Source organism: Tinamus guttatus, unplaced genomic scaffold (assembly GCF_059628265.1).
Source record: "Tinamus guttatus ecotype Peru unplaced genomic scaffold, ASM5962826v1 Tinamus_guttatus_pri_ptg000055l, whole genome shotgun sequence".
In the NCBI taxonomy this organism is placed as follows: domain Eukaryota; kingdom Metazoa; phylum Chordata; class Aves; order Tinamiformes; family Tinamidae; genus Tinamus; species Tinamus guttatus.
In genome coordinates, this window is record NW_028288589.1 from 1,014,116 (window position 1) to 1,086,204 (window position 72,089).

The following is a 72,089-nucleotide window of genomic DNA, read 5'->3' on the forward strand; positions in this document are numbered from 1 at the left end:
TGTTGCTTGTACTATTTTTAAGAAAATACTTGCTGTGAAAGCAGCCTTCCAAGATGTGTATGCCTCTTTCCTCTCCTAGTTTCCTGCTTTACCAGTGACACGGGTGATTCTTGGTCTTGCAATTTCTCTTCACTTCTACAACCTTCATGATCCAGTTGTGATGCTGAGATGTGAGTCATTACTTTGGGATTAAACCTAGGAGAACTTTGAAATACCTTCCTACATCGGGCCAGAGTAGAATATCAAGCAAAGAACAGGATCATTTGCATCAACTTTGCACTAAAGAACAAATTTGATAATGTTCACTCATCTGACATCTATCTCTGTTTCACTCTTTGTTCCGTAGTCAATCCTGTGATTGTTTGTTCCTAATAATAACAAAACAATTTTAAATGAGCATAATGGAGTGCATCTTAACTGAATATCTAATATCAATATAATAATTTAGGGTTTCTTTTGATACAGCTCTAATCTTGAAGGGTTTAGGTGAGGTGAAGGCAATTGCGGGCACACATGAAAAAAGTCTTGATAAAACTGCAACTTGTGGTCAACTTTTTCTTAATCCAAACAGTTCATCCAATATTAACGATACGACAAAAAATAGATATGTGTATATTTTTTCTAACAATAATAAAAATTCACTGTTTGTCCATGAGAAGGATAAAGTAACATTTTTCCAAGTAGTCTTTGAAAATGAGTGAAAAGTATGCACCGCAGGAAAAGCAGAGAGATTTTTCAACACTGGATTTTATGGTGTTTTTTTCCTGGTATTTGCGTGTTCTCAGTCCAGAAGTTTAGATGATAAATTTGATAAATTTCAACTACAGTATTCCCTTCCACCACTTTTTTTTTTTTTTTTTTTAAACATTCGGAAACCTCCTACATCTCTGAAAATGTTAATAGGCTAATTATCACTGAGTTAATTTGCAAGTCATATTCCCTCCTGCCCCCACATTAGAAAAAAAAAAAATCTCCTCCCCCATTTTATTTTTCAGTAAGTCTAAAAAAAAAAAAAAAAGAAAGAAAAAGCGAGTGAACTTAGCCACAAAATAAGTCAAGGGAAAAATGAAGTACTAATTAAGAAAGCTGGGGTTTTATGCAAATGACTTCTTCACCGAAGACAGTCTAATGAATGTGCCCTGAGTCGATCCGTGTGCGTTTTCGCCAAGCTGACAGCTGGCTCGGAGGAAGGTCAGACAGAATCAAGCGTGCACAGAGCATAATCCTTCAGATTGGCAGCTCTGCCCCCTGGTCACTGTTTGATTATCTCCCAAATTGCTGTATTTCACAGAGATAATGATTTTTTATGGTCACAGATTTGAAGACAACTGCTGTATCCTGAGGGGTGTCGTTCTGCAAGGAGACACTGCTGCTTCCTTCAGAGGAGAAGAAGGGGGGAAAAAAAAGTTGCTGTCTCTTTTTTCTCTTTCTCCCCCATTCTCCTTCCTCCATCTCTCTCTCTTTTTTTTAATATATATTATATATATTTTCCTGCAGTCAAGGAGGCACAGCCCCTGTTCCTTCCAATTAGGAAACTCGTCCCATTCCCATGTCTCCTGCAGGAGGGCTGTGTGATGCTGCAGACATTCCTGTGCTAAGCCCGGTCACATCTCATGGAGATAACACAATTCTCCAATGAAGTATGAAAGAGCAGGCGCTCCAGAGGGGAGGGGGACAGGGACAAATCAGGGGTGCTCTAAAGGAATTCTCCTCACATGATTACTGCTCATCGCGGCTTGGTGGCTGGCTGTCCTGATCACCAGACATGGGCCCTGGGGGCTTGTAAAAAAACATCAGAGGCCGGAAAAGGGGACAAGTGCCAGGGGCAGCTGTGGTGGGGACAGGTTTTCAAGATAGCCCAGGTGCAGATGTGCAAACATCGCAGCGTTGCACACTGCTCACATGCCTCATGGTGGCACCTGTGGATGGATTTGCTGTTGAAGTCCAGTACCCAAAGGGGTGAATGCTTCTAAAAAATGGGCATCTCTACAAAAGCTGGCATTTGAGCCACTTATATTCCAAATGGATGGTCACGAATTATCTTTTTTTTTTTTCTTTTTTTCCCTTTGGAAAATATTGCCAAAAAGTGAGATTTACAAAATCAGTGTAGACAAAGAGAGAATTTCTGGCAGAAAGGAACAGGCAGAAGGAAACTCAAATCATCCCAAAGCTGTCCATATCTTGCTGATTCGATCACTCATGGGTTAAACTGAGGTTATGAGTTTAGTCATTTGAGTTTCCTTCCATATCTGTGGAGAGAGAAGGACATTTCCAGAGTGCTGATCAACGATCACCTCACATGAGACGAGCTCTGCAGTGACTGGAAGAAACTTAGTGCTTCAGTCAAAGAGGAATGTTTCAGAGGTGAAGTCTCCATTCTGCTGCATTCAGAACTGCCTTTTGAAGCTAATTTTATAGGACCACTGTGCAGTCACTGAACAACAAACTGTCCTTCTGCTTTCACTATTTTTCTTTTTTTTTTTTTTTGATTAGGCCAAGGAAAAGAAATAAATTTTTGCAAAATTTGAATGATTTTCTTAAGCTGTGTCTATTGCCACTGTGTTATGACCTGCATATAAAAACGGGAAGAGGTGTCAAATCTTTCCCTTAGATCAAAAAAAGAAAGAACATATTCTCTGAGCACCAACTCCATCCCCAAGTGTTTCTTCTGAAGACTATCTTCCTTAGTTAGAGAGCAGTGTTTTGATTAATGTGCAGCTGGAGCACAGGTTGATTTGATCTTCTCTGACCTCTGTCTATGTTTGCTCGAATAGGTTTCTTCCTCTTATTATCCTCAATATGTTTAAAGTTTTGCAGGGAAATAATGCAAGAGCCCTCCTGTGGTGATTTTAATACCTACTTTTTATATTCCTGATCAGCAAGAAACTAGTAGTCAAATGGCCAGAAGTATCTGCTTTTAAGAATGTGCGATATCCTCTGAGTTATGGATGGAAAAAGCTGATTATGTTAAACTATCTCCCAGCCTGTATAGAGTTACTTCCTACAGTCATTTCACACATATATTTTTCTAGGCACCAGGCTAGCATTTTTCAAATTCCCACACAATGGTGTTCACAATACTGTTATAAACTAATGGGTATCACTCTAAACAAGTTTATCTGAAAATTCACCCACAATTTCACATGGGAAAAGGGGATCTAACTAAACCCTCTACTAGTACCTCAAATGTTTGTTTTCAGTCCTTAATGCCTGCAATTTTCCAATGTTTGTAGACTCTTGCCTTCCCTCAGGGCTATATTCAGTACTTTTAATCTCTCCTTTTAAACTGATCCTTCTCAAGTCCCACTCTTCTCTAAATGCATTTGTTCTTTTTTTTTTTTTTTCTTTTTTCTCTTGGTCATAAAGAAATACCCAGATGGATGAGTACAACTCTCACTACAGTTGTATCAGAACTTGCTTTTGAAGAATTGCTCCTCTAGTTATATATGCAATGATGTTGCTTTCACAGCCTCAGGTCACATTGACCTCATGATTACATTTTCTTGCCGTACTACTATTCCTGGCTAGCTTTATGATTTACTCTGAACTCTTCCAAAAAGTTTCTTCTTCATCCTTAAGTTTTGATCTTATGGTATCATATTCAATTGGTGCAGGATTTGGTGTTTTTAAATTGATTCCCTGTATTAAAAAGCAGTGACTACTCAAGCAGAGTCAAGTCAGAGATGTTCACAGAGGACTAAGCTACACCATGGTTAAATAGTTATCACAGGTACCATGGAATATCTAAAGCTGTCTCAAATCTCCAGCCTCATTTGCCTACCAGCAACTTGTTCATCTAGCCAGGCCTTCCGAAGGGGAGGTGAGTGTGAAACTGTAGAGTGATTGCCAGACTCCACCTAAAACCAGAAGATACGAGATAGGGTTTGGAATCAGAGGGTACAAAAAGAGTATACCGTTCTAAAATCTCAAAGAAGTGGCATTTACTTTTTTACCCAACACAGTCACGATAATTCTCGACAAATTCTCAGCCTACCTGCCAAATATTCAGGAAGTAACGAAAGTATGATCGGACCCTAGAAAATAGAGAGACAAACAAAATCCCTTGGGCCATTGGAATATTTTTCGTTAATCCCTAAGTAATACTTCATTATTTACTATGTTTATTGAGAGTGAAAGCCCTTGATAGCTATGGCAAAATCACAGAATCACTGAATCACAGAATGGAAGAGATTAAGATTCAAGTTAGTGCTCTTTCATGCAGACTAGGGGGTTTTATTGCACTATTTCTCGCCATAGATGAATGCACCAAGCACCAAGCCAAATGATCTTTCAAAACTGGTGATCAGTAATTCTATTCTTTATGAAAGAATTTGTTTCTGTAAGAAAAGGTTCATACCTTAGCTGACAAAATAAAATTTGACTACAAATAACAATTTAATGCAGAGAATCTTGACTTCCTGTAATGACCTGCCTCCTCATACCATTGACTTGATTGGAGATAGGAAGTCTTACCAAAAATGAGCTCTGTTGCCCAGTTCAAGCTCTAAGTTTTTGTCCAGGTTCAATCTAAGTCAGAATTTTACAAGAACAGCTTAAGAGTTTGTATATATTTTCAACTATAAGAATTTTTTACATTACTTACTTACTTTTGTTGAAAATGCAGAAGAATACAATGAAATTAATCATCTGAAGGATAGATTGTGAAGGAATCAGCAGGTAATGTTCAACATAATTATTTGACAGTAACACCGTTAGATCAGATGAACTCTTCAGGGAAGCAGGGAGTAATGCTGTGAGACATGATGATATGCAAAAGGTCTTCTCACTGGTACAAAACTGTTGCAAAGTCAAAATGGTAGTGGAAACTTCCTAATTTCCACTTTCTAAATTCCACTTTCTAAATATTTCTAGATTTGGTTGGTTTTTTTTGAGCAGATAAAATACAGAGCTCATGCTAGAGCATATCTCGTTGAAATAGTATGATTCCTACATAGGACTAAATAAATTTGAATACCAATAAGAATTAATTGTCTTTCAAAAGAAAAGAATATTCTGAGCAGAATAGTCAAGAGCAACCTTTCCATTTCCTGTTCTAAAGAAAGTTGATTTTACCCTAAGGCGGGAACTAAAAGGAGAATGGTATAGACTCACAGCTCCGGGAATCATACTGAGGTAGTTGTGTCACTACAGAAACAACAGATATAAGTCATTTCAGCCACAAAAACAATATTTAGATCTGAAGGAAGAATAGAGAAAAGGAACCATTTTCTACTTTACCTACAAGCGAAACAAATATTGGGGAAAAAGGAAGGAAGGGTAACTGATCTGTGGTGGATATAGCAGAAGACTTTAGCCCTTCAGAAAAAAAGACATGATTGTAAACATGCCAGTGTGGGAATAACTTTTCTGTGTGTGTGTGTGTGAACTAACATTTCTGCTATGTTCTGTAGCAGTAGAATTCCACTGAAAAACACATGAGTCTTCCTGTGTAAGATATGCCCAGAATAGCCAATTAGCTTATGAAAGAGCCACAGGTGCTGGAGCAAAACTTATGCAACAGAAAATTGCTCGAGATAGTGAGCTAGACTTCAAACTCTGGCTTGACTTTGCCACTGAACTTAAGGCTGCAGATATATCATCTTTCAGAACTGAACTTCAGAGTCCGGTACTGCTTTTAGCCTTTTTTTTTTTTTTTTTTTTCTTTTCATCTAAGACATGCACATACAGCAATGGCATTTTCTTCTCTTAGGTATTCCTGAGTTGGAGCTCTTGCTGAAGAGGTAGGAAATCCAAATACTGGACCCACAGGAGTAGTTTGAGGCCACAGATTCACTTTACCAGATCTTTAAGCATCAAAATACATAGCGTGCTTTGTCCAGGATGGCTGTAGGATGTTCTTCTGTTGAAGCTCAATGAACATATATGCAGAAGCCAAAAAGAATGAGTTAGCAGAAAAGAGGCCAACTGCAGCATGCCAAAGCAAACATTTCTTTGGAAAAGGAGAATCTTGGAGTTCGTTTTCAACTCCATCATTCCTCAAACTCTTAATTATAAGTGGAAAACAAATAAGTTGTTGCAGGGAGAATCAGGACGTCAGCCTCATTATATCATAGAATCATAGATTCAGACCAGTTTCCTTTTGGTAGTTTAGGACATACCCATGTTCCCGCAAATCTTTCAATCCAGTGCATAAACACTGATAAAACCTTGAACAAGAGGATGGAGCATGTCCTGGGCAAGCCACACTTCTCCCATGTTGTGTTGCCAAGCTGATAGACCTGGGCAGTGGCAGAAAAGTCAGCAGCTGACACAAGACAACCATCAAAACTGAGCATAAGTATTTAGTCCTCAGTAACAAGATTCTTGCTGCTCTTTTGGTTAGTCACATTCCAAAGCTGAGGAGAAGAGACTTAAAAAGGTCGTCTTCAAGTTGAAAATGTTTAAAGAATGAAAGGATCTTTGTTTTCGTCACTTGTCACAAGTTGTTCAAACACACATTAATGCAGCTGATGAAGGTTGTCATGGTTTAGGGTTTATTGTGAAATTTCTTCTCCTCTAGGTTCCTTCTCCTGTAATAAAGCCTGCTCTCTGGATGGTCAGACGCATAAGTGTGTGCAGTGTAACCATCTATATGTGGAATGTTCCTTTCAGTTTCAATCACAGACAGTGAATGGAGTTGGAGAGTGACTTGTCTCATGCTAAAACAAAGTTTAAAACTGCTTTGTTGAATTGTTCTCCAGATTGACTGACTGTAGAGCCTATATCCCTACTCACTATGATGGGATCTAAGGCCAGGTCACATGCAGATGTGTACATTGCACACACATGGAGCTGGGTAAGGTATCACAATAGTAGAATGAACATTTTCCATGCCCAAGAGACTCTCCACTTACATCTGGGGTTACATAGGACTGCCAGAGACAAGGCTAGGCAGTCATTTGGGGCAGGGTTCAGTTTCTCACTATAATTTCTCTTAGAGAATTTGTCAGTTGGCCTGTATTTATTTCAGTGCACACTATTCAAATACTATACAAAATGAATGAGTTTCTAACACCTGTCTTCAGAAGCTGCTCATGTTGGTGCCTGCTATTTTTATGTCAAGTGTAGAGAGAAAGTATAAACTTATTCACAAAAGCTGCAAGTCCAAGATCAAGCTGCATCTGAATGGGGCCAGAGGAGGGAAGGGAGAAAAGGGAGGGCAGGGCCATCTATCCCACCCAATTAGGAATACCTTGTGAATTAGGCAGACGTCAATTGCCCAGCTGCACCCATCCTCCCCCATTCTCCCCAGACATGCCCCTGGATAAAAGAGAGAGCCACAGAGGTAGTTAAAACAATTATCATCCAGTGGCGCTTGATTCTAAACTGCTCTGCTAGGAAGTGGCGAGGAGCGTTCAGATCCTCACGCGGGCAGCAATCACTTTTTCTTCCCCCTTGGGTAGAGCAGCTCCTGGCTTTTTAAGCAATTCTGTACCTCTGAACTAGTCCTTGCAGGGCTTTGGGGCAGCGTGCCACTGGCACTGCATCCCATTAGCATCACTGCGTGTCACTGGAGGCAACAGCAGGAAAGAGATGCAAAAAGAACTGAGAATGAGAGGAGACGTTAATAACTGTGTATTGCTCTGTGATGACAAAAAGAGGAGAAGGTAGTGAAAAGACTTCTGGATCAAGGGAAGAACGGAGGAACGGGAAAAAAAGAACAGGAAAATTAACTAATGCAGGGTGTAACTTGGCTTTTCAATGACCTTTGTGAGTAAAATAGTAGCTAAGTGTTAGGTATAACTGCATGTCCTATTCTCTGCTACTCTTTGATGTGAGTCAAAGCACTTAGGGCCAGATTTGTAAAAATACCTGTGACTCAAAGAAAGAGACTTGCCAGCTTGGATTTAAATATGTTCCTAAGCAAGTTAGGAGCTTGTCTCACTTTTAAGGACAGATAACGGTTCTTCATGAAAAGCACAAATGTTATGTCTAAAGACACATTAAATTTCTGGCACATGAAATGCTACTAGAACCATTCATTGGCCCTGAGTTTGACTGACACAGTCTGACTACATTTGTTCTCTTAAACTACCTTAGCTTTGAAAACAGGTAAACTGTGTCCAGATTGCCTGCATGAGGACAGACCTGAGCCTGTGTTGACTCCTGAACCACCAGCAGGTTTGTCAGGCTGACTCCTGAACCAACCATCAGCTAGGTAGGAGCTGGCCTGGGCCAAAACTATACCAGGAACAAGGATAACAATTCAACATCTTCTCTTGGTACTTCTGAAGTTTTTAAAGATATAAATATCAACCCAAATATCTGTATAGCAGATATTTATCTGTTTGGATTTTCATTTGTGCCTGATTTCTCCGTCTGCAAAATGTATTATAATCTTGGAAGTGAGACTATATTAAACGTGATAATACTATAGCAAAGAAGGACATGGATGCTGCTCACACCTCTTCATTTGCTAGCTTGACTTGGTCTGAAACTGTCCTGTTAATTTTTTACATCATCATATCTATCCCTGAGCATGCTTTAAATCTTTGTGTATATGGTTAAGTAAAGGCATTTTTGTGCCACTGAAGTTGATAGACAGACAAACTGCATTAAATTCAAATCACATTAACTTGAAGTTGCAGATATGCTCCTTAGGAAGAAGAAATGAGGGAATTTGGCCATATTAAGTGAGTCAATTTCCTTGCAAAATTCCGTTTGACATCAAGGATATCAAATCCTTGATAAAGCTGCAGCTCTAACCCTATTTCTAAATGAAGCTCAGAGTTTGCTCTGGAAATCTTAGTTGTAATTATTACTCCTTCTTTTCTTCATGGTCTATTAAAAGTCTGCTAGACATATCTGATCAAATGTCTGCATTAGACTGAATATAAAAGTTTACAAAACTCCATTGACTATAACGGAACCTAAGACATTGAACTCAAATCTAGACAACTATACCTATCCTCCTAAATCTGGTGTCTTAAATTGCAGTGTGTGATTCCCATATCAAACATCTTCTTTCACTGATTTTATCTCCAGCTGTACATTTTCCTTCAGGAAGGCATTGTTTCAGTGCTAACTGTAAAGGAAGAATTTACCTAACAAATTTCCATCTTTTCTTGCAGCACTCTGAATGTCTTTACTGCTAAGTCATTCAGCCTTCTGTCAATTTGCCATAATCATATAGCCAAAAGCTGTACGGCTGTATTCTTCAAAAATCCAGGCTCACTCTCCTCCAGTTTTAGGATCTTGTCTCCTTCTGCCAGTGAGGAAACTGAAACTTTTAGGGCACAATACATTTGATCTGGATGAGACTTTTTGAAGAGACAAACAGCACCCTTAGCCTGCTTGTTTCTCTCCTTTGATTTCAAGGGAATCCAGAAAGTCACCCCAAATACAAACAGCTCCATAACAGATGTTCAGATTTATTCCAATGAATCGGGCTTTGATATAATCGGGTTAGGACCTTGCTGTTTCATGATACATATAGTTTCTCTCTCTCTCTTTTTTTTTTTTTTCAAATCCTTTTTACTACCATTGGTCTTTACATATAAAAAGATTTTTTTTACATCAGCGAGTTCCAATTATATCCCAATTATAGGCAATTCTTAGATATTTTAAATCAAAGGGAACTATTATGATCATTAGACTAATTTCCATTATAACACAGACAGTAAATGTCATCCTCTTGGCCTGGCTTTGAAACCCATAAACAACTCTTTCAGTTTGGCCAGCATTTATGTAGTAAAGGCTGCTACCATCTCTGAACATCAGGGAGTACATGTGCCCATCCTGCTTCCTGGTAGCTCCTTCTAAATACTCCATTATTCATTCTCCAATGACTTTGAGTTCCTGGAAGTAATGGGAATATAGGCTATTGCAGTATGAATAATTTCCAGTTGGAAGATGAGAACAGTAAGTATCTTGAGGCTGCTCTTAGGGCATCTAGTCTATTCTGAGAACACTGTTGTGATGAAAGTGCCCGTCACTGGCATGGACACGGGCCTTGAACTAATTCCTGGCTGAGAAATTTGCCATTTAGGCCTATTGCATAGATCCTATCTGGATTCCTTCACATGGATGTATCTTTGTAGAGTGAAATGACCCTCACAAAAGTCTTGCAAAGCGCTGGCAGTTCTGTCTTCTCTCTCCTAACCTGAGAGGTTTCTGTGAAGGTCTTGGGTGAGAGCTAAATTCTCATGACTGGAAGTTAGAACTTTTGTTTTCAAACAGGGATTCCAGTTGAAGCAGAAAAAAAATGTATTAGTTTTTTTATTCTTTTATTTTTTTCCTCCCCATGACAAACTTTGGCCACCAGATCTAACATTTAGAACCTTTAACAATCTTAGAGCCTCGAATCAGAAGCACTGTCATAACTTCATACTAGCTAGAGCAAGCAGTCAGTTCTGGTCACAGAAAACACAAGAAGGAGCTTTGATAAAAATAGAGAACAAAAAGCTTAATTTATGCCTGTCACAGGCAACATGCAGCACTGGCCAAGTCTTGATATACAAAGACAGCATAACACCAACAATCTTGGCTAGAAGGATTTTGTGACCAGTTAAGGACTCTGTTAGCTTTGCCACTGTCTCCATCAGACTGCACATAGCCTGATAACAGGCTTAGATAAGTACACAGATATCTAATCTCCTGCACACATCACATGCACGTATGCCTAAGTAGACACAGAGGGAAACATCTCAAGAATTTTTTTCAACCGTTTTCCTTATGAATTTTTGCAATAAATAAATGCTTTCTGTGGGTACACTTGTAGCACAGCAGGGAACAGGAAAGGGCGGGGGAAGGATTATGTCCCTATTTCTTGGTAGAAACAAAAAAATGAAGTGCCTATTCAGATTTAGCTCTGTTTGGAATAAATAAAAAACAAACAAGCATCTCAATGCAGCCAAAGGCTTTGTGTAGCTGGGAGCTTTATTGATTCATATACCACCCACATAATCTGCCAAAACGCAATACAAATTTTTATTTTTTTCTAGGTCTTCTTCACAGCAAAGTCTAACCTTCCAAGCTCACTTATTTGAAGGAAAAGGATTAAATAAATCATTTAAACACTACCAAACCTGCTCCAGAAAAGATTTTTGTTTGTGGTTCAGTGGGGTTGCATTCACTTCTCCTGTGGGAGCGGACTGAGTAGTCTGGGAGCACCATGCCCATTCCACAGAGAATGGATGACTTTTGCCTGTGATAACTGACAGTGAAATATAGGTTGTTTTAATAGGCTTTTTAGTAAGGGAAAAGTTCATATCAAGTCACTGAACTTCAGTATGTTCTCTGGAAGCCATAGCACTGAAATCCCCAAATTATGAACATTATGTGGGAAAATAAAGCTGGATCTTTTGGTCCTGTTAAAGAATTTCTGTGACTTCCATTCTGAGTGGAAATGGAAAGACTGAATATCCCTGTCACCATGCTACATGCTGCAGCATGTAACCTTACAAGCGCTCTTGCTGTTTCTGCACTTGGAAGTGAAGACTGGGCTGAAAATAGGATTAAAGCAGTGAAACTGTAGGATTTACTGGTGGCTGTCTGATGGTAACTGAGTTCAGAGTGTCCACATAAGTCATTATGTGTTTATATATTAATAAATGATATGTGCCTTGTGCAGTATTCTGCTCCCTTGTTGAAATGGTATAGAGGAGTGTGCACCTATACTATTTACAGGTTTTCAGAACAGAATCGATACATCTATACTGCTTCCTGGGAATAGTCCCTAGTCCTTGTCAGCTCAGAACAGTGTCTAAGAAGGGCCGGACTGGACTAGAAGAAAATATGCCAGAAACCACTCAAAGATGTAAGAGTATATGCAACTGAATCCTACTGCCAGAAGTCTATAGGTCAGTGGAGATTTAGTTGGAGGGATTTAACTCATACAGTTTTAGATTTCATAACCCATAGAGATATATTTTTAGGATGTAATTTATCCCATTTTGAATGAAATCACAAGTGAATCAGATCCCTGGAGTAGTCTTTTCTCTCTATAGATGGTGATATATAAAGGCAGCCTAAGGTGGCTAGATCAAACATAAACATCTACACATGGCTAGATCAAATATGATGATCTACACTGTAGGCATGTACCAGTAAACAAGAGTTAAACCCAGGTGGTCTCATGTCAGATTCAGGCTTTATTTTTCTGCTTGGAGCTTCCTTCTTGCCTTGCAGATCCTTCTGCTCTGATGGAGGGATCATGAGAAACAAGAAGTGCAAAAGCAATTCTGTTAAATGCTCAATTCTGGTTTCCTATACCCTCTCAGGAATGAAGGCCCGCAGCAGGTAACATGCAGCTCCCAAACTCTGGTCCCTTTCCAGCAGCTCTGAGACCAAGGCAAAGTAGAAAAGAAACCTAGATCACCTGAATCGCAGCCACATGTATTAAAGATCATCCATGAGACCGACTAAATTAGTTCATCAATATGATGCTGGAAGGGCAAGATTTCATACTTGCAGACCGTTGCCAGCAAAATATAAAAATGAATGAAGCATTTATAGAATTGTATATTTCTTGGATGGCAGCTTAAGAATTAGACTTAATTGAAGGGCTAAAAAGAAAACATTTTCATTATTAGGAGTGAAGGGTTTGAAAAAGAATTAAAGAAATTTTCAGCTTGGGTGTAGGGCATAATTACAAAAACATTAAAGCAAATAATTGGTAGCACTGTAATTTTTTCCTCCCCAGGTAACTACCATATGTATTACACAGTGAATCATTGACTCTGTCCCTCCTATCATTAATTACTGTGATGCATAAATAATTGGGAAATTATATGTTCCAAAATGATTTAGTAATACATTTTATGCATCTAATAAGCACAGGCTTTTAATCATCCCTAGACATGTTATGATAAATTTTACTCTCCGTCTCAACTATTTTGTTATCTCTCTCTTATATGCTGCCATCTCCTTTCATGCAAATGACACTAATATACTTCACATCACATACTTCCTAATGGATGCCTATTATTGAGCTTTATTCTGCTAGATGTTTTTGGTATTGATGTTTTGGCTTGAAAATCATTTAAGAGTGTTCTTGTACTTATAGAAATATATGAAACTATTTTTCCTAAAACCATAAAGTACTGTTTAATTTAAATGGAAATGTCTTAATCTGCTGTTTCCATCGACTTACATCAACTTGCACTTTTTTTTTCCCCCCCAACAGTGGAGGGGAAAAAGCTCTTTCTGTATATGAAAGCTCTTTCAAAGCTCTTTCTATATATGAAACTGGATATATGAAAATCTACTCTTTTTAATCAGAACCAGTGAAACATATTTTAACATACACTGGTCATCATTGTATCTGTTATTTTCTTTCTTCAAGTGCAAAATATGATATCTGACACTCCGTCATCAATTATGGCTCAACACCTTAAGGAATGACTCAACCTGGAAAAGAACAAGAACCACTGACATGTCAAGAAGGTATTTTCAAGCTCAGTCCAAGCAACTTAGCCTGTCAAAACAGCTCAAATTAAATTTGCCATTCTGCAGCTAATCATCCATGCTTACTCTTAGTACTGTTTACAGTAACATTGCTCACAGAACTCACTACATTTGCACAGAAGACAAAAATCTAGAGTTTTGACTGGCTAAACAAAGATGACAGTGAATTGGTTGGAGTGATAAAACTATCTTCTTGTAAGTCCACATCCTAGAGTTTGCAACAGTTTTATTCTGTTGGATTTCGGATAAACATTTGCATTCCAATTGATAGAAAAATAATAAAAATGATCAATATTTTGAACCCAAAGAACATACAGTAGGGTGTGCCTTTAGTGAGCCTATCACTTGTTTTGGATCTCAAAACCCTCTCTATTCATGAAAAAAAACCCACCATTTATTCATAATGGTTGGACGGTTTAAGTATGTCTCATGTTACAAAGATTTTCACATGCAATTATCATTTACAGAAGTTTGAACTTAACTTACTGTATATTTTAGGTTAATATAAGACCACGAGCAGCCACATGGAAAATATTGTCTTTATTCATTCACTGAATATAAAAATTCTTAAGACACCCTAACACCGAATGAGGTTGCAAAAGCAAAATCAGACCTTGTGCCTCTTGTAAGTATGAGATGGGGTTTAATCTGTGTATGCATATTTGGCATCCTTATTCTATGTTAAGATGGTGGTTGCCGTTTCAGGATAGTCTTGTAAGGCAGGGACAACCAGCAAGGATAGCCTTTATCTAAAATGATTGCCTGGATGGCAAAAACTGGTGGAAATTATAAATTTGGCTAAACACTCAACCTCTTTTCAGAGGAGGAGATGCTGCCCTGGAAAGCCCTGCCTTCCTTGGAGCGACAAGCTCCAAGCAGCCCCTCCATTTCTACCAAACTCTTCCTGCTACCTTCACACCAGAGGCTGAAGAAGGGGACTTAAAGGAGCTTAAGTGGCAGGGGGTGGGAGGGTGGATTCCAGGAAAGCCTTTGTGTCAAAACAGCATGTCCTGGCCTCATGGAAGCAAATCTTAGATGAAAATATGGATTGCTTCTGGGAGGAAAGGCTCAGCCATTGAAATCAGCAGGGCTAATCACTCCCAAGAGTTTCTGTGCTGGCAGAAAATGCATGCAAGGAAAGGAGTGCAAAAAAGGAGTGCAAAGAGGTCTTGTTAATTCTGTGGTGATACAGATCGTGACAGAAGGCAATGCAAGAAGTTAGGGGACTCCTTCCCAATGAAATAATTAACACTTGAAATAATCTCTGGCAGAAGCATGATATTAGAATGTTTGACTTAATCATGAGACTATTCGCCCTGCTCAACCCACCTAACTGAAAGAGCTATGGAAACATGTACCACAGATGTATGGGGATTAGAAGGTGGAAATGAAAACATGTACCAACCTGCATTGGCTCCCACACGTATAGGAGCAAGACCCAAATACACAGATTACCTTTCATGCAAATGAGATGCAGTTGGCTGCAGCAATACCTGATCTATCCCCTCTCCCCACAGGAGACGGTGCCTTTACGGCACGGGATGTCCCATAAAAGAACATTTATTGTTCAATCTGATTCTGTTCTTATCATTCATTTCAAGCTTGTGGCTTTCAATTGTGAAAGCTCCTGTCATGAGAAATGGCTAGTTGCTGGTTCCATTTTGGAGTTCCTAAACTGAGGGAACTTCTAGAGACATCTTTTTAACCAGCTCTAGCTACCAGCTTTGATTAGTTTTATATATATATTAGTGCCTGCACTATTCCCAAGCACTGAACATCTCCCTGGAATGGCTGTCAAATCTCTGAAAGGGGCATTGACTTTATAGACTGTATCTATAATTGCAAACTAAGCAGAGCAAGGGCTTGTTTTTCAACCTGGAGGCAAACTGGCACAGACTAGCCAATGTTATGCTATTAAACTCGTCTCCAAAATAGGGTGGCTGTGCCCAAACCGATTGCTGCAAATGGCTATGCTAACTCCCAACGCATGCTCAGGAGTTGTGCTGGGAGCCAAGAGCGTTGCAGGGAGCACTAACAATTTAACTGCATGGATGGCTGAGTTCAAGAACCTGTTCCCATGCTTTGGCATGGCTTAATTTATTATTATAGATGAAACTATAGTAGACTGGGATCTCAAGATGAGGGGATACCACAAGGCAACACCTTATCTGTGCAGGGATGCCAGGTCTGAAAATGCTAATATGCCTACTGGATATATACCTGAGGAGAGCAATGAGGAAGTGGAAAGAAAATCTACAATACAGGTTTTCTAGTGTCCTTAATAGTGGAAAAATACATTGGAAAAATGCTCCCAGATAGGTGGGAGAAAATATCATCAGAGACTTGAAGAGTTCAGCCTTATCAGAAAGAAAATGAAGACATAACAGCACTACATTTTCAGGAAGAAACTACCCTGAACTAACAGACTATTTAATTTGGCAGGTAAAGGCATAGCAGAAAAGCAGTGTCTGAAAGCTAGAAGCAGCAGAATTCGAATGAAGAATTAGGCACACATTTTCAACCATGAGGGCAGTGTTGAACTGGAACAGATTGCCGAGGCAAGGGATGAAGTTTCCAGCATTCAGAATCTTCAGGTCAGGTGTTTCTTTCTGAAGTATTGATCAAGACACCTGTCATCAAACTGAAAACAGAGTGAAATGTTAATACACAATGAAAATTGACTGGACAATATAACGGATCTTCATGGCTTCAGGAGTTGTGAATCCTCCCCTCTTATACCAGCGAGGTCAAGTGTTAAGTGGTCCCTCAGCATGCCAGAACCAGAGAGGATTTTGGAGGTGGAAAGAGAGTGATAATTTAGGATCACAGCCACCCAGGCTTGCTTTGCAACATCAGAATCTCACTTTCTTTCCCAAGATTGCTTACTTGTACTCTCCTTGGTAAAACAAGAGGAAGCTCTATATCTGCCAATTAAGCAGTTCCAGAAAATATTTCCAAACACTGAAACTTGATAATTGATACCATTAAGTTACTTGAAGGGGAGGAATTATGTATCAGTCTATTTGCTCTCACCCAACATATGTGCTATTAGGGAGAGCTGAGAACACATCCCAATAGGCATTTCAGACTCAGCCTCCTAGTTTGAGAAGATAAGAGAGTTTAAGACTATGGACATTGACTATCTTGTGACACTCAGCCTCAGTGCCAGAGAATCTGGCTAGGCATGCTCAGTTTACTGATGTAGACAAAATTATTGTTTCCTGAAGCCACAGTTCTCAGGAAAAGACAGAAGGTTGAAAACAAAGATATAGGGACTTTCCTTTTGTTTGATATTTTCCACAGCACCCTGAATTCTGTACCGCATTGCATTTTTTTATTCCAGAAAGGTGTCCCAATGATATTGGTATGGTTCATGGTCTTCCTGTGTTCAGGCTACTGAAGTAGGTGTATTCCACTGCTTCTACCTGGAGAAATCAACACACAACTATTGTAAGACCTTTTCCCAGGACAACATAGAATCAATACAGGAAGGGAAAAGAGTGTTCAGTTCAGGCATTTTCTGTCTTTGAACCATCCATATACATGCCTATTCATGTGAGAAGGGGAAGGTGATCCATAGCAACCGTTTCTTGAGGTAGTTCTCATCCACAGACTCTCATTTTGAGAGACTTTCTTCTTCCTTCACTCCCTTCTCCAAATCAAATCCATTATCTTTTTTTTTTTTCTTGCAGCGACAGAATCTCCTGTGTCACATTATACACTAATTTCATTGACCAGCAGCCAATATATAAACCCAGTAATATATTGCTTCAATGAGTCTGTTTGAATAACCTAAAGGAATGGATTTCAGGTCATATCATGGACTGGTATTACCCGAACAAGACAGGTCAAGATGAGATTTTTGGTGTGTCAGATGTGGTTTTAATTTAGATTGAGACATGACAAGTTGTCAGAAAAATGCCATCAAACATTAGTGTTTCTTTCCTTTAAGTACAGTATTGTGTAGTGCCATCATAAGGCTTGTATAAAACAAGAAACAACCCACCAAAAAACTTTATCTTGGGCCTTTGTGGAAAAGAAAATGCAAAACAGGCTCCTAGGCACATAGAGTAATACTGACTTACTAGCAATAGAGTACAAGAATTAAGGGTTTATTGTCCAATTTGTTTTGAGAGAGAATATGAGAAGGAATTGGTATTGCATTTATGTACTATGAGCTACACTTGCGCAAGTTTGAACTTATATCTCTTAAATTATTGCCTAATAGAAGGGTGATGAAGTCACTCATCACTCCTGCTTGTGTAAAGATTTGAAAACAGTGATTATTCTCCATTTATGAAGCCCAGAGAAAGAATTCCACATTGTATTAATTTTGTTCACTTCCCAAACAATTAACTGACTCCAAACTCACTGCTGACTTCAAATGAATACCTATTCAACCATCCCTCTCAGATGAGGTGCTGAGAAATATTTCATTAAACAACCTTCTTCTCCTTCTTTGTCTTCTTATCCATACTGATCAGGATAGCGTAAATTATTAATGTAACAAGATGACCTCTTCCGTTGGCAATCAGAGGGAACAGAGAAGAAATACTGGTATCTTGGATCACTTTCTGTAATGTTTCCAAATGCCTGTTTTTCCTCCCAGCTTAGAAAGCTGCTTCTTCAATTCATGCTCTGGAGAACCTTGGTTTTGCTGCTGGAGCTCACAAGTCTGAACCCCAAAGACTGGCAGTCACATTCAAATTAAAGATAATGAAAGAAGAAAAAACCTTTACAAAGAAGGTCTGGAAGACTTTAGGGCAGGGAACATCTCTTCCCAGTGAAGTTCAAAATGTGAAAGTGTTAGGCAGGAGAATTGAGGAAGCAAGATAAAGGAGACAAGGGACCAAAAAGGAGTGTGATGAGTTCCTGGCATTTGAGGGCTGCTGTTGGGTTTGGGAGATGTTTATCTTTTGCCTCTAGTTGCTGTATCATTCAACAGCTCTACTGAATAATTCTGTTGAACAGTTTCTGTTCACCCCCTGCATAGGGAATTTTGTGGATGCTATTGCTTGTATCGGACCCACCAGCTCAATAGAAACCATCAGCTCAGCAATCGGTCCCTTCACTGCGGTCAGGTTGGTGAACTTGGTGTCATTCTCCCAGGCTGGCAGCTTCCTTACATCACTGACCTCTTTCTTTTCCTCACATACTCCATCCCTCATTCTACCCTGTCTGTCACCTCTGGGATCGAAAAAAAAAAAGAAAAAAGGAAAAAAAAAAGGCAACTCTCCTACGTTATCAGCTCAACTACATGGTAAAACTGGGAGGTTTTCCTTAATCACCATAGGTGCAGGTTCACTGAAAAATTTATCTTTGACTACAGGCCAGGTTTGCAGTCTCCCATGTGGGAGGAATCTTCTGCTAATTTAAATTTGTCAGACTGGAGCTGTCTGGTGGCTTTTATAGCTGGGGAGGACAAAGTAATGAATTTTTATTTTGATTTTACTGTAAGAGTGCAAATATATTAAAGAACAACAAACACACACACAAAAAAGAATTCTTCACCAGTGTCTGTGAATGAGACTTTCTTTGCTGTTACAGGAGCTGGAATTGTTGAGCATTAGTTCAGAGCTAATATTTTGAGGCAGGAGGTTTTTCAAAATGAGCTATATTGCTTGCAGGTCAAATGTAATCCCCTGAGATTTTCTTTTTCTTTTCCTTTTTATTTATTTCTTTTCTCTTTTACTCCTTTCTTTACTTCTTTTATTTTTTTCTAATTTCCTCTTCCTCTTCTCTTCTCTTCTCTTCTCTTCTCTTCTCTTCTCTTCTCTTCTCTTCTCTTCTCTTCTCTTCTCTTCTCTTCTCTTCTCTTCTCTTCTCTTTTCTCTTCTCTTCTCTTCTCTCCTTGTCTCTATTTTTCCTTCTTTTTTTTTTTTCTTTTTTCCTTTTCTTTCTGAGAGGCAACACAACTCAGAAAAACTGGGATGTTGACTTCGTGACCTTTCCTGGTGTTGAATTTAGAAGGGACTCAGCAGGCTGATCTAATATAACTGCTGCTCTGGAGATCGCTGCACTGAAGAACCCATGGGTCATGCATGAGTGTATATGTGCACATATGTACAAACATTGGCTATAGTTACTACATGCCCAGCTCCATATTGATTCAGGGCCAGGGAAGAGCAGGGATTTTTTTTTAAGAGTGTTTGGAGAAAAGACGTCATCAATTAGATTAAAAGGAGGCGCAATTCAACCTACTGTGGTCTAAAATCACTGAGACTTCTCTGCTTTGCAAGAGAATGTTTGTACTTCTCCCAGTTCTTCCCAATTTGCCCAGACAAAATTCTAGTTTATATTTCAAGAATTTTCCAGAGGAAAGCCCAGTCTTCTCACAACAACAACAACAACAGCAACAACAACAGCAACAAAAGACTTTTACCTGTATTTATGTATAAATACAAACTGGCTTAAGACTATTTCTCATACGTTTTATATGGTTCAGTATTCCTCTTCCGAATATCAGAAAAGTAGAGCTAGTCAAAATATTTCAGATAAGTATTTTATTTAAGTATGTTATTTTCTTTTCAAAAAAAAAAAAGAGAGAGAGAGAAAAGCCCCAAGGTCTTTAAAAATGTCTTCAGTGTTTTGTGGAGATATCATTAATGTTTGATTAAAATTCTAGGGATGTAATGAAGAAAAAAATCTATAATGGTTAAATGAAAAAAATATGAAATATTATTTCAAACTGGAAGTTGAATTTTTCAACATTTTGCAGACTGGGAGCACTATTATTATACTTTTTGTCTGTTTTGTCTTGTTTTCAGACTTTTTGTCTGAAAAGGCACTGACTGATCAGAAGAAGCAGAAGCCACAGTAAAGATGCTCAGGCACAACCTGGAAGATGCATAATTCTAAATTTTTCAGCACTTTCATGGAAAAGTCCAGCTTAGTTAATGTATAAATGGTACTTTTTTGATTATCAAAATACTATTTATTCAAGAGGTTTTATATGCATCCAGTCCACCAAGTTGAACAAATTTAAATTAACAATATTTTTTCTGGATATTGACCTCTGTGTTAAAGTTTAACCTAATATAGCACTTAAGCACATGCTTAACTTGTAGATAAGTAGATTAAACTGCTGATTGGTCTGAGATGTTATTTTATATAGCCACTCATAAATATATGTTTTTATATATATATAAAACGGTAAAAGAAGAAAGCAAAGTCTTTAGGAAATTCTGTTTTCTGAGAATGTGTGATTACAATATTTGTCTAAATAATTGATGTGATGTTCTTTGATGTGGCAACATTTTGCTCTTGTTGCTCAAACTCTTACTGCACAGGAGTGTCTGAAGGATTTATTAGTTAACATTTGTAAAGAGCTTTGCAGATGAAAAGCTCTGTGTAAGTGTTATTATTACACTACCAGTTGAGGAAATATGTTTTCCTTTTTCCGTCATTCTCTGCTGCGATTCCTTCTTGCTTTTATTCTCAAAGAATAATCACGTTGTTTTTCTTTCTCTATTTTTCCACCCTTTTTGTTAAAGCAGAGATATGATACTGATGTATTTATTAAGATGGACTCCAACACAAATTTTTGTATAATCATCAAACATATTTGTTATTTTTTGCAAGCAGACTATGTGTTAAACTACTGTTGTGGTGTTTTGCATCACTGTGCAAATTATATTCGAAAAGGCTAACAATCTATAAAAATGCAAGTGCACACTGAATACCTTTCGCATATGAAAAGAAGTTCCAAAAGAAAAGAGATCATATTAAGAAATGTGGCATAGAGACTATTTTACCTCTAGTGTTTGTGATTAGGGTTTTAATGTCGTACTGCTTTTAAGTGTGACAATTGCATTTCTACATTCTGATGACTTTAGTCAATGATGGGGGAAGACAAAACAAACAAACAAATCAACCAGCCCTGATTATTTAATGGGAGATAAGCCAAAATTATTAATAAAGACACACAGGCAAACACTGCACTGCACTGGAAGTGCAAGTCTTTTATTATTATTATTACTATTATTATTATTTTCAAATAACAAACAAAATAGCAAAACATTTTTTTTTCTCCATCATAAAGCCTGACTTTGATCCCCAGTACAGCCATTGAGTGGAAAATTGAACCACACTATAATTGCTTTCCCTGTGACCGATAAAGTAGTGTAACAAATTTTGTGTTTGAATGATAAAATCAGCAATTGGCCCCTAGCAATTCCTTCTACCATTCCTCCAAGGACACCGGCGTCCCATCAGGCTCCAGGGCTAGAGCAAAGGCTGAAGAACTGTAAATCTACTCCAAGTTGTTGCTGCATGCTAGCTTTCTCTGTTCCTTTTTTTTTTTTTTTTCTTTCTCTCCTTATTTTTTTAATAGAAAGCTATGTGGAAAGGGCTTGTGCATTTATTTGTTTGATTTTTAAATGACTAAGGTAAGTAGTTCTAGATCATTCACACACACAAAAAATACAAATAAAATGAAAGAATTTGGTGGAAGCTTATTGTAGCTATATAAACTAAAACTACCCCAAATAAAATATATTTTACTCCAGAGTAAAATCTTGTTAGAAGGAGAAAATTGCTTTCCTCATAAGCACAGATAAGTCCCAGAGCTTGTAGATGCAGAAAACATCTAAAAAGAATTTACTCCCAGGAAGCTGAGCGCGCTGTGTTTTAAACTCATTTTGATGAGGTTTTAAGGTAAGAAACAAATCTTTATCTCATACCCACTGTAGTAGTAATTAAAGGAGATTGAAACAAATGAAAATTTTAGATGCAAACAAACAACCATAGTTAAGTCTATTTATTTTTAAGTCTTAAAAAAAAAAAAAAAGGAAAAAGAAAAGTGAAGAACTGAGTGTGAGTTGAAGTTACACCTTTAAGCTGATTATAGAGCTAGGAACCTCATCTAAGTCCCCTACTTTAAAAGTTCTTGGCCCGTGTTTATTTAGCTTACAAACACATAATTTTTTTAGTTCAAATCTCCAGAAGTATTTTTAGCTGCTGTTGAAGAAATACCACAGGTAGCATCTATGTAGTACCCAATTACTTTTGCAAATCTGGGCTTCTCGAACTAAAGAATATCACTTTTGCAAGACAAAATCATCCCTGCTTTATAATCACCTGCCCTATTAAAAACATGTGAGTAGATGTGAAAGAATAAATTATTTCTTATTTTCTCTCTGTTTTAACTATATATAAAGATATGAATTATATATATGTATGTATTTGAATGAGTGAAATATATACACACTATTATTTTATCTCTACCAGTTTATCTATTCCTAATGAAAGTGCCAGGTTGCTAGCTGCAGGTGAACTAAAGGTTTGGAGGTGAGTGCCCACCTGGTGAAAACTGTCACTGCCTGTTGTTTCCTTGGTGACAACAGCGAATTCCCAAATTCATCTATGTTTGGGTCAAACATCAGATTTTTTACTGCTCCCAACAGTTAGGATAAAATAATGATTAGGAAGTCTCCTCCAGGTTTGAGGTATTGTGTCTTTGCATGAAATAAATAAATTTGTGCAAGTAAATCACCAGTGCCATGTCCTGCCAGCTATGTCTCCTTCACTGTCATTGCACCGGTAGAGTTTACAACATGATCCTACATGTAGTTTTACTGGTGGTAGGGAGGAGAGTACATAGGAATAGGAGAAAGAAGGTGGAAACAAGCAGTTGGTTCAGGACCTCAGACTGCTTAGGTTTTTAGAACAGTGTAAATCAAGCCATACCTGCAGGCCAAAAATATGGGTTAAAATTTAAATTTTAACTCTATGGTTATGCCTGTAATAGCAAACTAAGCAGCCCCAAGCCTACACAAGGACTAAGTATTATAATTGTCCTGGTGTACTCTGGTTCAATCCACCTAGCACTGTCCTGAGCAATTCCCTACATGGTCTGGGATTTGGCATGGGCCAGAGACCATTCCCAATAGGGGATTTGGATGTAATCAGTCGGTTTTGAAGATCCAGGCAGTTTAATAGTATGGACATACCATTCATGCCATACCATGGCATGTCTCTCAGGCTTAAAAATGGACCCTGGTGCTATTTCACTTATTAATACAGAACTAGTTGTAGAACCAAGTTATGGTTGGCATCAAATCACTACTGACTGTGTGGTTATGTTGCTGGCAATGTAAGATTGTCCTGAAACAAGCACAGTTAGAATTTGCTTGTGTCAAGTTCATTTTCAGGACTTATTTTAAGACCTCCTAATAGATCTACAGCAGTGTATATAAGCTCTCTTCTAAGAGCTTAGAAGATTTAAATACAAATCTAGTCCTAAAGTAAGAATGAACATGAAAAAAATGGTGGTTACAGCTCAGTTTTCCTTGAGGTAGAAACTACGAGAATATCAACTACTTCATATCACCTTCATAGGTACACTTTAAGGTGGGTTCTCCTTCCTCCCTTAAACAAAAAGCTTCTTTTCCTGCTCCCTATGGAGTGGCTTCTGATCAACTGTAATGTTTTAAGACCTCATTTGGCCCTCTATCAAACAACATCTGTGAAGTTAAGTTAAAGCTAAAATCAAATACACAAACAACAACAGCAACTAATCTTTTGGTGAAAGCATTATTTGTAACTCAATTGTTCCCCTGATCCAGAATTAGTCATACACCATCCAAATAGCTAATTTGAGGCAGTTAAAGGGATCCTAACTTTTATGAGTATTCAGCAAAGAGATCAGAGAGTGGAATTCTTCTTCTTGTGTACAAGACATGACTTTCTTCCCATGTATAAAGCAGAATGGTTACCTGGGGCTACACACATGTGCAGGCCCTTTCTGATGCTGTGGATCGTCTGCCAAAGCACGAACGGTAGCACAGGAGTTCAGAAGTACCTCAAAATTTTCTTGAAGCATAAGGCTTTGTAGGGTGGCATTCCCTCCTTAGAGGATGGGGCTACCAAGTGTTCTTGGCTCTATGAGCCCATATGACAGCACATAGAAGCTCGCTGGGCCCACAGGTTACTGCTGCAAAGTGATGGCTCATGGGGCAAGAGGAAGTCTGGTGCCACATCATAAACAATTTAGACTTCAGGCAAACAAATATGGAGAAGCAAGTCTACCCATGCCTGATTATAAGGGAAACAGAGGGTGAAATGGACACCAATTATTTTAGATGTATTAGTTCCTTCACTTTGCTGCACATATGAAATGCTTTGCTTCACTTCTAGCAATGACTTCCCAACAGGCTATAGATGAATATTTATAATTAATTTTGTTGTGCTTCATTGCTATTTTTCAATTTCTATCTTAAATTATTGTGGCTTGTCCCTTTGCCAAATTCAAGAGCCATCACCAGTACAACAGGTTACCATGAACACTTAGAAATGGAACAGTGAAATTCAAATATGTTTATTTTTTAATTAAAAAAGGAAAAAAGATGCCCACAAAGTGTCTAAAAAATCTCCCTTAGACACTTTCAAACCTGACCTGTGCTTTCAGGTGTATAGTTGTTTCAGTTGAACTCAGTCATCTCAAAAGAATAAGAAAGAAATGACCAAATATAAATCTATGACTATAATTAATGGCAGCCATTTTCTAGCCTTGTCTAATGTTCTTGTGAAATCAGTAATAAAAATCCATGTATACTGTTATGCTGCATACCAATGAAGTTCTCTAAAACTGTTCTGCAGTTCTAAAATACAGAAGCGCCCGCTCCTCTGCAGACTTTTAAGATGTAGATATATAAAATCAGTTGAGTTCAGCCCAAATATGTATCCAAATATGGAAAAGTGGGCCAGGGAAAACTATCCCCATCATACAAAGCCCTCTCCTGAACATCAGCAAGCATCAGTTAAATATCTTGTGCCAGAATTATCTCTATCAAGCCAAGGATCTGTCACTTCATGTCAAGGTAGGACCCTCTCAGTCCTACTTCTAAGCATAGCAATGGTTTTGGTCTGCTTTCTTTGAGCAAATCAGGTGCAATTTGTGGTCTGCTCTCCTGACTACTCCCAAGGCCCGTTTCAATTCCAATCTGGTTTGGGCAGCCCTGATTTGAACTATTGTAAGTACAATTAGATGAAATCAGAAAACACTGCAGGTGTTAACTTTGCAGAGCAGACTTGTACAAAAAGCACATTGGAGGATTTTATGTATTGATTAAGTGGAGTAATATTAATATATCTTTTGCCTGCAGTCAGTTTCCCTTTCTTCAGAACGTCCCCAGATGGGAACCAAGATATTTTCCCATATTCCAGCTGAATACTAATACCATAAACTTTGGTGTAACTGCTTGACCTGTGCGTCTTCTTTCTCCCTTATTCTATTTTATGCTATTTATTTTTTTGTATCTGATTCTCAAGAGGTAGTCACTTTTTTTCCCCTTTTTTTCATTCTCCCTCTCACGTGTCTTCCCATTCCACCATTGACACAGCAACCGATGGTAGGCAGCTCTGCCTCTCTTGACCTCGTCAACATCAGAAAGCATTTTCAAATCTCAGTCATCTCTGACAGCCTTTGAGCAGAGAAATGAGACAGTCTCCCTGACACAAAGGCTACTGGCCTGGGGTAAAAAAACTCCTTTTGAAACAACAACAACAACAACAAAAAAAAACCCTCTCAACACTCCCCAGACCACACAGCTTTTCATTCATCTTGCTATGCAGCTCGTGTATACCATATTAGTTTTCAGACACCATAGTCTTTTGTTTACTGTAGGCCAACCACCATACCTCAGATACTTTGCTGTTCTGCTCTGTGGTTTCGCAAAAGAGAAAGGCAATAGTTTACATATCAAAATGGTAGTGATTGGGTCTGGGTAGGTAATTGGTCCTGATCTTGGTTTTAGACACTACTCCTGCTTATAGAGGTTGATAAAAACATAACCCGAAGAAATGTGAGAGACGCTTCTGGAATATAACATGCAGCTTCTCCATTTCCAATGGAGAAACTGAGGCACTGGAAAGGTTATGGGAACAACTTAAACCTCCACTTTCCCACTTGATATTTCTATTTTGCGTAATCAGAGAGTAGAATCATCCTGTAAAAACATTAGCACTTCAGCATCCTAGGACAATACCTACAAAAGGTTATGTTAATGTCCCACTTTTGCAGATCCCACCAACTCTGAAGGAGATCTGCTTGCCTGGATAAAAAATTCAACACTTAGTGCTCCAAAATATACCCCTATGTGTTTCATTGTTCTTGATGTTCGGCTTCATAGAGATGGAAATTATGGGCACACCATAGGGAGAGGAAGGCCAATGAATGTATTAAATTCCGTGGTTCTGGCTGAGATGGGACAGCTCAGTTGTTGTTTCCCACAGCTTTCCATCTCCTGCAGTAACATGCAACGGTTTTTCCATGCTTTTTATCAAAGCAGACACGTTTGCTGAGGTGTTACATCTTTCCACATTGAAGGGACAGATGCTCATCATGTGCAAGAATTCCTATATTTTTACCTACAGTATTTTGCCTAAGATCCATTCTGGAAAGAGCCGTTTTGCTGCCTTTCTGCTGCATTGCCTTCACTACACAAATCCACCCCAGCTTTGCATTTGAAGAGTTCACTCAGCATCTCCCAAAGCAGCTCAAAGTGGAAGGGGGGGAGTCCTGAATATCTTGCATTAACAGCACAGCCCCGTGATGCTCTTTCAGCTGCAGCGATTGTTTATGACAAGAGCACCGAGGAAAATACCGTGATCCTGATTCCTTATGTTTTCATCGTACGGGACTCAGATCTGTTCTGACTAAGACCAACAGCAGCATTTGATTCCACTCTTAATCCGGTCAGACTGCTGGGGAACAAACCCAGGGGGTTCGAGTGCAGCCAGCACGCGGCATGGCACTGTGCAGCGTGCCTTGCAGCAGGACTGGTACAACACATGCAAGTTAGCTGCAAGGCCTGAGTTTAATCTCCAGCTGTGCCTTGGTATTTCTTTCTCATTAAAGGCTCCAGGGTTATCCAAAGGTGGGTGAATGGTTGCAGATAAACGTCCAGAAAGACCCTCCCTCATAAAGAACGTTCATGTCTTTATTGAAGAAGAAGGAACCCTTGCTGAGAGAGGAAATGGAAAGTCCTATTCAAAGCGATCTGCGAAGTTTGTGTCACAGATGGGACCAAGCAGAGCTCTCTTGACAAGATTTTCGTTCTTCACTGTGGAATAATAAAAAATAATTAATAAAAAGTCCCCCATGGGTCTTTTCTTTCCTCCCTCACCTCCCATTTATCATACGGCAAGACTATCAGTTTTTATGGATCTTGTATTGCTAATGGTGAGTTTGGAGTTTGTTTTGTAGATGCGGATCAGAATGAGTTTCTGGCACTGTTTTTATGGAACATTAAGTGCCAAGATTGTTAGATAAATGCTTGTAAAATAGAAATGAAATAAATAAATACATGTATAGCTTCAGTAGCCCAATTTGCATCTTTTCAAGCTTAGATCTGATAAAGGACTAGAAACTCTGTTTTAAGTCAAGGACTGGGGAGATTTTTTCTTGACTAGTAAAAGCATCAGAAAGAAAGATGGAGACAGAATACAACAAGGCTCTGAAAGTCTGAAAAAGGTTTTGTTACATTTGGCTTTCATTAGGCATCAAAAATATATATTTTATACAAAATATGATTTCTTTAACCAAATAATACTTTAAGGCAAAGATAATATCTTTCTTTAGTTTGAAAATACACTTCTGAGCACACAAACTTATCTTTATTTTATTTATTTATTTGCTATTGACTTTCATCTTCTATAGGGAGCAAAGGGAATTCCAGTGATCAAACAGACAGCAATTACTTTTCAGGTATTTACAACTTCACATTTTCATCATTCCTTGATGAGAAGATTGTTTGTTTGCTTACTAAGACGCTAGAGTGTCTTCCTTGCACTGTCCCTAGCAAATTGAATGGGGACAATAATCCAAGCTTTCTTGATTGTGTTTTCAATTATTCTCGTATTGTTTCCTGAATTTGTACAAGAAATCAAAGGTGCATTTTAACAGAAACAGATTTTTTTACATCAAAGAGAGCTAGTAAGTGTGCTTTGGGATAACTTTCTGTAACTATGAAATCCACTTATTTCTATATTTATCCAGGTTTTTCCAAGAACGATTCCTAAAGAAAACAAATTTTACGTTTTCCTCTATCATCAGATAAGCATGGTACATTTTGTTCAACATATATAAGCAAATAGTTTCATTGGATTAAACTTAATTATGTTCTTGGAACTGTGTTAAGGTTAAGATGAAATCCAGGATACATCTGTTACAGTCCTGACAATAGCTGGTTTAAAAAAAAATCATATCCAACCCGATGGTATTCCAGAATTGCTATATTTTACCCCTTACCAAAGACGAGCCAGGCATCCTTGATCTGAAGAGGCTGAGAGAAAGATTGCTGCCTCTCTCTATCCCTCCTGGCTAGGTGGCTATTAATCAACTGGTGTGATTGGTATTTCTTTTCATTTCTTTTTCATTTTACTATCCAGACAGTTTGTTGTCTTTGCAGAAATCATCTACATGCAAAATGCACCTACCTAAACCACACATGACAGGAATTAGCATCTAACTAGGTCCATTTCCCCTATTTCCTTAATTTTTCTACTCACTGAAGTCTTTTTTTTTTTTATATAGGAGGAAAAGAAAAAAAGACAAGCACATGGTCCTTTTCTAATAGTTCAGGCAAGGAGGCCAACGCAGAACAACAATAAACAACTAAGGTATGATTTATTGATCAAACTTCATTCTCTGAGCAGTATTTAGCATCTATGCACTAATAAAAAGAAACAGGCAGCTCTGCTTCCCTCTTCAAATCCCAGAGCCTGCTGTTAATTCTTCTGAATACATTACCTGACTCAGAAGTATAAAGCTGCTCTTGGCTTTGTCCCTTTTTGAGCCCCAAGGTATGATTTCCATGGACCAGCACTGAAAAATACCTAAATATTTCTTCCTGCTGCCTTCTCTCCAGCCACTCCCAGCAGTTGAATCACAGTGTCTTGACTGTATTAGGCTCCAGGGGGTAAGCTTGTTCAGTAATAGCCCTGACCTTTTCCTAGTGTTGTCATTCCAAATGACATTTATGGCATAAACAAGCAGTGACACAAAACTGACAGGCCAAGTTGCCATCTGAGAGAAGAAACAGAAAATGGAAAGAAAGAGACTTCTAAAACCATTGCCCACATTTTTTTTTTAAATCCTCCTCCAGCTTCCAAATGCCTATCCCTTAAGCAGCAGGATTTTAACATTTGATAATCTTTTCTCACTCCTTTTTCAGAAAGCACCATAATTTTCTCCAAGATTCTACAATCAGACTGTAATCATTCTGATTACAGACAAGAAGAATTGTTGAATAACCTTGCCAAATATTATCCAGGGAAAAAATAAAAAAAAAAAAAGAGAAAAGAAAAAAAAAGCCCAGGAAGGAATTCTCTGAATTTTAGCCTCATCTATGCTGGTCTGTTTCTGATCTCTAGTAGAGAGAGATAAATCCCTGCAAGGTCTGACTCATCCTACCTTAGCATGAGAAGAATCTCTCTAGTGCCTTCCTAAGTCATTTGTGCAGGTAGTTCAGCTGGCTGGTTTAGACAAGCTATCATCTGACCTGTATCTGGCTAAAGCAAGAAGAGATGAATTCTATCCCATATCCTTCCTTTCATAACGTATTCAGACCTTGATCATAAGATTATTTGTCAACATCAGCATCCTCAGGGTAAAAGTCACTGTTAACATCTCCGTCAGGAGTAGGTTTGGGTTGATGGTGTAATACAGCATAGGGATTTACTCTGGATTCACGCAAGCAGAAATTTCATGAACTGTTTCTGCAGGAATTCTCTTTGCAAAGAGCAGATCTCCCAGAAATTAACCCATCTTGGGCTACTGCTACCATCTTGTGCAGACAGAATGTGTTTTGAGGTCATTGTGAGAAAACAGCATCTCTTCCAAGAATATTTAACCATGGAGACGATAAGTGATATTCCCTATAAAAGTAGTGAGGTGAGGAGACACATCTTTTGGCTTTTATTCTTTAGATCAAATAACAATGCTTACTGCCTGCCAGCACTGGGCTTAGCAAGGTATGTGAATGGGAGCAGGGAAGGAGAAGGGGGGCAAAGAAGGCTGTCCGGAGTCATCTGTATTTACTATTTTTAGGCTCAATGCAAAATATGATATATGTACATTACAGTAGGTGTATCTGCCAAAGAGGGTGACCATATATGTGATGTTCATCTGTCTAAAGCTTCAGCTCTGTAAAGCGACTTGCCTCATTTAAGACACGTACACATTGTGCTGGGTTGCTGTACAGGCTGACGGCAGATGGCAAGAGTCCACATACATGGGGACACCTTCCGTATCAGATGTCCAGCCTCATCATATCACATGTCTTCCCACTCGTTCCTCAGAGCAGCCACTTCTCTGCACAGACCTGGTAGGTTCCCTTCCCAAATGTGAAATGCTTCCTCATGAAATATACTCATTTATCTCCTAATCCATGTAGTATTGATGGTCTATTATTTAACAAAACTAAAGACAACTGAAATAAACTTTCTTTGAGGTAAGGAAGAAGGAAATAAGTTGTTAATTGAAAACCAGCAAAGGGACTGTAAAGCAAATACCATCTGTCTTGGAGGGCAATATCACTAAGCTCTGAGCACTATGTTGTGGACTCAGTAGCTATTTTTACCCTTGGGCCATAGTTCAATACTAATGAAGGATGAGACCCACCAACAGAGCAGAATCCATCCTGAATGTTCCGAGTTAACTTCAGTTAGAAGCAGCACATGCCTGTCAGAGATGAAAAGTGCTGCAGGTCTCTGCTGTAGACACAGTATAAAAACCCACCTCTGCTGATGTCAGCAAAGTTTCCTTCACTGACTTCAACAAGGCATTAAACACACATTTATCCAGAGATATGTTTATGTGTGCATACATACATATACATACATACACACGCACTTACATATATACACATATAGCTGCATACACACATGCATAAATATTTTCATGGAAATGTGTTTTTCCTATCATAGTTACAAGCATAACTCAAAAACCTCAAAAGGTTTTGGTCTTGTTCACTTACTGCACTCTCTTTAGAATTATATGCTATCATATAACGCTGAGAAAATGTTTCAACCCACAGATTATAAGTGCGTGTGTAGGAGTGTGCACATGCAGACTGCACACATGCATAACAGAAGCAGAAATTAGGTGGCCCATAGAGATTTGCATGGAAAAAAATAAAAGAGAGAGAAAGGTCTCCCAGATTAGTCAGAATACAGCCCATGCCATATTTCTCCATGGGCATTTTAACTTATGGACCATGGCTTATACAGGTAGTCCACTGCATATACACCAAGGTGCCTTCAGTCTCATGTGGCTGCTGAATGTCTGAAGTACTGCTGAATTCATGGGGCCACATCCCAGAGGAAAGAAATGAGCCAACAGGGCCTGAAATACCATCATTTGGTAGTCCTGGTGTCCAGGCCAATTCATGAATAGACAAGCATTAATTTGGGGAACTTCAGTCTCTGCCTCTGAATCCTAACAGGCCTCCACTGGCCCTGTGAGATAAGTGGTGTATGGATGCAGATGTTAGCTGCATAAATCCTTTTGTGTGGGATTCAGGAAAAAAAAAAAAGACCAGGTTCTTCTCGAAATTCAGTTATACGGTAAATCTATAATAACAGATGCAATGATATCAGCATATCTCAGCATATCTGTTTTTATCCATGGGTCTACAAATAGTAATTCTCATTTTTTTTTTTTTTTTTTTTTAAACAGAGCAAAAAATGGTATGAACATGGAGATGGGAAACAGATTTATGACCAGATGATTTACTCACCTCATTTGCTACCAGTGTTTGACTTCACTTACATTTCAGTTTGGAAAATTCTTGGGAGAGAAGACTTAGACTTTTCTGCTAGGTCTTATTTGGAGTCCTCAGAAATTTGAGAGATGAGAAATACTCACAACCAAATGTAGCCACTTATGCATTTAGGAGTATATTTCTAAATAGTCATTTACTAAACACAATGGCAATAACTTTCAAAAATGTCATAAGGCCATAGTCATATACTATAGTATCATAGTACTTGGTCTTATTTCAGGCAGCTCAAAATTGCTACATCTGCAATATGCTCAAACCTTTTTAAGCTGACCTGCTTAGTGAATAGATCTGTTCTCTGAAACTATTGAGTATATGTAGTTGCACATAAGATATTTATCTACACATGTAAGTGATCAAAATCTATGTTGTCTTTCATATACATATATATGCAGACATAAATGCATATACACACAAAAAAGTATATATATACGCAAGAGAAGATGCTTGTCTTAAGATACATAGATTTATATGTAGCACATCAATTCGCAACTACAGAACTTACAAACATTTATATATATATAAAAATATACTAAAACTTTTCACGCATAAAAAAAACATGTTGAGGTTTTAACATGTGAAATGTTTGCTCGTTTACCGAGTGGTTAAAAAAATGATTTAGGTAGCAATAAAAACAGGGGAAAGGAAACTTATTTGCTCATCATAGCCCAGCTGAAGAAAAGAAGAGCAGGTGCTGGTTTAAAATAGATTGCATTTGTCTGTGTTTGTGTGTGTGTAAGTGTGCACACGCACGTGTGTGTGTATTTGTGTATATATTCCTGAAATGAAAAGCAAAAAAAAAATGCAAATACCAAACTGCCACCCTGTTTAGCGTTTCAAGGAGAAAGAAAAAAAAAATCCAGGAAAAAAAAAATAAAACATCAGCAGGCAATTAGACTAATCTTCAGCAAGCCAGGCTTGTGGGATCATTGTTTGGTATTTGCTAGGGCCCAAGCTGTGTGCCCTGAAGGCCCGACCTTCTAATCATTATCTGTCTGTTTTATTACCCAGCCAAACTGGGCCCAGTTTTAAATAAAATATGCAAAGGTTTCTTAAATTATCACCTGGGGCAAGGCGGATCGCCTTTCTTGCTGTACATGTTGTTAATCTGTGAAATGCAAATTCCCTTCATCTTATAGTTGGGCTTTATTAACTTTTTTGAATTTAAAATTTCTCGAACAATGAGTTCTGTCAGCTTCTGAAATTATATTTTCGCTCTCTCTCTCTCTTTCTCTCTCTCTCTCCCCCTTTTTTTTTTCCTTTTCCCCCCTCCACACGGAAGCGAGCTTAAAGCATAAAATCACCAGGGGAAATAAGAAGGGTTTCATCTCGCTTTCAGAATTTAATTGGCTCCTTAGCAATTATTAGTTTTTGCTGTTAAAGTCTTTTTTTATTACTATAAGTATTTTCTTAAAGAAACCGCATTACCTTTCTCGGGTGAGGACCTAAATGTCACACAAAAAAGATGAAGGGAGGATAGCAGCCTAAAAGCAGAGGCACAGACTTCAGAAAAGATCCAAGTAGCTTAATGCTATTGATCTTGCTACAGTTAGAAGTTGGGCGATTTAACCTTTGCATGATTCAGTAGTCATCCATTGGCACTATGATTTTCTTCTGAATATGAAACAAATGAAGATACTAACAGCACTTAAAATGTTAGCAACAGGAATGACAATAATTCTTATTTTGTTTCATGGGCCAAGGAAAAAAAAATCGTTGGAATCCAGAGTGATTAAGAAGTCCTTGGGCAGAAAGACTGACAGTCCAGCTCCTTTCCCCTTCCACTTATCTTCTGCTGGATAATGAGGCTGACGTTTAAACACTGTGTTCTGCTTGGTAGAGAAAGGATTTCACAGCCAGGACTGTCACCAACAGCTCACCTAGACAGCACCTGCGTGCCATGGTCAAAGGGAGCAACTGCAAATTTAACTCTGTTTCCTGGTTGATTTGATGTTAGTTCAACTCAGGTTATGCTTAAATGACGAAATCAATGAGGCAAGGACCCTTTTCTGTCCCTGCGATGAAGAGGTGTACCGCAAATTGCATTCACGAAGCCACATTCCTTTTCCTCCTGAAGCAGGGTGGGTGCTTGCAGCTTGGCTATTGGAAAATCCCAGGAGCTGCTTCCAAACCGTTCCCAGGGATTGTCTGAAATGGTGCTAGCCGGGCACCATCCAAAACTGTGCCAGGAAGAGAAGAATTAAGCAATAAGGATTATCACATGGTGCTGCTCAAGCTTGTTTTATTTACTACTGCAGGCATGGTACCAGGGAGTGCTCTCCAGCCCAGAAGCAACAAAAACGGAAGGAAGAATTTTCAGGTTCTCCAGATCCCCTTCTCCCCCGGCTTTTTTTTTTTTTTTTCTCCACTATTTGGTGGCTGAGTAGGTGGCTAGAAGAGCTAATGAATGAGTGGAATGAGTGGAGAGGAAATCCAAAAAACTCAGTAGCCGCAAGTCTTCTCATCGGATAATACCACCGCTAATTTTTGCAATACCTGTAATGCAATGAATGAAGCCTGGCATTCGGGTGGCAGAATTTCTCCACCTGGTCTGAGTCAGAAATCACAGCTGCCAGCGTTCCATTTCAAGATCCTAAAGCAGCACTCAGCATTTAACATCAACATGGTTAACTGCAGTAAAAATGAAGCAAATTTAAAAACCCTAATAATGTCATTGGTATCTGGGAGCTGTTGGTAGATTTTTTTCCCTTGGAATAGATCAGATCTAGTGAAATTTCATAGGGTCATAATCTCATTTTCGTTGCACCAGTATAAATCTTGATGAACACCATGGAAATCAATGGAGATAATCCTGATTTAGGCCAATTGCTGAAAGCAGAAGGTGGCCCCATCTGTAGATACTAAAAGTAGCTTTGATTTTTTCCTCATGGCCAATGATGTCCAGCATCCCCTAGGGATTCTTAATCACAATGGCAGTGTGTTACCTTACAACTAATCAGTTCCCTATGAATCCTGGAAACATGTTAATTTGACTTATCTTTCAAGCACCATGAGACCAGAATAATGCTTTATGTTTGTGCAAAAGAAGTGAACATGTACAACAGTAAGGAACAGACTCTCAGTGAGTAAAGTGAAGGAACTGAAATGTGCAAATACAAATTGACAAGAAGAATAACGACACCTTTGTATACGGGTTATTGATTACACCTGGAGCTCTATGAAAATTGCAAAATCAGCTTTTACTATCATTCATTCAAGTTCCAAACAACTATCGAGTTAAAAAAAAAAAAAAGTTCAATAAATGATTTCACAAAGAGAACTTTTGGGGGAACGATGGGTTTCATACTGCAAGTCTCAGTTCACGGATAGACAAGAGTATTCATAATTTGCTAACTTATTTGTTTACCTTGCTACATGCTGATTTATAACTTTGACACTGAGATTGAGACGCAGACACTGAAAGGAAGGGGAAGAATAGTTTGGCTGTTTTACTGTAATCAGTAGAGAGGAGGAAATCTTTCTGGAGAACTCTAGAAGTCCACAAATATTTCTAAAGTCAAAATGAGCATGGATACTTAAGAACTATTTACAAATGGATCTTGCTGTCTCTGCACACCACTGAACACCTTTCACGCTTTTTTTCCTGGATTTTTAGGTCACAATTTCTGACATGATAAGGTGATCTGGGTAGTCATCTCACCCAGTATCAGCCTCCTAAAGGTCAGATATCTCATCTAAGCTCCTCTTAGGCTCCCCCTTTCCACAAAAATACCTATAAAGACTCACTTCTCCCACATTGAAAGCAATGAGATATTTTCTGAGATATTTCAAGCCGATAATTTTAAGACAGACAAGATAATACCCTTTTGGATGGTAATGGTCAGGTAAGGTTGCTTCCATTTATACATTTAGCACTCCAAAGTACTAGTCCCTCCAGAAAAGCCAATTCAAATTGTAACAAGAATATATAAGGCTGAACCATCAGTTGATGCAAACTGGAATGACTGTTTAAACTGAAGGAGCTAAGTTGATTTGCACCACCTAAGGTTTAGGCTCTTATGATATAATTTTGTTTGATTCTTCTATTCTATGGTTCATAGGAAAAATCAAGCAATGTCAGAAAGATTAACTGTAAATGCTCTTGTGTTTGATCATCTTTATGCTTCGATTATGATTACAGACTCAAGCTTGACAATACTCTCTCTATAATTTCTTTATTGGCATGCAAAGTTTGCACAGTAAATATTTCTTCTCATCGCATTTTTTCCCTCTCCAACAATCTCTCAAAGCAACCATTCTGAACTAAATAGCAATTGAACTGGACTGTTATTATTCTGTACATACTAATTCTGCTCCCAGCTATTTTTTTTTAAAGCATGAAATTCACAGATTACAAAGCCTACTGAATCATGTGAACCCATCTTTGAAATGAGTCTGAACCACCGATTTCAAAGTCCAAACTGACTTGAAACTGCACTTCCTCATCAAAGATAAATATTTAAGGCTAACATTCTTGTTTGATCCAAGAGATAAGTCCTCAGTCTTAGTCTTGTAGAATGAAATCTTAATTTCATTCAAGTCCAGTAGCAAAATTCCTCTTGTTAATGAGGACAGGACTTCAGCAACAGATTTTGGCTCCCTGAAGTTTGGGCATGGAGGGAGATCTGAAATCACTACTCTGATTTTGAGTCCACCTTTAATGAAAGGGATGAATAAATTGATTTCCTAGAAAAACACTCTTCAAAGTAGGACTTTCACAATCTGCAATGCCAATTTATATGTCTGAACTTTGAGGTTACTGGAAAGATTCCTTTTGAACGGAATAGCCCTTGGTTTAGATCCTGTGATCATAAATTTACAGTTCACACAAGAAAATTAATCACAAGTAACACTTGCCATTACATAATTCAGAGTACAATTATGCAGCTTTTACTGCATTAAAAAAAAAATACCAATATAGACATTTTCTTAAGCTTCCAACTCTTTTGAAATCAGTGAATTAACATGAGTTTTTCATTTTTCTCATGCAGGATATAGCCTACAGAACCAAATTTGGTGTTCACAGCAGTATTGAAATTTTAGTTCCTTCATCAAAAAAGAGAGATTTTTTTCCTGAAGCTTTCTGGAAATTTCAATGCGATAACAGACTGATGCTGTTCAATGTAACATGTTAGCTCACATTGGCAACTACAGCAGGCAAACATGAAGCAGATTAACTGCAACAATAAATTCAGAAAGATACTAATCAGGTTTATCGCATACCTTGAAAGAGGAAAGGACCAAAAAATCAAGGAAAAACCACAGTAGCTTTAAGAGGTAGAGAGACTTAGAGGTTTTTTTTTTTTTTTTTTTTTTAATATACATATATATATATATAGCAGTTGCTGTTGATATTATTGGTGTCATTGTTATCATCATAACTCTTCTTACTTTATCCATATATTACTGTAGTTTAATAAACCTGTTAGGGATTAGATCATGAAAGGGAATCCACGTATTTCATGTGTCCTTTGTATATACAAAGACATGTATTACCCATTCCTTCCTTGTGACTCTTTTGTCGAATATCGGTGTCATAAAGATATTTTCCCACATATAAGCAGCAACGCTTCTATATGCTTTCTCATCAACAATGTATAAAACACATGTATTTTTAGTTAAAAACACATTTTGACTTATGTTATTTTAACTTTCTCCAAAGTTTCAAAAACGGATGGATTTTTTTCCTGCACTTACTAGAAACAGAATATTTTATTTTTGTAACACCATCTAAAGTGTCATGTGAAATCTCTGAGAAACGGGAACAAGAGTGTGTTTGGGTAAATTACTAAAGTCACTCGAAGGTAATGGCAATGATAAAATATTATCAGATTTTCAGTTCAGTTTTAGAAAGCTTCCATCTACGAGATAATTTTTCTAAAAAATGAAATCATATACAAGACTTTCATGTTGATCAGACTTAATCACTTTTGCTAATGCTAACATTTTATTCAGTAAAATTTCTGAATAATTTGAGACAAAAGGAGGAAAAATAGAAGATTCAGATACTGAACTAACTACAAAAGGTAGGGTATACAAATGTAAAATAACCTGTCAGTTTATAACAATTATATATTCTTTATATTCATCTAAATGTTGCAAAATGATATTTAATAGGTCCATGTAAGCCACTGAAGTGTTCTGGTTCCAGTCCTGTTCAAAGTCCTGTGTATTCCATGGACTCCTTCCTGTCATTTCTCTCTTTAAATATCAGTCTTTACATCACTCGGATCAATTTCTGAAGCACAAGGGATGCTTCCAAGCGCAAGACATTCAAATTAGTTTTATGCATTCATGCAACATATTGCAATGAAATTGGAAAACTAGTTGGACAAAACAAGGAAAACTGCACTAGTAACTTCAAACCATGAACGCTTACATTGACTCTCCAGTAAGATCTAGAAGAAAATGGTACACAAAGGAAAATGAAGTACTGGTATATGTGTGTTCCTTCCTTTCTTTTTTGATAGCTCTGAACCGGATCATATAAAACACAAAAAAACAGAGTCACCATGCCTCAAATTCATCATCAAAAAGCTATATGTTTATTGCAGGCTAACTGCCTACTTTTATTCTGTATGCAATAAAAAGAAGTAGGTACATTGATGAGGCAAACCATCCCATTCTAGTAGTTGTTTTCTGTTATTTTTCCCATTGCACACTGATGTGGGATATGTGATGTCTTTGATAATTATTACTAGTAAGAATTCTTCTTTTATTTTGTCTTGGGGACATAGAGTTCCTGCAGACACTGAAACAGCAGTTAAGATCAGGAAAAGATATTAGACTATGCTAGACTGGATAGGGTCATAGGTCATCCTCTGGTAAGTTAGCTATAAAACATCATCTTCTAAATCAAAGAAATCTCCAGTGCATAAAATGAAGCTGCACAAGGTAATGGTGGGGGTTGAAGCTAAATGTTTGAGTCCCAAGTGAAATTGCTTGTTTGGTTACTTAGCTGAATCATGGAGTTAATTAAAGATGTTAATGGTTGCAGGGGTTGCCTTCAAGAGAGGTCATCATATGATTTTAAAGGCCTTTGTAGCAGCAAGGTGAGACCAGGGTGCCTCAACTCCTGCGTGCTGGTGAGCTGTCCCAGTTCTGTCGACCATGTCAAAACCCAGGAAAAGGAGAGCAAACACCTGCATAGTCTAAAATAGAGACTCACTGAAACAAGGGGAAAAACTGAATCCCCCAAAATTTGGGACTCGGGTAAGATGGTGCTATGTAGAAGTTTAAGTATGATAGATATGTACAAGCTTTGATTGGTTTCAGGGTTTTGTTTACATGTTTATTTTGGTTCTGTGCAATGATTTTCTTCTAAAATAATAGTTTTGATTTAAGAAAGTTATTTTTGATAAAAATTGGTGAGGCAATTTTTCCTTTTGTCTGAGATAGATGGGATGAATCTCCTTTCACAGAATCACAGAATCACAGAATGCTTAAGGTTGGAAGGGACCTCTAGAGGTCATCTAGTCCAACCCCCTGCACACGCCAGAGTCACCTAGAGCACGTGGCACAGGACTGCATCCAAGCGGGTTTGGAAGATCTCCAGAGAAGGAGACTCCACAACCTCTCTGGGCAGCCTGTTCCAGTGCTCTGTCACCCTCACTGTTAAAAAAAAATTCCTTAAGTTTCTGTGGAACTTTTGGTGCTTCAGTTTGTGGCCATTTCCTCTAGTTCTGTCAGTGGCCACCAGTGAAAAGAGACCAGCACCTTCCTCTTCGCTCCCTCCCTTGAGGTACTTATACACACCATGACAAAGACTATCTAGAAATGCAGTAATAAAAGCTAGGTAACAATCTCAATTTTGGTAAAAACTTGGAAAGGCCCAAGGAGTATTCATGTATATGTTCATTTGGCATTCTTCATAGTCTGCAGGCAAATAAGTCTGTTATTTCTTCTAGAACAGAGTCTTTCAAGAGAAACGGAAAATTCCTCAAACTAAGGTCAGAAATATCCTTCTATTTCTCAGGACCTCCAGCTGTAGAAAGCACTTAGATGCGTACATGACTTTTAGGTTACTAAAATAGTATGAGATGAATGCCACTTCAGAAGCTAGGAAGATGTGTTAGACATACTGTTGACTTTCCTACATCACTATTAACAGATGTGAATGCCTGTGGACTTCTCTGCACAGAGAATGTTTTGCATCGTATGTCAAGTGGGAATTACTGCTTGAATACTGGGAGGAGGAAGGCTATGGGTGACACAGGTCTGAACGGACAGGTATGCATGGGCAGCCTTTTGTGGATGAATGCTACATCTTTCTTGTGATAAATAACGATTTTTTATCAGTTTTTCCTTATAACCCTCTGTCTCTCTGCTGATGTCCATCCATGTTTTTCTTTATTCTGCCATAGACAAAGACAGACTCCTGTTCATCTGTGTTGTATTTGTAGAGCTTCCATCTCTGTAGGAGCATAGTCCATTTACCTAAAATCCCATTTGACATCATATCAAAAAAAAGGCAGCAGGTCCATGTACAGCTGAGTAAGTGAAACCTGTTTTCCTAGGGGATCTCTAGATCTCAGCTGAATTTTCTGCTATCTGTGAGGACAAAAAGACTTATCTGAAGCATTACAACCTTTGGGTCTTTATAGGTCATAAGGCATCTAACCAAATAAATGTATTTGCCATGTAGACATTGGATAAGAGGACTCTCACCCGCAAGGTCTGCAACCCAAGATAGGATGCATGTGATTTAGTGTAGATATCTCTAGCACAGATGTCTCCATTTCTCTTAGCTCCAAGTATTATCCGTGAAGATGTCCATATTTCTAGATCTTACTGGATCATGCTCGATTCTGAAATAAATAACTGCAGTCAGATAAATCACAGTCAAATGTGTCTATTTCTTATAAATGATTACAAAGAGGGTCTAGGTGAGACTAGACACAGAAGTCTGCACTTGATCAGACAAATGATACCTTTCTTTCAATAGAGAACTAGATCAGACAAATGCTACCTTTCTTCCAACAGAGAAGTTTTACTCATTTAAAGCCTAAAGTTTTGGAAACATTTATTCCAATGAATAACAAGGGTTGAACTCCTAACGAGATCTGATAAGGGAATTGAAAACTGCATAGTTTTCAATTATTAATTAATGTTATAGAAAAAGTTTTCTCCCCTAATAAAGGTGTAATCTCAATAGTCTTTTATAAACAGATACATAACTCAGCAGCCAGACTCTTCAACAATAACTAAACTAAGGAATTCTGTCGTTGATTTATATTTGTATTTCTGAATGATTTTAACATAGCTGAAATCTGTTACTTTTTTTTTCTTCTGAATTTTTGGATTAAGTCTATTCAGAACATATTAATAATCTTTCATGCTGTTGCTGTACATTCTAGCATTCTAGTTTGAGGTAACAGGTTTCAAGCTGAGAAGGTTATTATCATTTCTGAATGAAATTTAATTGTTCTGAGCCAGGAGTTATGACAATGTATTTGTTTGGCTTCAGTTGATTTCAGCTTGCTTTGTGCAGAATGTGGGGTTCAAAGCCTGAACAAACCTAGGACATAATCTTGACATAAAATTCCATCAAAACTATAGTCCCACCAGGTTTCATGTCAAGTCTATCAACATTCAGCAGTTTTGGATAGTCTCCAATATTATCAGATTTTTGCAAAGATTTGTTTACAAGATAGGTCCAGAAAGATTTAAAAACAAAGGGAAAAAAAGCCTCACTCTTTTGAACCTGCCTTAGAAGTGATGGTGAATCTGAAATTTTTGGAGAAAGAGAGGTGACTGCACTAAGCCTATAAACCATAATTACACTCAGAAACTTGCAGATGGAACTGTAGGTCTTGATTTGAGGAGGAGCATGTTATCATGAGGAGGCGATGTGAAAACCTATCCTTGCCTTTTCAGAACAAACGTACATGATCAGGTTGACACTTAGTAATATTAACTTGAATTCCAGCAACACCTAGAACCCCACATGAGAACAGTAATGCACAACAATCTGTAGCTTTCTTCATTTGTTTTCACAATATTGAGTAAAAGAAGAGAAAAATAAGTAGGAAAATAAAACTAAAATTCCACAGATAGAGCAAGTTATCTGATTTTTTCAAAGACAATAAGCTTCCTCCTTTCAATCCTCCCTGGTCTACCCATATTATTATTACTATCGCTAAAGATAATAAAAATAAAGGTAAAATAAGGCCCTAGAGCACACGGAATACCGGTAATATAGTCTGTGATTCATAAAATAGCCAATAATTATGTTCAACAAGCTTTTGTGGCTAATGCTCCTATGATGTGAGCTTCTATAAAATACATTGTACCAGTTCATAGGAGAAGCGTAAATTGGCCAAAGTTTATTCTACGTCTTAGCCCTACTTCTGCCATCTTTTTCAGGTGTGTAGAAGTGCAGTGGGGTCTAAACTGATGCACCTCACAGGCAGATGTGAAGTACTGTAGCTTATGCTCACAGCCTGCTCTTGGATCTGTGTGAAAGCAACACCTGACAAAATGAATCATCTTTTGCACTGGACTAAATCATGTGCACTTGGTAGAGTAACATCAGTGCTCCATCGGGAGTTTTGCTCAGAATCCAAGACTAAGATGAAATCATGACTCTTCTGGAGTTGATCCAGAGCGATAGTGATCCAAACAGAATTAAAATATGAGACTTAAGTGAAGAAATGCCTAGCTACTGGTAACTATCAGTTAGCACAAAAATTCCCTTACAAAGATAAAATATTTATGAGTAGAAGCTGAAATCAAAGCTGATTATGACAATATTTATTGCTATATTTATGCTATTCTATATATTCCTGAATGCATGTTAAATAGAAATGTGTGTGTAGGTGTGTGCATGTTTGTGAGTGTAGAAGGAAAAACTTTAAAAATGTCCAAGGTAATTTTATTTCTAAAAAATAGTAAAAAAAAAAAAAAAATCACTAGCATTCTAAGTTCCAGCCTGAAGCACATTTTTACAGCTGAAAATAGGGACTCATAATGAAAATGCTGACACAACCTTAACTATAGAGGTGGTAGCAGGCAATGCTATAATAAATAATGTGGGAAATATTTTACACTTCAAGGCAATTACATGTTCAGCCATCTTTAGGATTTCTGGGCCATGAAGGGTAGGGATTAGGTGTACTTGACAAGTGTAAAAGACCCATGACTCATGACTGCTAGAAGGCACAAATGAATTACAAAAGCTGAGAGAAAGCTTTGTAATCACATAGCATAGGTAAAATATTTTTTTATTTGGGGTAGATAAGGATCAGGTAAATGGAAGGATACACGCTCCAGATTCCATTTAGTTTGCTTCTTGAAGAAATGGTGAAAGTTGAGTTGAATCTATTGTCCTAACTTGCCTACCATCCATTTGTACATCTCTCCATGCCATACAAATATGACTTTAATTTTGTTTGAAATGAAAATTCTTACCTGTACAACAGGACTACTTGGGACCAACTTGGCCATTAAGTTGTGGAAACCTATGCAGGAGGATTAAGTTTACAAAGACCCCAAAGGGCATTTTCCTCAATCTTCACCCCCCATAAACAAGAAGTGAGGCAATGCTAATAACAAACTCTTTGTTCAGGTGCTGACTGAAAGCCTCAGACTTGGATTATGAAGCCTCTGTCCCCTCTTTCTGCTCAGTTATGTGTAATTTTCAATTGGTGGGGAGAAATGTCCACCATAAGGAGATAATTCCTATGACCCTTATATTTTATTTTCATATGAGACGAAGGACCTTCTGGAAGTTTCTGTTCCACTCTGTTTATTAGGAAAAAAAAATGGCAATCATAAACTTTAAAATTGCAGATGCCTGAATTACGATGGGTAAACCACTCTCCTAAGATTTTGGTTTGTTTATGCTAGTTAGTCTAGTCTAGTTAATCAATAGTAATTGGGTGCTATGGTCATTTTCATAACATCTATCAAACAAGCTAAGGCTGTTGGTAATCTGTGTAAGGAGGCCAGAGAAGGAGGAACTTCCCAGCCCTGTCATCCAACAGGTCCTCTCAGAACATCCTTCTGCAGACACAGGAATGATCGAGACATCATGGTCAATTCCTGTGCCTGCCCTGATTCAACACGTCTCCCATGTTTTAAGCTGTTCGTTATTATGTTTTCCAAGAATCTGTGCTGGTGTGTGGGGCATATATTTTCAGAAATGTTTATCTGACATCTGCTTTTCAAAAAGCAGACAAAATTCTCATCCTGAGAACCTCCCCACCCAAACATTTTATCTTAGATGGTTAATAAATATTTGAAACATCCCTGGATCTTTGGCCAAGTGTTCCTAAGACTGTGCATGACTTCATCTGGAACTTAATTTCCAACGTATTCCATGTCTATATGGTCTTTGTTATGATATTTGGCAGAATATTAACCTTTTAAATCTATTTCCACCATCTTATTTCTTTCATCAGTCTTGGCTAAAATAAATGAAGTAGATAATGAGGAACAAGCAAAAAAACAAGCAAAGAGACTTCTTTATTCATAAATTAACCTTGATTGCCTTCTTCAAAAAAAAAAAAAAAAAAAAAAGGAGAAAGAAAAAACTCATTAAAAATATTTCAAAGTCTGTTGTTTGGAAAACTCCTGCAGGATAATGAAGGAGGACTGGAGGGTTAAATATAGTACAATGGAGATGAAAACTTGGTCCCTTATAGAAAAAAAGCATTGTGCTTTATGTGAACATGATGTATCCAGAATTTCAGTCAAGTTTTTAATTCTAATTTCCATGATATTTTGAGTACCCTAGCCCCATTCAAATTATTCTTGCCTCATTTTTGTCAGCTGCAGCTTATTTAAAACTTCTTCTTTCTAGCATTACAACACCTACCATGCAAAATGATGAATATTCATCTTCCATTTTAGAAGTCTGCATGGCTACAGAGATAGGTACATACTTTTCACTATATATGAGGGCTAGGTAATAGCATGATAGCTTAAGACACTTAAAATAATGTGACACCAATTTATTACTATTAGAAAAAAGCCTTTGGAAAAGACCCTAAGCATTATGTTAGCATTGATATGTCAATCCTTTATTTGAAGGATGGCAAGTCTGAATCCCAGCACAGCCTTAATTAACAGAAAATAATTAGCATCATTTTCCCAGCTGTGAATTTGAGATTTTTTTTTCCTACAGAATCCATTGATTGATAATTAAGGAGGAGTTAGTTGTAATAAAACTCCCAGTATTGCAATTCCTAATTGGCCTTTAAGGACATTTTACAGTTACAGTTACTTTGTTCCAGGCGTTTTCTAGCTTTTTTTTTTTTTTTTTTTTTTTTTTTTTAATACCAGCTTTAATAAGGAATCTTTTCTGAGTGAGGTAAAAAGGATGCAGCTGAAAAGAAAAAAGCCATGGTAATGTCACATCTGTGAATTAAAAACTTAACATAGAATACAGTCCACTTGATTTGTTTGGGTAATAATTGGTGCTAAGTGAATGTAAAAAGCTTTGAAGTTTGGTTTGAATAACCCAAGATTTATCCAGGCACTTGAGTCTCGAGATTAAACTGCATTATCACAGAGATTTGTGTAAATGCTTAACTTGATGCACAGTAAATGCTCCTGTTGGTTTCAGTGGAATGGAGCATCATGTGTATAGTTAAGCAGATATACGTATATCCTTGAAGGAATGCTGCCCTAGGCTGGAAATCTTATAGGAGCAGATTCAGTTCAGGGCATGTCTGCTTGTTTCACATTTCCAGCCAGCCTTCAGCTACTGCTAGTACAGTGTCCCCTAAGGCATGAAATCTCTGTTTTTTTTTTTTTTTTTTTTAACCAATCTTACAAGTAAAATTGATCTAAAAGTATGCATGTAATGATTTTCTGATATTAGCTCATTGACATAATTTTGTCTTTTTTTCCTGAAGCTATCTTAAAATTTCAATTTTTAGTTGAAAAAATAAGATTTGGCCTATTTGTGTTTTCTCCATTTCTTTCCTTTCCCTTGTTTATTTTCCTGCCTGAAAAGTAAGCTGGAAGAACTGACCCCCGCCCCCACAAAAAAATGCATGTGTGGTGGGGGGAGAGAGAAAAAAAAAATCTTAATGTTTCTAAGTACAAAGCAGACAGTGTTTTATGCAAATTCTCTTTTCACAAAGATGATTTTCTAACAAAAAAAGAGCATGAATAAAAATGACAAAGATCTTTATGTATTAGCAAATCAGTAAGTTCAATGGAATATAATAATGTAAGAATAATACTATTTGATGGAAAAGAAACTTTCATATGTAAATTGGTGATAAAACCTGCTTCCAACTGTTATGAAAGCAGATACGAATAATCATACCTAGACTTGCATGGGTGCTGTCAGTGACCACCACAGAAGGATTTAAACTTTCACAGTCTCACAGGAATAATTAGCGGTTTGTTAACACCTGCTGTGTCATGAGCAAAAACATCCTATGATAAAGGAATTCTGCACTTGTTTCCACTGGTTATTGTCTTGTTGTGTTATTTCTCCGTACTGTTCATGTGTGATTTTTGGCCTGCCTTTGCCAGTGATGAAGCCTTTCTGTGCAATCAAAGTGTCCTGGCTGCAGATGAGTTCAGTTTCCTGATCCTGAGAAGGATTCACTGCTGCTTTTCTGTCTCTCTGAGAAGGATGTCAGATCACTGAGCTGTGACTTTGCTACATCTTGGCTGGACTAATTCAGCGTTGTCTCTTTGGAGGTCTTCCAGTAAAGCTATAGGTTGGTTACAAATTTATTCAAAATGCCTCCATCGTATTTTGTTAATACAGACCGAAATGTCCTCTCTCATTTCAGTCATGCTGAGGTCACCAGACTGGCTTTCTGTGCAAAACTACTGAGTTTGACACTATCGTAGCTTATGTTCAAGACAACTTAGCTTTCTTCCTAGCAAACTACACTCAAGCATCATTTCAGTTATTAGGAGCATATGAATTACCATAGAGTGACTCTGAGTCACCTTAGCCAATACTGAAGCTGCTGCAGGTGCTGATATCAGATATTTCAAAATAAGCTATGCAAAAAAAATATAGATACACGGATGTGAAAACCACAATGCATATTTGCAGCTCAGCTCTACCTGCATAATGGGGACATTAATACCAATTCCTTCTTATCAGTTCCTAAAAATGAAAGGATTTTAAGTCACACAAGGTTTTATTTCAGGTCCAAGATGAGCCACAGTGATATGCAACGCATGTGGCTGCCTAGAGTAGCAGGCTGCTGGGATCAGCAAGACACCGTGCTCCACCTTCGACTTTGCCAATGTCACAGCCCTGCAAAGCCCAGCTGGCTGCTGCCACCACGGAAGGAGGGATTAGCGAGGATGAGGTTGCAGCTTCTGCTTATGGTGAGGGCCCACACTGAAATAACCATCACCATGCTCGCTTCACTCATGCCCTGGAGGCAACGCTAGCGTCAGCTGAATGCATATGTACGTTTGCATTCACGTGCACGCATTGCCTGGGCACACAGCTGGGATAAATCAGGGTATCTCCATGGATGATAATAGAGCTTGGCTGTCTTTCACCCGTTAAAGAGATGGGCCTGTAAGTATCACACAGGGATTCGTCTGGGTATCGCAGGAGAGAAGTCATCGCAATTGACCTTAGCCTTCCGAGAGGGAGCTGTCAGGTCTCAGCTAGTCTTGACTCCTCAAGTAAAAGAGAGAGCTGAGCATGCCAGGGAGCTACTTGCTGTACCTATTATAAGGCTATTTTAAAGTCCAGGCAATATGGAGTGCTTTAACGAGAGAAATGACAAATTGTTCTAGCAAATACAACATTTGTCTACATTTGCTGAGGTGAAAATTTCCCCCATATTGAAAACTCACTGGCAAATTATTTCTATACCCTCTCAAAATTGCGTTCTTCAGAGATCTTAAGATTTACTCAAAAGATTTACTATTTCCTTGAAATATGTCTTTAGTCTTAACCTAATCACTCCCAGTTTCCTTTCCTAATGAGAGACTATATTAAATACTGTGTGGTGGAAATCTTAGAGCTGCCTGCTCAGATCTCTCAGTATTGTTGTTATCATCCCATCAATGAGCAGGAGACCTCAGAATATTGCTTGTTCCGTTGTCCCAGAAGACATTTGCCCATCTATAAGCAAACATGACACATGCTTCCCTCACTTCTTCATTAAAAATTTAATTTTCACAACCTCTCCAGAAAATGCTCACCAGGTGTATCCCCTACCTCTCTTTTATTCCCATTAGTTCTTCTCTTCCCTGCAAATATAGGAAACAGTTCATTTTCCTTCTTTGCAGCAGTCTTTTTATATCTTCAAAGACTGTTGTCTTGTCTCAGCAAAAATTTTCAGTCCTTTTAGACTAAACAAACTCCTTGAAAGAGTCACGACAAAAGAACAGAGCCATCTGAACCAGAGAGACTGATAACGATGAACAGAGGTGCACATGAGGTGCTGAATACCAAGAGAAAAAAGCCATTTGTGATCAAAACACATACTGGCTGGGGTGACCTTATTGATTTTGAAAACACAGCAACATCTTCTACGGGGAACTACTTAGGAAAAATAAAATTAAAAAAAAAAGGAATGAAATCCTGGATAGTTTTGATACAGTGTTTGAAAAAATATCCCCAATGATATATTGCATTGTAATTTTGTACATTCCAGGAGAATATCGGAGTGGAGGGGAGACTATAAAAATCTACTACAGGACAACTTATATATTTGAAAAGGATGTTTTAGGCAACTTATATGTTAAATTTCTACTTCAAATTCTGAAACTTTAATCTAAATGATATTTCTCAACACATGGATCAAAATGTGCAAGTCTAGGAGCCAAAATCAAGCTTCAAAGTTAATACTGAGGCACAAAACAAGAGCTCTGATTTTTGAAACAGGCATGTTTTCCATAGTTGCAGTTCAGAAGACAGACTTTCCCAAGCCGCTTCACAGGCCAAGGAGGTCCGTCATGTCACGTCACCCGATGACATAGCAGCACAGCCTGTACCAATCACATACAGTGTCTGGCTCAGAAAATCTCCAGGGATTTCAAAAAAAAAAAAAAAAAAAAAAAAAAAAGGAAATACAAATCCTGATCAAAACGATACATTTGCCCATTCTGTGATTTTGGTTTGTAGATTTTTGAGGAGTAGAAGGGAGGAAAAGCTACTAACTAGCCTATTCCCCAATATGAGGCATGCATGTCCTTGCATGTCTAGTATCTCTGCAAAACTCCTTACACCAAGTTTTCTGTTGACCTCAGTCTACTTAGGGTTTTTTAAATAGAATTCCCACCCCAAAAATTATGATATCTGGCTAACTGTACAGGAGACTGAGGTTTGGGGGTAATCAAAATACTGATGCGTTTCAGACAATTTTTCCCCACAAAAAGGTTTTTTGATAGTTATGTAGTTCACGAACCAATCAGATATTATAGTGATGAGGTTCATGTAGAAACGTAAATTTTCTTCAACAAGGTGGTTGTTGCTTGGAGCACGGAATATGATAATCCGTTTAACGTCCTTGCTATATGGTTAATAAAGATGCCGTGAAGCCCAAAGATGGTTAGCTAAGGACACTATTTCCACTGAGATGAGAGATATGAAGAGCAGTAAGAATCAAAACCTGAAATTTTGTTATTTTCACTCATCAATTCACTGTATTCTGCTTTATTGCCATTTGAGCTTTTTATTATAAATTGGTCATATGCGCTCACGTATACACTGTGTATTAAAGATGGAACTGAACCTGATATACTGAACTCTTAGAACTGATTAAATATAACAATTAGGTATGAATATATCTCCAGGTATATTCAGGTATGATTTTAGAGGAGAGTATATAATTCTTATTGATGGTCTCCTCACTGCTTACCCTTTAGATTTCCAAGAGCCATTTCTTTTAATCATAGAACTTAATATACTCCAAGGTGCTGAATTCTGTGTCAGCTGTAAACATGCAGTGCAACATTTACATGTAGGCTTCCTTCAGCACCTCACATTCAATTCCAGGACTGAACAATGAAGCAGCACTGCTGTGCAAGATCCAAATTGTGCTGCTGGCAAGAAGATTCTCAAATAACTGTGGCTCTCCTGGGAGAAGGAATATTATACTATGGAATAGAGAATATTTGCCATAGAGCAGGCTGGTCTGAAGGCTTTTTTTCCACTCGTCTTTCATTCTGTTTATTTATTTGCTTGTACTGCCACCGATGTCGTCTGAAGCCAAGAATTGCAATAAGGTTAAATATATTGCACCAAATTATTTTGATCTGCCAATTATATGAATAAGTTCACCTTGTCTATGATAAGCCATCAAATATCGGCAGGAGCATTTGGTGCAATCAATCTATTACACATCAATTTTATGGCTGTATAATGAGGTTTAATTGCTGCTTTATTAGTCTGACTAATATTAAGTGTCAGTAATTGCTTTGCATTCACATTGACTTTTGCATTTAAATTACATTTCCAATATTTAACCATAAATGTACATATACTTTATATCTTATATTTTATACTCTATCTTACGGAGTTTTTGCTTTTACCTTGCATCAGAAAACCTTATTTGGGTTGATTTTCTCTTCTCTAGAGGTTCTCTGGCCCTGAGGAATACTACCTGGGAAAGCTAAATCTTGATCTTGGTAAATACACAGGCCTTTGGCATTTGGAAAGTTGACTTCAAATTTCCTTTTGACAGAAATATAATATGGGTTTTGTGTACTAATGAGTGAATCACTAAGGTGTGTAAACATATTTGCACATTTTGTGTCCCACAGTCTATAAGACTACTCATACGCATTAAGTTATGCATATCCTTGGGTGAATTGTAGGCCTAATGCTTACTACCCCGGAGCACACGCGAAAAACAAGTCTGGCAGGATGCATTTTGACTGGAAAGCCACAGACTGAGTGTTATTTTAAGCCAGGATTTTAGTACATTGTTAAAGTTTTGGGCTCAGATGTTCAGACCTGCAGTTTTAAGGGAGTAAGAGTTGAGGTGCAATAAACTACTTGAACAAGCAATGAGGAATTATTTTTTTGTACACAGAATTTTTTTGTTCTGTGGCCTCCTTGTACTCACAACTAAATTCAGGTGGTAAATTCCTGGGGTTTTGGGGCATTGTGTTTTTTTTTTTCTTTTTTTCTTTTTTTTTTTTCAAATCAGCAGTACTTTTTTCATTTGACTTGGCTTCTTATGATTTCCTTTTTCATTTGAAGTAAAGTCCATCTGATTTTGTAGTGATGAGCTCAGCTCACTGAGTAGACATGCCAGTTGCCATTAATATCAACCGGCCTTCCAGTGACAGCTGGCTAATATCACCCTGGAAGCACCTCCTGAGCTAAAATCAAGCTGTATTGGGGGAAGAAAAGACCTATCACTAGGGTGTTTCATATGTCTGGTTTGTATGATGTTAGACTGCTGGAATTATGATCAGGAAAAGGTGGTAGTTGAGTCAATAACATCATATTGCAATTTACTTTCTGAATCCATGAAAGAGCTAATATAGCTAGAGACTGTGAGAGTCAAATGTCCACTGGACATGTACTGAAGACCAGTTACGTAAAATGTGTTAAGTCCCTGGGTGTTTATTCATTTATTCTTGATTATTCCACTCTTGCTTCTTTTTTTATTATTTTCTTTCTTTTTATTTTCCCATTCTTGTCAAGGGCAAACCTTTTGAGGATAACAAAATACCTGTCTAGTGCAGCATAAGTTTAAATAGAGATTTCTTTCAAGAAGGGACTTACCCCATGCTACCTATTCAGTTTTCCATGACTAATGTACCCATTTTACAAGTAGTGAGAACTAAGAATTTTGAAAACGAGTTACTTCAGCTTCTTCCGTTACTTACACAGATTTCTGAATTTAGGACTTAAGTCTAGCAGGCACCCGACACCAATCCAGGTTCCAGCTTTCGAGCACAAATTATACTAGTGTCAAAACACAAATAATACTATTGTCAAAGTTGCCCAGAATAAATGAAGTCAGAAGTGAATATTCTGTGGATACAGAAGCCACTAAAATCCCCGAGGCCCTCCTGGGCAACCCAAACACCAGCTAGTGTACCATCAAACACAGTCCTATTTCATAGTGACGTGGCCATCCACTTCGGCCATGGTGGTCTAATATTTTGCATCATGCACTCAGCCCAAGAGATCTGAATTTCAGGACCTCCTTAGTCTGAATGGCTGGAAACCATCTGTTTTCTCATCCCAGAAGACTACTGTAACCAACATATTACAGGGCACTCTGGGTGAGTGCACAGCCAGGAATGTGAGATCATGGGACCAGATAGATAGACATCAGGCAAGAGGGAACCTGCCCCTGGCCCTAGTCTAGAGCATTTGGCTAGGGAGAGGGACACCAGGTGTTTTCATCCCCAACTCAATGACTGTTTCCCTTACTTATCCCAAGAGTGATCTCAGACAAAATGCACACACATTCCAGAGGGTACGTGAGACCTCATGTGTGAGAACTGGAAGCTCAAGCAACTACAGGCTGAGAAGAGTCTTGGATCCTTGTCTTTCATTATGGTGAGTGTACTAACCATTAGAGTCTCACACTGAAAGTGATGGATACTGCCACCACATTTTTTTGTTCTTCTTTCTTGTTAGACACCATTCCTAGAGAAGACAAGAACCTGAATCGGCATAGATATCTACTAACTTCTGCTGACTCTCTGTTCAATCAGCAAGGAATCTATAGATTCATAGAATCATTGTGGTTGGAAATTAAGATCATCAAGTCCAAACGTAAACCCGTCACCATCATGTCTACTAAACCATGTCTCTAAGTGCCTCATCTACATGTTTCTTGAACACTGCCAGGGATGGTGACTTCCCTGGGCAGCCTGTTCCAATTATCTTCAGAAGCCTTGAAATCTTTCAAGGTCTTCAGAGTAACTTACTTCTCAATGCATTTCATAGGAAATGCATTTGCTTACTCCTAGCATGCGTACATCATCTCTCATCCAGGACTGGGAATCTGTTATTGCATCCTGGACCCACTGTGGCCCCCAGCACCAACAACAGCCTTGACAGCAGTGTCTGAGGACCCAAAGGGACCACTGCTTTGAACCCTGCCACTAACACACTAGTGCTGAAACATCTGAGTGCCTTGCTGACCTCCTCACAATGATGTAGGACTTCAGGAAAGTACTCATTTGATCTGAAGGTCTCAGCAAGGCTGGCACAAGGGAAATCTTCCTCCTGCATTGATATTGCTATTTTTGAATGCTAAGGCAGCAGAAGTGGCCCAGGGAGCTGATCTACTGAGTAAGAATGTGCTGTTTTTACACTTTTCAGGGCCAAATAGTGCTCCTAAATGTGTCTGCCAGTCTTTTCGCTGTCAGGTGAAATGCTTTCCCGTGGTGATTCTTGCTCATCCGCACGGACTGTCAACACGGAGGTCAGGAATGAGTTTCCTCCCCATGGCAAATTGGCAGGGTGTTTATGTGCGAGGGACTAATCCACCTTACTCAGAAGCAGCGAGCTGAGATTCGCAGGCAGGAGCAAATGGCCAGAACAAAGGTCAGGGAGCACAGATGGACAAACATTTGTGGCCCTCCTTGTTTCTGCCTTAATTGCTTTTGATAGGCATTGCCAGATCAGCATAATACAGCCTGGACAAGGCTGTTTCTGATGAGGAAAGGATCCCTGTAAGGATCCCTCAGCAGGCAAGCAAGAACCTGCATCTGCTGTAGAACTCAGCTGGATCTTGAACCTTGGACCTATTTTCTTCAGTTTTAAATCTGGCTCTATGTCCCTCTCCAACGAAACAGGAAGATTTTTTCTTCTTTCCCAAAGCTCACTTAAGGTAGATTTTCATCTCTGTGGAAATCCCCCAACATCAGACTGAGACGTAAGTGCTGTGGAATCCTTGACTTCTGCATGGGGTTTGTGACTTGTTAGGGAGTCTGGAAATAAAATAAAATAAATAAAATAAAATAAAATAAAATAAAATAAAATAAAATAAAATAAAATAATAAAATAAGGAGTTAAAGGTCCCTATACACTTAAACTCTGGGATGAAGGCCCTCACATACCACCTTGTTCTAGACATCGAGGCAATGCCTAACATTTAAATACCTAGAGCCAGGGCAGAGGCTTTGGCTTCAGAGCTCTCTTAGCCAAACTCCTGGGTTCCTTGCCAAGCCCTTGGCCCAGGCCAATTAGCACTTTCCCAAGCAGTTCCAAGCTATGGTTTAGGAACCAGCAGGAGCCAGGGGCCATTCTCATTAAGGAATTTGGATTTGAATAGCTTGTTTTGGAGGCTAAGAGAAATAGGGACGTGGTCAAATCACGTCAGGTGGATTTAGGGACAGAAACAGGCCCCCACAGTAATTCTTTTAGTAGCATAGACATGCTCATAGTGAAAAAGAAACTATCAACTGTCTCTAAAATCCAGAGAGGAAAAGCTTTTAGGGGTCAGATTCTCAGCTGGAGTAGGTCATATCAGAGCTGTGCTGGTTTACAGCAGCTGAGCAATTATCCCGCATCCTTAAAAACAAACAACTGGGCAAATATGGAGCTGCTCATTGTTTCCTTCAAGAACTGCTTCACTCCTCCCTCCCTTCCCTCCATGTCTGAAAGCCTTTACCACTGCACAGTGAAAGCAAATAAACAAGGAAGGTTAAAATCTAAAACCACTCATCCAAGTTAATTAAGTTCAGCCAGCCTCAACTACATCATCTGGTAAGATCTGGCAAGTGGTGTGTGTGTATATGTGTGTATGTATATGCATGTCTGTGTATTTCTTCTTCCACTCACGGAAATTCATCTAAAAGTGCACTTGCTTTTAAATATATCATTTCTATGCCTCGCTGTGAGTTTTTTGTTTTGTTTATCCCTTGTCTGTTTTTGTTCTTACAGCCACTTTCATATTTTTTCTCTAACTTCTCATTATTACATTTTCCTCCTTTTATTTATGATGCTTGATTCCCAGTGTACATTATTGCTGCTCTGTTGGTACTTTATTAAATACGATACAGATACTAGAGTGAGAGTGAGGTTTTATGTCCCACACATGGTGTGTCGTAATTGTGGCATTTTTACTTTCCATTAAGAAGTATCTCCAGGAGGGGAGGATGGGGGACTCGGTTCATTACTTCTATAAACCAAAGAAGAAACCCCAGACAAGCTTGATGAGTTGTTAAGTAGTCTTTAAAGAAGTCTTTAAATCAAGATTAGATGCCTTTCCTAAAGAGACACAGTATTTCAACCAGAAGTTACAGGCCTGATAGAGGAGTCATTGGTTAAATTCTATGGCTTGCAGTATGGAAAAAGTCAGACTACATTAAAATAATGGTTCTTTTGGCCTTAAAATTTATGAGAGTGTAATTAGAAGATAGTGGTTTTAGCTAGCCAAGGTACCAGACAGAGTAAAACTATGAACATCTCCATGGTGAGCGGATAGATTTCCATATTGAAATCTTGGTCAAAAAGATAGACAGAACTAAATGAACACAGACCCAGTATAAGCAATAGAATGGCTCTTTTGGAGCTATAGCCTTTCTTCCTAGAATCTATCTATCTGAGATGTTTCTAAGAACCTCTCCTTCTAAACCAGCTCTGACCACTTTGAAATTTTAATGTATTTTATCTTCACGATCCCCCTGCAAGGAAAGGATGGCTCCTGTCCCAGCTTTATACTCGTCACATGGATGCCTTTGTGTGGTGTTGTTCTGCTCAGCACCTCACCGAGTGCTTCAGAGAGCTAAAAAGGCACTGAACCTAGAGACACTTTCAGCTCTATCACTGCTGTGTCCTGGCATTTCTAGAACACAAATAATCCTAGCAAAATTTTATGGCTCTTTTCTGGGTATTTTCATGGTGAACTCTAGACCCAGGCAAAGCCAGACAGAAGGGCAGACTGCTTGTGGCCACAGAAATGGCCATCTCACTAATTACTTCATGTATACCAAAGTGTTGCCAAGGCAAAGCAGCAGCTGCTGCCAGGAAGTACCTCTTCATCGGGTATTGCTAGCTGCCCCTTGCTAATCTAGTGGCACAAAGACAGTCTGCAAATATGAATGGGACCAGTTGAACAGTTTACTTAACTTTTTATTTATTTATTTATTTATTTATTTGTAAACATCTCTCTTATTTATGGAGTCTTTGTAAGTATTTTGTGTCTGTGTGTGCAAAGAAGGAAGGACAGAAAATGGCAATCAATTTTACAAGCTGCTCCTTCTGATCACCTTATTTGTTGTGTGGTGCCTCTTCATTTAGAGGGGGATTGATCCACATTTGAGGGAGGTAATGTATGGAGGGGGGGAAGAAAACAAAACAAAAAAAATGACTGCCAGAACCATTGAAGGTTGTTGTTGGTTAAACAAGTTGACTTCGTATCCCTCATTTCATGACTAGAATGACACAATGGGGTGTTTTACTCTTGTAATTTCATCGCCTTGCTGTATCCTCGAAATTTCCACCTACTCGGCCTAAAGTATGGAAGCAAGGAAATCTACATTTGTGTTTCAGGACAATTTGAAGGGAGTTCTAGATGTTCACACTGTACTGAGAAGGATCAGAAACCAGGGGTCAATATGCACTCACCACATCTCATTGATTCCCACACTGAGATGCTTTTGGTGAACTTTGTCCCAATTCCTAATTCCTTGTGGCACAAGATGATTTCAACTATACTGTATTTAGGCTATCAGCTCGCAGATTTCATTTTGAATTATTTCAATAATACTGGTTGAAGTTATGGTAAATGACTGAAGAATAGCTTTTTTTCTGCTTCCCTTCCTTTTTCCTGCCTTCTTTCTCCCTTGTCCTAAATCTCTATGGATATCTTCCCTCCAAGTGGATTCAGGATTTAAACACTTTGAATACCTTTTGAAAGTTGCTTTCCAAAACTGAGATTCAAGCAAAACAAGTACTTCTGTGAATGACCAGAGTCGCTAAAGTAGGGAACATAAACAATGCTACAATTTCGGTGAAAAAGTATTTCTATGAAGGTCTGAGGTTGGCAAATAGTTGACCTTGCATGTTTTTAACAGAGGACCAGGTTGATTCAATGTATGCACAAAGCTGTGAATATGAAAACTGGCTTCTCTTCTGAAAACCATGATCAGACATTTTCTATAACAAGAGAAAAGAAAGCTTTAGATCCAGAGACCAGAGTCAAAGTTTAAGCTAAAATCTTTGGGGGACCCCAAGCGTATAGGAGTGCAAGCTGCAGAGGTTGCTGAAATGGCAGAGAACATCTCCTCATACTTGTTTGTAGACTACTTAGAGGTGGTGGCTATATTTGCTATGTTGTTTTCAGTCCCTTTGCCAGTTATCAGCAGCAGAACTGCAGCTGTCTGCTGAATAACACATTTGTTTATACAGTAGATTGAGAATATTTGTGTGTGCAGCAAACTCCTTGGGGGTATAAACAATATGTTTCCACGGAGGCCCAATGTCATTAGAATAATCAAGACTTGTAGGATGATAAACAGAGTCACAAACGGAAAGTACTACATAAACTCTCTAGTGTGGTATCGCATTCAGTGTCAAGTCCCGAGGATGATCTGTTCAAACAGCTTTTCCTGTGGCGTAGACACAGGTTGCTACATGCTTTATGGAGGAATCAAGGGGAGACATGGTCATGGTGCATTTTTGATGAGATCTTGTCGGAAGCATGCTGGTACACAGCAGAAATCTCTTTATTTCACAAGACCCAAACCTTTTCCTCTGTACAAACCATATGAAATCCATCCTAGTGAAATAATGTCTGTATTTTTTTCTACCGAGACCTTTCTTTTTACCAGATTTAGGATGAACTTGGGTTTCTCCTACATCCCAATGATGCTTCTGTGATTCTGTGATAATTATAAATTTTATGAGTGTTATTTTGAATACAAAGGATGCAAAGTAGTGAGAAGGGTGTGCTGCAGCCCTGTGTGGTGGTGCTTTTCATACCGTTATTTAGCAGTGTAAGCATTACTGCTTACTGAATTTGTTCTGAGGGTGTATGGAAGTGGTCAAGAGTTAAAATCCTCAAGGTACAGTGGAGAAAATTATCCCATCAGCTATGGGTTTCCCAGTGGGAAAGAGAATCTGTCTTGCTTAAGAAGTGGGCATCAAAAAGCAGGAATATAATAAAAACAGTCAGCTAAGACCTTGATGTGAAAGTAGCGACGAGTCAACATAATTGTCAGAGAGACAAACTCTGAAAGATTTCCACTGTCTTAAAGGATGGATGACATGAAGTCAGTCATGTCTTTGGGAATGATAACAGGAGATATAGCTCTGATTTTCTATTCTTTGAAAAGTAGAACATACACAGAAATCCTGAGGGAAGTGGAGGGTGAGGGGAAAATAAAGGTCTTCTTCCAAGAAAGTGCATGCAATTGTAAGTTTATTTATGAATAAAGACGGAGGGAAATAATGAAGAAAGGATAGTTACCATGATAAAAAGGTATTAAAGATAATAGAGGAACAGAGACATTACTGAAAGTGTCCTAAATTTTCTCTCTAAAGAGAAAAGAAAAACAGAAACAAAAAGTAAAAATATGCCTCGGGCTTTTGACTTCTTGACTTTAGTCTCCTTCTCATGCCACTGTGATGAATGACAGAAGTCTTCTGAAGCCTGCTCATTTTGTTGTATTCCTTCTGTCCTATTTTTCCTCTTCACTGAATTCAGGTTCTCCCTCTGCAGGTGAAAGATCTCTCCTTAAGTGTAATGCATCTGTTCACTTGTAGAAACACAGTGCTGTCAAAATTCTTGTAGAGCTAATTGACTTTTCTCTGTCTCTTGCTCCTAAGTCTCTCACTGCCTTTCCTTACCTTTCTTCCACACTTCTCATTCCCTGTCTACACAAGGGCAAGGTTGCCACAAGGCAACCATCAATGCTTATAGAAATTCTGGTTGGTAAGAGGTCAGAAGAATGGGGCAGCTAATCTGCCATCCTCAATCAGAGATATAGGTATTCAAAATCAAATTAGTGTTGGACCACCAAAGATCCCTGGTCCAAAACTATCCAAGAGTGGATGTCTAGGTAAAAGATGAGTGAGTACAGAACAATTACTCTGTTACACCTGGAAGCCTCCAGCTTTCCTAGATCCCATTGCCCATTTACTTTTATCATCTAACGACATTTGGTTTCCCTTTCACATATACATCATTCCTCTAGTTCGGATCTATTCTCCTAACTCAGTGTCATATATTTAGCTTTGTTTCCATCTCTGCCCCTACCAACAACTGTCCTAGCCCAGCTGTCATGGCAAGCCCCAAAAGGCAGGTTGCCTCTGCATGCGCACGGGCAATGTGGAGGAGTTACGGAAGAGGCACCTATAATTTGTGCCTTCTTTCCTTATCTTTTCTATTAAATAGCTGTGCCAATCTGGGCAAAGGACTTCTATAATGGTTTTGCATGTTTTGTATAGTGGTTTGATAACATATATAATGTTAGATATAATGACTTTGTTCATCGTATAAGTTCTTGAAAAGGCAAGGAAAGGTCTATGCCACCTGAAGCCAAAGTAGCCATCTAGGCTGACTCCTCAAATGCATAAGCTAGGAAATTTCACCTAGCACTTCTCTAAGTTTGGAGTGTGTGTGTGTGTGTGTATGTGTGAATGCATCTAGCAAGAAGATCTTTAATTTGGATATTTCCTTGGCCTGTATAACAAAGTACTCCAAAATAATAGATAAAATGAGAGTCTATGTCTAGACATAAAGGGTTAGGGAAGTTCTCCTCACCCTCCCTCCCAAACCTAAGCATCAACTAGTTTCTTATGGGCAAAATGTATAATTCCATGTCTTGTGTACTACATGTCTTAAAAGGACTCAATATTCATTCATTTTAAGGTACTTATATTCTCTGCAAATTGTTGTTACATAAAAAGTGTAGGAAAAGTATATGAACAAAATTTAATGGAAGATAGAGAATAAAAGAGATTTAAAAAATTCCAAGCAGAGGGTAGGAAAAAACAGAGAAATTTAGATCTCTCTATTCAGATGGGCCCTTGTCAAGCAGCTGTAAGGCTCTTTCAATTAGGTACCTGCTGCATCAGTTCCTAGGAGCTGTGTAGTCTGATAAGTTTGTGCTGATCTAAATTTCCGTTGTCCTGTCACCAAATTCCCTATGTCATTAACACAAGACGGTTCTTGTCCTTTCTCCAGCTTCTGTCTCTCCATCTTTTCATTACTGGTGGTATGTCATTTACTGCACAGATGTTTCTCCCAAGCCATTGTAAGGCTATTTTTCGAGTCACTTCTTTCAGCAGATGTTCCCCAGTTCCCAGGTGTATGTGCTGCGCTCTCCACTGAGCCGAAACTCAGCGATGCACTTGACATATTGCACCGCTGCTGTCTCTTTGAGCTAGAGGGTCTGCACAACTGCACATCGCTGACATCTCTTTGCATTTGTCAGGCTGTTTGATTGTGGCTTCCAACAGGTCTCCCTGATCCTATTCTGGGCATTTCTACTGGTTATGGACTTGCTACCTGGACATCTCAAAGCCTGTAATGAACCTACACAATTGCAGTGAAGTCTATGCCCAAAAGAGTAATGAAGAGTTAGCATATCTTTTACTCAGGCAGCTGGGTCATATTTTCTTGTAGAGTCAGAGAGGAAAGCCAGATGCAATGAGGTCAATAAAATAAGATTTTGAATACAAGACCTTCTTCCCCTTGTCTGGGAAGTCAAGGTCATATAGGCAAGTGTGGAAGGAAAATCAAATAAACCACTGAACTCTCTCCCTCAGAGCCCATCATGTAAATCTGTCTTGGGTCCTGTGGTAGATGACTGAATATAGGTATTTCAGCCTGGCTTCCTCTGCAATCTGTGTTTTCCTGTATGATTCTGTTCCCTCCCTCACTTTCATCTTTTGGCATTAATTTAACTTTCTTTTAAACATCGCAGGGGTGCAGACTGGCTCGCAATGACAGCCCTGTTTGGTTCAGCTAATATCTGGGCTAGCTTTTGCCTCGAGCTATGGAACAACTCCTTGCAAGCCTTCTGTGAGCCAAAATGAGGCATAGATTCTTTAATTATTATTATTTTTAAATGGATATTATATACTGAACTCAAAGAAAATTGTAACCTGTTTTTAATTAGAGGGAGAAGAAAACTAGTGAAGAAATTTCTTCTCACCACCCCTGCCCCTCACTCTGCACTGAATTCTTTCCCCATTGTCTTTCATTTTGGTGGTCATTGATAAGGGTTAAAAAAAAAAAAAAAAAAAAAAAGTGGTGGGGGGAGAGAAATCACTAAAACTATTCTGTATAGCCATAAAATCTTGGGCCACAGTAGAAACTTGACTATAGCTGATAGGTACCGCACACTATCAGCCAACTGTTGATGCCCAAAGGGTGAGAGCATGTAAACCTGGACTATCTCTCCAAGAAGCAGTGGTTGCCTCCCTCACTCCCACCATGCTCCTGGTGGCATCAGGAGCAGTGAATTCAGTTTTTCTTTTTCAGTGCAAGCGGAGGGAGCAGAAGAATATGTATTGGCAGAGGAGAAGATAAGATAGCATCACCTTAGACATACGTCAGTTTAATAAGTCAGTGAGGCTGTATGCATTACACACATAGGGGATAAAACTTCCTCTGAACTCTACTCATGAAGCCCTGCAAATTCACATGCATCTGTCTACCCAGGTTATCACCGTCCTATGTTCCAGCTAAACTATCTTGTCCTTAAACAGATTTCGTTATGTTCTTGCACTGCTTGAAAGATGCAAAATGCCTGTGGAAGGATACTGTGCTTCAGCTCTGCTGCTTATACAGAGAGATTGAAAAAAGGTAATGATCTGGTGATTCAAGCACCCGCCCTCACATAGAAATACACCCATACATGCACCCATTTTAATATGTTTTTGAAGCTGTGCTTCTAAATTTAAATATGCAACACAAATATATAGTTATAATATAAAATAAATCTTTCTTTCTAAAATCTTTCTTTGTACAGACTGGCTCTCACTGAAGGGACGTGGGAAGAGTAGTGGAGAAAAGCACATCATTTGAAATGGAGTGTTTTGGCCCCTCAGTCTGCTGTACTTGTATAGAAATAACATTAAAATACAGACAGTTCAAAAGCTCCAAGAATTATAAGAAACGATTGTGCTTTTGTGCATACAGGAAAAAGGATGAATACAGTAGATAACTATCAATAAGGAGTAAAATAATAGTAATAATAATAATAGCAAACATACAAATACAGAATTATATCTGTCCATTCAAAATACTATTGAAGGAAAAACAGCTTTTTCTTTTCCCTTCTTTTTAATTTATTGCAGAAACATATATATATGTATATATGTATATATATAATCCCCTGGCACCACTACCTTTCCCAACCCTCTTGTAAATAAATAAATAGATTCATATATTCATAGAAGGCCAGGAGCGACCATTTTGACCATTCTGGCTGAGCTCCTTCTGAAGACAGGCCTTATAATTTTATTCTTGCATCTGACCTGTGACTTTTCTAAGTAACATACTTTTTCTAAGTAACATCATACATCAAGAGTTCTGCTTTTATTTAAGAGGCATAACTCATATTCCTTTGAATTGATTTGCTGGTTAGTTAACACTCGTTTGTTAAGTGTTTTGATGATGTTTCCTGTCTGAAATCATCTAGATACAACTCAGACATTGAAGTTAGGATTACCTTTTTATTCTGCCAAATCACAGTACTTGCAGCCCTCCATAAATAAATAAGAAATGTCCATCCCTAAAAGCTTTGGCCTTCATTTGTAGTTCTTAAAATCACATAAATTTTATCACAGTGTTCAGTTAGCCTCTTTCTTTTACAACATCCAGCAGTCTTTAAGCAATAAATGAGCCAATATTCAAAAATATCTAGAAATCCATTACAACCCACCTGTACCTTATCCCTGAAAACACATGGCCTTCAGTTTGTTCTCTGCTTACGAAGTTTGTCAAGCACTTTGAGAGCTTTGGATGAAAGCCATCTTATAAAAGTACATTATTGCACTGTCATTATTATCATGTTGTCATTCTGTGTTCGGCCTTTTAAAATTGTTCCAGCCTGCTGTAGCTCTTGTGGTTTAATTTCCTTTCTTTAAACTAACAGCCCCATTGAACAAAGGAAGTAAGTATGGGGACATTAAAAATAGACTGAGCTTTCTGTATTATTATTATTATTGCTGCACATTCACCATTCGCCATGGTGACTCCAGCTCATTACACTGAGTGCCAAGAACTTGCAGCAGTAACAGACTGAATTGTGTAAAGGGAGACCTGCAACACCAATTTCAAAGAAAAAGTACTCAAGGAAAAGCAGTTGGGAGGCAGTGGTCTGATCATACTGGGTGTGCGGCTCTACCTCCAACTTTTAATGGGCTCTGCAGGTGGGAAAGGGAGAGATCCCATCTGGGGAACGTCAGGCAGAGACCCAGGTTGGATCTATAAGTTCTGTCCCCTTAAGGAACAGGCCTGGGATCCCGCTGGAGGGCCAGCAGGATGGAAAATCTTTGGAGGTGCAAAAAAGCAAAGATTAAGCCAAAACGTCTTGATTTTTCAATGAAGTGTCTGGCCAGAATCCCCTCACTGTAATAAAGAATAATATTAACAATTATTATTTTTATACATCTAATAATAATAATAATAATTACTATTAATTACTATGGAATCTCTTCAAATATGGTTTGAAACTAGTGAAAAGAAAATTAAGGGTAGAAAATCACTGGAAATGCAAGATTTTTATTACAAAAGGAAAACCCTGTTGAAATACAACCCAGTGCATCTGAACAAAGAATGCTTGCAAGATTCAGGCTGGCCCCAGTGCAAATTATGTGATAGCATCTTATGATTACTTTGTGTCTGACACAGTTTTAGCCTAGGATACAATCTGTCATGCTGGATTGCAACTGTGTGTTCTCCACCAGGGAAAAATATATATCAGTAAAATTTACCATCTGTGTCATTATGTGACTGCATAAATTTAAATCTGAGCATATTTGTTAGTTTTAATTCCCAGATTATTTTTTTCCACTAAAGCCGTTATTTGTATTAGCTGATATTGTATAACCCTTACACTGTCTCTAGGGGTCTTCGCCAGACCAGGGGAAAAATATAAAACCTATATTATCTGTAAACTTCAGAGTAGAGACTGCAATTTTTTTTTTACCTTAATGCCTCTTTTTAAGTCCATCCTTACAACTAAAATTGACATTGAAAGGTTAAGGATCACCAGCAGGTAGGGTAGGCTAAAGCTCAGCTGCTAATCAATCCATCAACCAACCTCTCCCTCTCGCATGTCAAGCTCTCTGGTGGCTGCCACTCCATAAACATAATTTGATTAATCTTATCCATGCTCTAACACCTACTTGTGAAGAGATGGAGGCTGCAACATGAGGAATGTGGAAAAGTCAGTGGAGGTTTAATTGGATTAATCTCTGTGTTCTACATAGATACCAGTAACTTTCATGACAGCTCAGCTAACATGATAATATGCAACAAAGAGATCTGGTATTCAGGAGGGTCTCACACCTTAGCTAGGGGGGATGCACCTGGGGAAGCTGCAGTACACAACAGAACAACAGGCAGCTGACAACAACTCTGCCCCAGCACTGTCACAAGTCTCTGCATCTGGAGCGCATTCTTTAAATGACAATTATACCCTCTTTGAGTCACTCAGAGTGGTGGCTTTCAGCTACAGGCTCCTGTCAGGCAAAAGCCCTGCACAGCACCTTGTGTCTTTCCCTAGGGAAAGCAAAAGAGCAAGAGGAAAAGGCACGAAGGTCATAGAATCATAGAACGCTTAAGGTTGGAAGGGACCTCTAGAAAGGTGTAGGACCTCTAGAAGGTGTTGGTGTGATGTATGACAGAGGAAGAGGGGGCAGATTTGGGGAGCATCCTCTATTTGCAGCTACAGAAGTTGGCATCTAAGACAGCACTGTGGGAGATTTCATCCTCCTGGACTAGCAGATGGAGGTCAAACCAAATACCACCATTTGGAGGTATTTTTATTCCTTCCTTGACTGTAATCCAAGGTGCCCAGCTTCTAGATGCTCAAAACTGATTGACACAGAGCCCCTTCCTATTGCCTAAATCTTTTTTTTTTTTTTTATTTCCCTTCCTCTTTTCTACCCTAATAAGGACAGAAATGTTAGCGCAGTATTAGCTCCCACAACCCAATATATTTCCCACTACCGTAACAGTGGTGATGCCCATGCAGTGAATGTAAACCCTCTTCCTTTAACTTCCAGTGCTATCAATTCCAATGGAAGTTACAGTCTAAGTCAAAATATGGCCAATATCTAACCTTGTATGTCTTTATGCCACTGTTTAAGTTCTTTCTACAAGAAGAATTGCAGAATAACAAGCAAAAACCCCAACCCTGAATTCAGATTTCTTAGTTCCTCTATTGCAGTCTGTGTTCCTCTTTAAGCGTCAATGAACCAGGCTGGGTAGGGGTTCACATAGCCAAGTGTAAATCATAAATCATGAAAGGATTTAAGTTTTATTTATCAAACCTTCCCTGCCAGTATTTCCAGCCATTGATTTTGGATTTCCAATAGTAATAGTTCACGTGGAGGAAGGAGAGATTCTGTGCAGTTTAGGATTAATGGAGAAACATCTGTTACCATAAGGAATTCCCAGAAACCTGTGAATGTCTCTACAGACCTTTTATTGCAAATGGAAGTGTTTCTGCCAAAGTGCTTTTAAGGGGGAAATGTCTACACAGTGTTCTGTTGATACCATTTTTTTGAAACTTCCTTATCTTATGAAATTCAAAAAGTTTGCTCTGAAGTTATCACCCCATTAAGTAGGGATTACAGATCATGCTGGTCTTGCAGGCTATGCCTGCACTAATAAACTAACCACTGCCATGATCAGTTCTTGGCTCTGAGGACAAGTGCTATCTCTTAGCCTCATATACTCTTTAAAAAAAATAGTGCTCATATCCACTGCCTATTAAAAGGGTCCCTGTCTTATCCTAATTCCCAAATAACAAACAGGAATTGTTCACAAAAATGCCAGCTGGTCTGGTCTAAGAACATAACTGGCATCATACTACCAGTTTAACAACATAAATGATTAAGTTCCTTTGCCCATGTTTGTATGCTAGTGCAGATGCAGCTATCTATCTGCCAACACGTTAATACTCATCCAATGTTCTCTTGATGCTGCAGCCTGGCTGTGTATAACTACCACTTTATGTAGTTCCCAACTTTTATAGAGCATCTATGCATGTGTTACAGCACTACTTACAAATGAATCATCATTTGCTCTAAGACTGTCAAAATCTCTAGCTGACAAAAGACATCCAGCTTCTTTCAATATTGGGCACTTGTTTTATACTCAGATTTAGTATTAATGAAGATTTCTTTTTGTTGTTGTTGTTGTTTTTTTCAATTTTTGGTTGGCTTTCATTCTTAATGTGCTTAAAGAATCATCTTCTGTTCTGCTTCATGAAGAATAATATTCTTTCAGAGACATATAACACTGAAAGCATAGCTGTCAAATATACATATATGTATATTTTCCAGAGGAGACAGAGATGTGGAGAGGAAAAAGTTCTACCTAGAATCTCAGACATCTACTCAGGAGGAAAGACCATGGCTAGACTTTGAGACTCAATCAGCTGCTAGTCCAGACTAATCCTGGTAGACATCTTCTCTTTTTGTCTTGGACCTGGTGACAGAATCACAGAGGATGGAAAACTTCATGTTCAAAGCATACCTGGTGATAGGAATTTCTCCACTGAGGAAATTACTGAGAAAATAACACTGGTTGACTTTAACTCAGAAGGCAGACCAGGGAATCACAATTAGTTTAAGATCACCTATTAGTTTTAAATAGTTCAAATTAGTTTGAATATATGTGACTTGGAGAGTGTATACCCTCCTTATGCCACACTGGATGCAGGAACCTGGACCTTTGCATTAAAAAAAAAAAAAAAAGTGGGGGAAGCAGGGAGAAGGCATTTTGTAGGCTTTGGTGCATGTGAAACATTCAGTTTCAGGATCTGAATTCACAGCCTTGGATCCCTAATAACCCCTTTTTTGATCCTCAGTGCGTGACAGAAGGTGTCTGTTTTCACTTGGCCACAGAAAAAAAGTGGCTGAAGAGCACTGTTTTTATGGTGTTGAAAGAGGTTTCCATTTTGCCTGTTTATTTGTTTGATTAACCTTTTAACCTGCACACTAATTGCTGAGGGAAAAAGAGAGAGAGAGAGAGAGATTTCATAGAAATGTTATGAGTTTGGATAGAAATCCTGAACCAAACTATAGCAGTAGCAATAACTCTGAGTTTACAGACATCCAGAAATTATGAGCACATTGCACTTTTGGAAAATATATTACATGTGGGATAGCTTGTGTCCCTAGGGTAAGTGTTCTGCTTCTTTCGTGACCCATAACTCAAGAGTGTGGCAGGCTTTAGCACTTTACAAAACATCTTCATTCTTCATGGCCGAGGCAGAACCCATAGACTGCAGTGTCTTACTTATTTGGCAGTGATTTTAGTCATTTTATTTTAAACACTCTCTTTATGTGGTCAGTATCCCAGATAGATGAGGAAAAAAAAGGGGGAGGCAGTGGAAGTGTATCTAATTTTTTATTAAATATATCACCATTGCAATCTGACTTGTTGTATTACTACAGAAAATTACAGGCCATAAAGCAGTAAGAAGAATGGTCCTGATGCATAATACAGGAGCATGCCTGGAGAAGAATGCATATCACATAAAACCGCAAATACATACAAATTCACACACACACATACCCTCATTGGGAAAACAGAGAGATTTTCCATCACGTGTTGTGAATGAAAAAAACAGAATGCACCGATATGGCTTTCTATGTGCCTTAATGCTGCCTTTCCTAATATCAGAGGCTTTTATTTTTCTTAATCAGCCACTAAAACATTTAAAAAGAAGAGAGGTGGCTTCTTTAAATACACAGGAACTCCCTCAAACTTCTCCCAAATCCGGGAAGCCGGTATGTTGGATTTCAATACTTAATACTGCTTCCATGACCTTTCTTTTCTGGTCAGGATGAAAAAAAAAAAAAAAAAAAGAAAAAGAAAGAAAAAAAGAGTTCAGAGAAATCCTAGTATTAGTTTAAGTTCTGAAAGAAGGTAATAGGACCTGAGTCGTTTTAGGTTCAAACATCAGACAGCTGTAGGATGATCTTTCTGCATAAAACATACGTGAAACTCTTTTGTTGTGACTTTCAAAACTGGATCTGGAAGAAAGATTTTCATTAAAATTTCTTAGAAAACCTTAAGACTTTCAGTGAGTCATGAAATATGCTGTTTTTTGCCTGTTTGTTTTTACCCCAGCAAAAGATATAAACTGAAAATACATGAAAGATTTTTTTTCATTTATAAAGCCTCATTTTAAAAATATTATTTAATATTTTTTAAATCTAAAATGCTTATGATTTGAAGAGTCCTCCAACTGAAAGCAAAACATTCATTGCCCTTTTATTTTGCTCAAATAAATCCTTCTGAAGATATACCAGTAAAAGGTAAAAATCCACTCTCTATCTAAAGCGAAACTCTTTGCCAATTTACAGAGCTTTGCTCTCCAAAATTTGTTTTCCAATTGCTTAATTTAATCCTGAATATATTTAAGATCCTGTGTTAAGATCCCTAGCACGACTACTGAGTGCAGATTTAGTGTTTTGTTATTTAGTGACCTTTCACATGGATGCAATATTTACTGGTGCACCTACCAGACTGAGGGGTCACACCTCTACAGTTGACAAAAATCTTCCAGATTTCCCTACTAGAGTTTTTTTTTTTTTTAAGAATTGTTTTTATCTCTAAATGTGATGTGAACTGCTGTCTGCTTTTTTTTTTTAAAAAAAAAAAAAAAGCCTAAAAAAATAACAACAACAATGACAACAACAAAACAAATTTGTTCTCAGGGTGGAAAACAACATTTTTTTTCTTTTCTTTCTTTTTTCTTTTTTTTTTTGAATGAGATGAATATTTCCCATAAATATTCTCACTTTGAACAAAGCCAATTTCCATTCAAAGCTCTTTAAAGGAAAAATGTTCAGAGCAGGCTAAGCAGCCTTAGGTGACTGCATTTCACTGATGGGTGAAGTGAGTGCTTGAGAGATGCCACATCCATAAAGCTTTACAAGATCCTTGGGAAAGGGAACAGCTTGATAAATATTAGGTGCTGATGTTTAATATTATTTTGTCTTTGTTTTTTTTTCCTTTCCTTCTTATAAATTAGTGACATTTATGAGAAATATACACATATATTTGCAATCTGTTGCATTCAATTCATGTGAGGACTGTATAGAAACAGAGCATCTTCATTTAGATATCAAGGGATATACATAAGTTGAATATATTAGTTATGACATTGTCATATCAACAACGATCCAGAGGCAGCTGGAGACAGAGGATCTTTGTTTTTAAGTGATGTATTTTAATAGCATGCAGCGTCCCATCAATCTTCCCTGTGTCACTGGGCTTCCCTGGCCTTGATCCTACAAGTACTTAAGTTCCAGCTAGGCTGCTCCTGTGAATAAAGTTAAATATGAACTATTCGTGGAAAGCACAGTGTCCTCTTCAGCAAAGTTCAGCACAAGCTCAAATGCTCTGTTAAAGAAGAGCCAAACACCTCAATCCTTTCATTATATTCAGGGGAGTTTTGTTTGTTTGTTTGTTTTTTACTCAATCCATCACAATCAGCATCAAGCATTGCGTTTTTGTAGGACTCATGCAGGAGGAATTTTCTGTCTGGGTAGAATAAATTTGCTGGAGTATGGATTTTTTGAATCCTGGTTGTATTTCCAATGCCTCTATATTCTACACTCTCTAAAATAACCACGATAATTTAATTACAGTGAAATTAACCCTTTAAAATGGAAAAAAAAAGAATATTTTACAACTTAACTATATGTAAGACAGAAATATAATATTAAAAGCACACTTTCACTCATTTTTCCCATCTTATATCTCTGACTGGATGCATTATGCTGAATCCTGTTAAATGTCTAATTTTCTAAGTCTAAGCTGAGATATTAAACCTGTATGTTTTTTCTCCCATATTCTTCTTTATCACCAGCTTCTCGATCTGGCTTGTTTTACCAATGAACCATTTTGTCTGTCAGCTTAGATTAGGTCAAATTAGTTCTCATTTCAATAACTGACAAAGATCATCTTTGACAACATCAGTGACCTCACATGTCCTGACAAGGGCATGTATTCAGAGTCTATAGAATAGGAAGAAAAGTTTTATAAATTGCGTGCAATAGGAAGGGGAGTATTAAGATAACACTTGGGCTCTTCTTTGGATAGGCAGAGACCTGAATAAGAATTGTGTACTTTTACTAGTAGTTCATAGTGAGTTTTGAGGATAGATAGATAGACAGAAAAAAAAAGAGATAGACAAGCAAGAAACTAAATAAACATGCAAGCAAGTAACAAAATCTTTAATACCTTCCTCAAAATAGTGCTATTTTTCAAAGATTACAACAGCTTTAAAAATTTGTTCCTGCTATTGCTAACACAAAATTCAGTTACATTATGTTTGTAAGACAACCTGTCCAAAGCTAGTAGGATCACCCCCTATCTAAAATCCATGGTCCAGTGGGACCAGACACAGGCTGGAGGTTAAACACACATATAGGTATTTCACTGTCTTGGAGAACTTTTCATTGCTACAATGTGCATCCTTAAAATTGAGCAGCTGAGTATGGTCCACTGAGCCAGAATTACAGGAGGGTTTTGCAAGGTGAAACCCACCCCTGTGTACAAGAGAAAGGCAGGGTTAGAGAGCTCCAAGGAAGTTTGTATGATGTCTGCGGTATAAAGGCTTGTACCAGACCCATTCACGAGGGGTAAATGTCACTTCTGATAGAGTAAGTTGTTCAAGGAGGCAGAGGAATGCCGATCATTTCTGTTACTCCTGACTAGACCTGACATTCATCTGGTGGTGTCAGAGATGGTTTAAGGATAGTGAAATGCATCTTCTGTCCTCCCACCATACAGACAAAGAAAAAGCCTCATAATCCTTTAATCAAGAAGATGTTTCATAGTGAAGTGTATTGGAACTCATTAAAATATGAAGATTTTGGACAAAATCTATTTCTTATCTTTTCAAATAAATCCATTTTCATTTTGTTTTTACTGCTGCAATAATTTGTGTCTACAATTTTTTTAAGAATTAATATTCAGTACTCTGTGTACACCCAAATATATATCCCAATTCATCATTTAAGGCTATGACAAGGTATTGCTACTTCCACCATTGAACCACAATTATTTCTGGGGATGGATAAATCAAATGTTTTCAGTTCTGGAACAAATTATTCGGTATTAAAATTTTACTTAAGACAGAGGTTATACTATTTAACAGAAGTTTCAGGACCACTTTTACGTCAGTAAATTGCTCAGGAGGCATCTTCTTTGTTTTTAGCTTCCATTTATAACATACCAATTGACCCAGGGAGGGGAAATCCTTTTTTTCTATTTGGTAAACTGAAAACTGAAAAATTAAAGATTTTAAATATAACTCAGAAATGTTGTTGCATTTTTTTTAAGATTAATTATTTCTTAAGACAAAGATATGAATTTACTTGTGTTAATGTATGTTTTATAATACTTTTGTATTATAACCTTTACTGACATTTCTTCACATTCAGAGCTGTGAAATGCTATGAAAATCCAGCATGGCTGTGGAGAAATTAGTCCCCTTTGCGATGAAGACCAAGTTTTCATGGGTTGATTTAGTAGCGGCTTTCTAATTTAATCATGTCACTTATCCCTGACACTCCAGACTACTAATTTTCTGTGACTGATTTCTAGTTCAGAAATAATTGTCAAATATCCAAGAATGCAGCTTGACAATGCTCTGCTCATGAGCTAGGATCTTGTAAATTCCAGAACTGGAGAGTGTAGAAATTCAGCTGGATAGCCTGAGTGTACGTAACTCAGTTGAAGGCAATTGCTCATGACTTTTTCACTTGCGTGCAGTAAAAGGGCGCAAGGGGCTTTGCCACCTCAGACACGCTATGGACTATTTCAAGCA